Source organism: Aulonocara sp. 'chitande type north' Nkhata Bay, linkage group LG17 (assembly GCF_057382095.1).
Source record: "Aulonocara sp. 'chitande type north' Nkhata Bay isolate Kocher_YH1m ecotype deep benthic linkage group LG17, A_spYH_male_GT1.1, whole genome shotgun sequence".
Taxonomy (NCBI): Eukaryota; Metazoa; Chordata; class Actinopteri; order Cichliformes; family Cichlidae; genus Aulonocara; species Aulonocara sp. 'chitande type north' Nkhata Bay.
Window position 1 is genome coordinate 4828519 of NC_141360.1, and position 61325 is coordinate 4889843.

At 41.0% G+C, this 61325-nt stretch overlaps 2 protein-coding genes across 5 annotated transcripts; one reads left to right on the forward strand and one right to left on the reverse strand.

Moving 5' to 3' along the window:
• Nucleotides 1-14322: 14322 nt before the first annotated feature.
• On the forward strand, nucleotides 14323-49705 carry plxnc1 (plexin C1). The gene is made up of 31 exons (XM_086268718.1): nucleotides 14323-15600; nucleotides 17835-17957; nucleotides 18739-18873; nucleotides 18948-19048; nucleotides 19123-19228; nucleotides 19307-19472; nucleotides 19736-19838; nucleotides 20011-20086; nucleotides 20541-20582; nucleotides 20703-20836; nucleotides 22504-22683; nucleotides 23844-23967; nucleotides 24112-24282; nucleotides 24372-24536; nucleotides 25411-25519; nucleotides 25636-25734; nucleotides 28857-28960; nucleotides 29073-29114; nucleotides 29199-29323; nucleotides 29787-29985; nucleotides 34435-34581; nucleotides 37287-37455; nucleotides 37888-37988; nucleotides 42445-42520; nucleotides 42712-42746; nucleotides 42874-42969; nucleotides 46243-46406; nucleotides 46490-46637; nucleotides 46790-46930; nucleotides 47012-47086; nucleotides 48330-49705. The coding sequence occupies exons 1-31, from the start codon at nucleotides 14596-14598 to the stop codon at nucleotides 48432-48434; spliced, it is 4566 nt and encodes a 1521-aa protein (XP_086124844.1). The 5' UTR covers nucleotides 14323-14595; the 3' UTR covers nucleotides 48435-49705.
• On the reverse strand, nucleotides 48649-58759 carry cep83 (centrosomal protein 83). Of its 4 annotated transcripts, none has more exons than XM_086268722.1 (16): nucleotides 58585-58759; nucleotides 57446-57652; nucleotides 57112-57262; nucleotides 56844-56936; nucleotides 55904-56035; nucleotides 55548-55799; nucleotides 55325-55435; nucleotides 54525-54639; nucleotides 54138-54282; nucleotides 53034-53183; nucleotides 52671-52746; nucleotides 52392-52549; nucleotides 51819-51948; nucleotides 50403-50506; nucleotides 49746-49935; nucleotides 48649-49089 (listed from the first exon to the last, which is right to left on the reverse strand). In XM_086268722.1, the coding sequence occupies exons 2-16, from the start codon at nucleotides 57643-57645 to the stop codon at nucleotides 48955-48957; spliced, it is 2142 nt and encodes a 713-aa protein (XP_086124848.1). In that variant the 5' UTR covers nucleotides 57646-57652; nucleotides 58585-58759; the 3' UTR covers nucleotides 48649-48954. The 4 variants fall into 4 exon arrangements, with proteins under 4 accessions (XP_086124848.1, XP_086124845.1, XP_086124847.1 ...); XM_086268719.1 differs by having other exon boundaries at nucleotides 55304-55435; nucleotides 58585-58756; XM_086268721.1 differs by lacking the exon at nucleotides 58585-58759 and adding an exon at nucleotides 58383-58489 and having other exon boundaries at nucleotides 55304-55435.
• Between the last annotated feature and the right edge of the window lie 2566 nt (nucleotides 58760-61325).

Here is a 61325-nt window from a genome sequence, read left to right on the forward strand (position 1 = left end):
GTTTTTCTTTTAATACAAAGAAGCGGCTTGTTGCTGCAACATTCTTGCCTGTGCTGGATTATGGTGATATTCTATATATGAATGCTTCTGCTCAATGTCTTTGAATGGTTGATTCTGTGTATCATGCTTCTCTGAGGTTCATCACTAACCGTAAATTTCAGACTCACCACTGTGAGTTATACTCTCAGGTAGGATGGCCTGCTTTGGTAACGGAGGAACTCTCATTTATACAGTTTTATGTATAAGGCGATACTTGGGTTGCTGCCTTCTTATATATGTTCCCTGCTTGTAATGAAACATGCTGGTCGGTATTCTCTTCGTCCGCATGGCTACTTGTTGCTTTCTGTTCCATTTGCCCTAACTGAACTTGGTAAAAGAGCTTTTGTCCATTTAGCACCCTTGGATTGGAACAAACTGCAGAAGGAATGGAAAATGACTGAATTCATTTCATTAAGTGCTTTTAAATCTAAACTACGGATCCTTGAGGCCAAGTTCATAACATGCAACTGTTTCAATTAGATTGATTGTCATTTTAACTGACTTTATTATTTTTATTCGAATTTTATTGAATTTTATTTTATTTTATTTTATTTGTATTCTTTCACTTATTGTTGCATGTGTGTTGTTGCTGCCTGTGTTTGAGTAATTTCTGTAACTGTGAGACACCTGCTGCTGCCTATCTTGGCCAGGTCTCCCTTGAAAAAGAGGTTTTTAATCTCAATGGGATCTTCCTGGTTAAGGTTAATAATAATTAATAATAATAATAATAATAATAATAATAATAATAATAATAATAATATTAATATTAATAATAATAATAATAATAATAATAATAATATACTGTTATTCACTTTGCATAACTCTGTATGTTTCTGTTTTATTCAGAGGGGGGATCACTTGCTGTGTGATTCCTACATGTGTACTTGTCCTAGCACAGTGGCTGTGTAGAGAAACCAAAGTGAGTTCATGATGTTCTCCCATAGAAATGTATATGTTTAAAAGACAGTTTACAGTGTACTTTATTGCCAGGTGAACTGCGAAATTGTGGGATATAAACAATGTGTTTCTTTGTTTTGTTTTCTCTTTTTATGTATTTGTTTCTTGACAGGTCACTACTGTTGTCTATACTGTTTGAATTTAATGTGTACATATGATAGTTACTGTTGTCTCAGACCCTGAAAGACAGTTTTAGGCTGAGCCAGTGGATAAGTTAAATTTTGCCGTTTTCACTCAAAACTATAGAATTAAAACTGTACTCCTCCGAGTACAGTCGGAGAATAAAAAAGCCCATAAAAGAGTATTTCCTGTGTCCTGTCTCATTCCCCATGACCGGGCCACATTTATTTTGTAGATAAAGTATGGTGACAGGACAGTAAGTCTTGGGCTTGAGTCCCAGTTACACAAAGCCCTTCAGATATTGCATTTCGTGCTGATACTAGAGATGGCACGATACCACTTTTTTATGTCCGATACGATACCATAAATTTGGATATCTGCCGATACCGATATGAAACCGATATAGCAGGGCTCTAGACTAACTTTTTGACATGGGCGCACCGGTACGCCTAACTTTAAAAATTTAGGCGTACCGGCACAAAAGTTAGGCGCACTCAAATTTTTCAACCGCATCGCTTAACACCGCAGTTTTACATGTGCACTTTCTTTGGGGGGGAAGTCCATACAGACAATATTAATTTCTAAATTATTAACTAACAAACTTGTGCTTAAAGTGCTTTGTCAATATTGTAGAAAATGTTAAAAACTTAATCATCATCTTGGCCTCCTCTGACGACCTGTTTGCTGCTGTCTGCTGCTGAAAGGCCGTGGGGAGAGGGGACACTTGGGCAGTGCATTTACTGCAGCATATAATGTGCTTTTTCAGCATTCAAATATTGATGGCACCGTGTCAGAGCACTGGCTATGAATTTCAGACAGATCAGGCCTTAACTTAACAAAAAAGTTATCAATAGTTCTTTTCATCTTTTCTTATTACCCACAGCTACAGTACATCCACTTCTCTCAGGCCTAGGCTGCTCACTAGGGCTGAGTATCATCACTGATTTCTATAATCCATTCAATTCCGGTTCTCAAAGTCCTGATTTGATTCAATTTAGCCTCAGACAGTCAGAAATATTATAATTCTGATCATTTATCAGTACTGATACACATGAGACTTCATCAGAATTGTGAAAATCACAGCAGATGCCTTTGTGTGAAAGTAACTGAGAATAAAACACAGGAAAACATGAAGGAGATTTTCCTGGTCTGGCTTTTTATAGCAGATAACCTTAAAAATATTCTGCAATTTTGCATAATTTTAAGAAATTTAAATTTCTTCAGTATTGAACAGCAGAAATTAGGCTTTCTTGTCCGAGGTCATTTAAGTGAAAAAAGAAAAAGCGCTGTAAACAACGCTAGACTGGTGGGTAATAAGCGAATGAATAATGCAGAAAACAGATTTGAGACGGGAAACTGTTCCTGAAGTACAGAGAGAGAGAGAGCTGTGCAGGGAGTGTGATTTTTATCGTGGTGGAAGCAAAACAGCAAAAGTCAGAGGGAATTCATGACGACATTGATCAAATGTGAAGCGCAGTTTGCTGCTTCTTTTGCTGCAGGCTCGGTGAATTTTGGTTGGAGAGAGGCAAAACCTGCAGCTCAGAATCAGCGCAAAAAGACGTAAACACAGCGCGGACCCAAAGAATCGCTAAGCTCCGACAGCGTGTAGTGTTCAGGCCGTCGGGTGAGAAAGCCGAGAAAGACGAAGCTGATTCTGATGTGTTGGGTCCGCTCCGTGTTTAGGTCTTTGTGTGGAATCCGTTAATGAATTGATATCGCTTTATTCAAGCTACTCACCTCTCTCTTCCACCTGCACTTTCAACTGGACCACGGCCAATCAGAGAGGTCCCGCCCCTGACTATCTCTGATTGGTTTAGTCCACGATAGGGGCATAATGTGTGTCTGTTGTTGACCACACGGAGAGTTACAGAGATTTTTTTGTTTTGTTACCGGAACAGTTGGTCGCACCTGTACGACCAAATATTTATTTTTAGTCGCACCACTGAAAAATTTGGTCGCATTCGCGACCAAATTGGTCGCACTCTAGAGCCCCGTATAGTGTGTTTTTTTTAATCAATAAAACTTTTTTTTAATATCTTGCTGCTTTTTGTATAAGTTCATACACAAGTTAAAAAAACAAAACACTAAAGCTATTCTGTTATACCTGTATGCAAAAAATACACTGCACCCAAAATATTTCATAGTTCAGCAATACTGATCAATCTAATAAACTTAAACCTACTCCATCCTCCCTATTCTGGTATTTTAAAGAGTAAGCAACCTAACTAATAGGGTCCTAAAACTCCCAGCAAAAAAAAAAAAAAAAAAAAAAAAAGGGAACCACCCACCCTCCACCTCATGATGCTTAATCAACGTAATCAACTTGATGCGGTGTGGGGGAGAAAATGCACCGAAATCAATTAATTTTGAAGAATAATTAAATTTCTTCAACAGAATTGCAGACTGCACAGATCGCACCTTCCCAACGGAAAAAGTACTATAGCTTACTAGGGTATATTAGACTTAACAGTTACTATATACAATAATGGACTTCTATACATTTTACATCAGATTAAAACTTTGGGTGTAAGATTCAGATAAATATTTATTAAAAGCTAGACATTTTAAATGAGAATAAGAAAGAAAAGTATGTCTTTGTGCCCCCCTTTTCACTGTTAATGCCCTATCGGCCCCCCTGGCTGAACTTTGTTAGATCCGCCCCTGCACAGTTACCAGCCGTCAGCTACGTAGAAAAAGATCCTGGTGTAGAAAGTAATAATAAATCCATTCTAACAACAGCTTAAGCTTAAACGTGCTGCTGTTGTTCAGCCACTGGTTTCCTCTTTCTGGTGCGAAGTGGGCAATAAACAAACAAGAGAGATGGACTTCGCGACAGAAAAACCGATCAGCTGATCATTGATCAGTTTCATGATTGAAGTAGCAGCAGGAGAGGGAGGGAGAGAGAAGAGGCAGTCGCTCCATATATTGGTTGTTAAGCTTAACGCGGGAATGCTTTATAAACATTCAGAGATGAACTTACACACTTGCTTTACTTCTCTCTGGGATAACTTCCTCAGAGATGAAATGCCGGATTGCTAGCCAGGCTGCAAATATGCACAGCCGCTCTATCACGTGATGCATATTGCTCCAACGTGCTACGGTTATGAGCAGAGTTACACCATGTCGCAAGTTTTGTGAGGTGCTTTTTTGATATTCAATGGATCGGATTACATTTTTTATTTCCCTCCGATATCCGATCCAGTAATTTACGTCAGTATCAGACCGATACGATACGTAATATCGGATCGTCCATCTCTAGTGTGTACACCTGTGTCCATGAGCGCGCTTGTATTTAAAAGGTTCCTTCATGTAATGATCTGCTAGAGGGTGTGGGGAGCCATAGCCTCGTCCTCCAGGGCTTGAAGCAGGTATGGAGGAGATCAAGACTCCAGACATCCAGAGGCCCTCAGAACACAAGAGACCAAGGAAGACCAACAGAGGGGCAGCCGCGCCACTAACCCAGAAAGAGCTGAGGAGAGCCCTGGGGCCTCACATCGAGCACATCTACTGCGGGTGTGGTGCCTTTTATCGGACCCGGAGTTAGCAACATCCCCCAAAAACCCTAAGAGGAGAGTCCTGGCCCCTAGCCCTGCCAGTGTAGCAGAAATGATGAAGGATGATGATGGCAGCAGCAGCCGTTCTTCTCTGTGTGAGTAGCTTAATATTCGTGTGTAATTTACGTTGAGTAGGCTAACCACGTTATTACATTAATGCATGTAAGTTCCAAAAAGGCTAAAATGACCAAAGAAAAAGTGGAAAACAGTTAAACATAACATTGTTGGACAAAGTTTGTGTTTTTTCCATTGTTTAAGCACTGCTTCCAGCCAAGAGTGATGCCATAAATCCCCTATAGCTGCAGAAAAGGCTAACATTGTTATCTTTTTACAAAAAAACAGCTGAACATGAGAGGTTTTTGGACCAATTTTGTGTTCTCCATTCTTTAAGCACCGGTTTGAGCACCGTTTAAGCACCGGCACCGTTTCAAAAGTATCGATTTGGCGGATAAAACCTAAACGATACCCATCCCTAGCTAGGATGCTAGGCGCAGTGTTGAGCTTTTGTTACCTAGTGGCTACACAAGCCAGCAAGTACCAACGACCGGATTTGGTGTGTGGTAGTAACAGGTAAATGTGTATTTTTTTTAATTATTTGAATATATATATGAGTGCTTGTGTATAAATACACAAACAATACACATATGCTTTCAATGTGTAATTTGAGTGATCTAGGTAGCTCTGTTAAGGAAGTTCAGTTAATGCTAGAAATGTGTTCTGGAGTTTGTACGTGCTTTGTCTCTAGGGACCACCGCACATATTTATATTGAATTGAATTGAATTGAATGAATGCTTTATTGGCCATATGCAGGTTGCCCCGCAGAGGAATAGGACCCCCGACTTGCACACACAACAAAGACATCACATGGGAATACAGTCGGAGATCAGCAGCGTTACAGAAAAAAAAACACTGAAAAAGTACACAACAATGGGAAAAGTACAAGAGGAAAAAAAGAGACCTCTTCTCACGCTGGGCACCTATGGGAGGACAGCATGAGAACAGGAAACAAAAAAAACTCCTCTACACAGAGCGCACATAAATGTCCACATTACAACATTGGAGCACGTGACAAGCCACAGGGGTTGGGTAGGGGGTGAGGAGTAATCTGAAGGAACACAGCAGTCGTCCTACACAGCGCTACCATTCCAGCGCGGCACACAGACCCGCCATCTTCCCCCACAGGAAACAAGCATCGAAGGCGTTTGGAAAGGGAGGGGGATGAGTGCGTGCTTATCAGTGTAAGTGTATGTGTGTGCGTGTCCAGAGTTCAGCTGAGACGGTGTCCTTCGCTCAATCAGGCTAAGTAAACAGTCTGCTAGCCAACCCAGGTGGCCTTGCATGGGATGGGAAGAATAGTCATCACACAGTCGTTATCAGGGAGTTGTTTTGGTCGGCTCCAGCCTTGGGCCTGAGCAGCTGGCGCCGTGGTGTCCATATGTTGAATATTGTTGATTTCTCCTTTATGCGAGCAGCTCCGAATTTAGCACTCTAACACTGGTCTCTCGATCTCCCGTTGGAGAGCCGCGAGCCTCCCCATGATGGTATCAAACTTCTGTTCGGTGGTGTTGTCATTCTTTTGATTCTGAGACCCCACAACTGCAGTGAGCCATTCTGTGATGTGATCTAACTTTCGCTCAAGGGTCTCATTTTGAGCAGGCCTCTCTCTGATGTATCCCATCATACGCTCAATGTTGTTATTTTGAGTCTTCACGGCAGCTGTAAGCGTCTCCAAGGTGTTAACCATGCTGCGTTCGTTGTGAGAGGTCGCGCCTCGTCCCATCGCTTCGATTCCAGCGGGCAGCCTTGGGGGGGTTTGAACAGCTGGTTCCGCTCTCTTATTTCTCCGATAAGTCAGGGCCAAGCCAGCTCCAATCAGCAAGAACCCTGTTATCATGGTTCCGAATAGATAGATATCTTCAGCGTCCTCGATCGACATGACCCTCCAGTTATGCCACCCGTCCATCGTGTATCCGGCAGGGAAAGTCCCTCCAGGGCACTCAGGCTCTCCCGAGCCCAGACTTCTTGTTGAGAAAAGGGTGTCAATAGCATTCAGAGACCAGTTGATCAAATCCATAATTCTGTTTTAGGTTTTAGAGAACGACAGTGAGAGACTGTTCGAGGTAAAGTAATACACACGAGACAAGACAAGGACACAAGAGGCTAAGCAGGGAAGATAAGGGGAAGGAGGAGAGGAGAAAAAGTGCGACCGCCTTCGCCAAGAGCCAGAAGAGAAGATATATAAACATATATAAATAAAACCACTTTTTTTTCTATATTAGTAATTCCTTTTGTGCATAATTTTATATTGTTGTTAATAATAAATTAACTAAAGCAACAAAACAACCTAAAGAGCCGGTTCGGAGTTGAAAGAGCCGGCTCTTTTTAGTGAGCCGAGTCGAAAGAGCCGGTTCTCTAAAAAGAGCCGGAAATCCCATCAATAGAGATAAGTAACAGAGAAAAAAAACAAACCAAACTTGTTGTATGGTGAGGTGTTCTTTAGAAAACTTCCTTTCTTTGTGGAAATGACAACATCAAAGTTCTCAGTTTGAGGTTTTCTAGAGGAGAAACCTGAAACTGAGATAACCATGTATCGTGAGGCCAAACAGACTTTTTCGTCTGTATTGCTGAAAGACAATAGCCTTTCAAACTTCAAAATAATATTTATGCATACAATAAAGATTTTGACCCATTGCTCAGATGAGACCTCTCTCTGCAAAATGTTTCTCTTTATTTTGTAGATAAATTATGGTGACAGGACAGTAAGTCTTGGGCTTGAGTCCCAGTTACACGAAGCCCTTCAGATATTACGTTTCATGCCGATACCCTGTGTTATTGCAGGTAAGCAACAGAAATGTTTCTTTTCTACATTTATGGTTTCTTAGACAATCTTGGGCAAAATGATTGTTTTACACCACTTTCCACTTTGATTTCAGCAGAAATAATTAAACATTTTTCTTCTCCACTTTATGGATGATATTTCAGTTTAAGTGAGTTACTGTTTGTCTTTCAGTGTTGATGATCATCTATTTCTGGCAGAAGAGACTCACTGTTGAGATGAATAAGCTCTGACCACTGATCGGCCTGAGTGTTCTTGGGAAGTTTACTGTTTGTTTGTTCAGTTCATGAAGTTAAGCAAAATTATTACAAAGCTTTTTAGGAACTGAAACTATTTTTCTTTGTAGTTTCCATTTTCAGATGCTTTGGTTCTTCTTCATAAACAGGCAAAATAAACTTTTATTTCACGCTAAATATTGTATTGAGGTGATCCCTGGTGGCTAAAATGAATTTGGAGGTTTTTCGCCTCACAGGATTTGAGGTAATAAAATAATCACCATAATTTAAAAATCACATAAACTCTTTTCTTTCAAACCTATGTTTGCATTATTATAAGCGGGAGAGCACTAAACTGTGAAGTGATTTTAGATTACAATGAAGGTAAGGCAGATGAATGATATATCTAAGATAGTAGATAGTGGTGTCCTTACATAATTTTCAAAACATTACAAAAACAGTACACTGTCAAAAAAATCACCAAAACCATTGCAATGCTTTCTTCTATGTTGTTAAGATAGAAGGAGCACTTTGAGGCTTCATAAATGTAGAAAATGAGAAAGAGGAGGACAGATGGAGGGCAGTTAATGAGTTTCAAAGTGCAGAGGATTAGTAAGGAGGAAGTGAGGGTAGAAGAAGAGTGGAGAAGTGAAGAAGAAGTGTCCCGGTGCCAAATTTAAAGAACAAGGGTTATGTGCAGAGCTGTGATAACTACCGAGAGTTAAATCTGTTAATGCTGTTGAAGTCAGGAGTGACAGAAGTATGTGATGTTGATACACTGAGGACAGTAAGACAGTAGTGAGGTGTGCAGTAGGAGTGACAGATGGGTACAAAGTTGGGGTGGGATTACATCAAGCATTAGTGCTGAGCCCCTTCTTATTTACAATAGTGATGGATAGTTTTTACAGATGAGGTCAGGCAGAAGTCTCCATGGACTACGATGTTCACAGGTGACTATGTGATATGTAGGGAGGTAGTGAATGCAGATGAGTTTACTGTAAATACCTGGGGTCAACCATCCAAAGCAATGAACAGTGTACAAGAGAGATGAAGAGTGTAGGGTAAAGTTACAATGCTTGAAAAGGCCATAAAAGTGACCGGGTGAATATATTTCCTACCCATTCATTGAAATACCCCTCACATAACATGCGTACAAACTAAAAAGAAGTAGACATACGATATGACTCACACCTGTTTTATCATTAAAGAAAAGATATTGCTCCTACATCCCAGCCGAGAAATGCTACAACAGTGCATTGGGAGGCAGCTGGAGATGGGGAGGCAGTGGGCAATGGCCATACAAACATTGGCAGCAGGCCAGTGGTTCATTTCTTGTCCAGCGATCCAACTAGTCATCATACTGGGCTGTTTGGATGAAAAAGGAAAAAAGGGCCGATTGTTTTGTCCAGCCCTGAGGTCGACCATGGTTGGTTGTCACACTTTGTACTCTTACATACATTGGTGATCACTGAAACATTATTCAATAGCAAATCCTGAAATTACAGTTTAAGTTGCCCTTTAAGACCTACCATAGAACCAAGTCCGCCACAGCTTATATTTTTACATGTTGTAGTGCCATTTTTGGGAGCATTTCAAGTTGCTATACATCAGTACAACCATTAGAGCCTACATTTTAATAATATGTATGCATTAAGTGCATAGAAATTACATAAAGTGCAAGAAAGTGCAATAAACTACAAAAAAATTGAAAATCATTTTTGTTTTTTTAACATATTTCTAGTTAGAGAAATTTAAGAGGCTTATCCCTCAACTGTAAATACAAAAAAGTTGCACAAAATAGTTTCCCACCACAGGAAATTTATTTTTAGTGTCTTCATAGTTTTATTTTTGAAATACACTAATTTTTATATACTGCAGGAAAAACGAAAATAAATATTATAATGCAAATTTGCAAAAACGCAGCATATGCATCAAAATAAACTATTTCCAGCAGTGCTATTTTAGTTCTAAGCATCCCAGAAACGACACAGAAAGTCATAAAGTCAAACATAACTTTTAAAAACACCAGTATAGGCTCATGAGGCCCTGATGGTAAAAAAGAAAAGAAAAAGAAAAAAAAAAAAAAAAAAACTAGATTTCCGTGAAAATGACATCACTTTCGGTTTCGGGCAAGTAATGGTGGACATGCAAAAGTTCACGCTGACGTCTATTCTAACGTAGGAAGTGTTATGAACAGCTGATCGGATCGGCAAAGCGTGTTTCTGGAATATTATGTTTTTGTTGCTGCAAGCGCTTTTTATGCAGTTTTTGTATAGCTTTATGTGGAAGGAAACCGTGACCTAGGAAAAGCCGATGGCATAAGATGTAAATGCAACTCCTCCGGTTTCATATGCAAAAAAAAATTATTGCGCTAGCTTACGTGGTTGCAGTTCTACAAGGATTTAGAAGTAGTTGCGCAAAACGGAGCGTGCCCACTCTGACCGGTTAATCTTAAATCTATAGTGTAACCTCTATAGCTCTGTCTATAGAAAGACTATCTATTCTTAAATCTATGATTAAAAAAAAAGAAAGAAATGTAAACTCCCCTAATCATGTAAACATGAGAAAACAAATTGCCTAGTAGCTCAGACCTGCTCTCCTTTTTCAGTCTTGATGCAAGTCCATCCAGGTAAAGGAAGTTTCCAGGATCTCCATTTTAAGGTTGCCAGTTTTGATCTAGCAACCTTGTGCTTCATTGAGAGTCACTGTCACGGCTGGGGCAGCAGTCGTGTGGTAGAATAAATGAGAACCCAAGATGCAGACGGTAATGGAGATGCAAGTGGAGGTTTATTTACAGTGAAAATAACAGAGGTGAGGGCAGAACTGAACATAACCCTAAACTGGGTAAACTAACAAACAAACCTGGAACATAAGGTCAGCGGGAGAAACTCAGAGATGGCAGATGAGAAAGGCTGGACAGAGAGACGCAGAGAAACATAGTGGAGGAGCACAGGCAGACACACACTATACACACCAGGTAATCAGGAAATGGCACACAGGAAGGGAACCCAGCTGGAACTAATGGGCATAACGAGACACAAACCTACAAAGTAAAACAGGAAACTCACAGACTGTTTTACAACACAAACTCGGGGATACAAACAGAGTACAGAGGACAGACACAGGTAGGGCTGATAAAAACACTCAAGCACTAAACACAAGAACCAAACCCTAAGAACTAATACCAAAATCAGAATTAACACAAAACACAAGGTGATACCAAAAGGAAACAAAAAAAGCTGGGTCAAAATGACCCAGGACCATGACAGTCACACAGTCCAGTTATAACAGCTGTGTAGCCCTGGATGGGCGGGTGCACAGTCTTGTCCTTGGATCGGCTATTGGTATATCAGTACATCACCACAAACATTTCTGGCAATAAAGAAAGAAAAAAATGTCACTGCTTTTACATGCTTACCTGCAAAACATATTCTATTGGTTCCATCTTTCAGTGGCCTCTGTCAGCTCTTGTTCTACTCTTTAAATTAGTGTAGTTGTCAGCCTGGACTCCTCTTACTACACATTATCATAATTCGCTTAAGAGTCATTGCGAAGATGACACCTGAATATGAATGGCTCACATTGCTAGGCAGAGATGACCATTAATGCTGTTGCATCAATTCAATTCAATTTTATTCAATTCTATTTATATAGCGCCAAATCACAACAAAAGTGACATCAAGGCACTTTATATTGTACAGTACATACAGAGAAAAACCCAACAATCATATGACCCCCTGTGAGCAAGGAAAAACTCCCTTTTGACAGGAAGAAACCTCTGGCAGAACCAGGCTCAGGGAGGGGCGGGGCCATCTGCTGCGACCGGTTGGGATGAGAGAAGGAAGACAGGATGAAAGACATGCTGTGGAAAAGAGACAGAGATTAATAACAGATATGATTCAATGCAGAGAGGTCTATTAACACATAGTGAGTGAGAAAGGTGACTGGAAAGGAAAAACTCAATGCATCATGGGAATCCCCCAGCAGCCTACATCTTTTGCAGCATAACTAAGGGAGGATTCAGGGTCACCTGGTCCAGCCCTAACTATATGCTTTAGCAAAAAGGAAAGTTTGAAGCCTAATCTTGAAAGTAGAGATAGTGTCTGTCTCCTGAATCCAAACTGGAAGCTGGTTCCACAGAAGAGGGGCCTGAAAACTGAAGGCTCTCCCTCCCATTCTACTTTTAAATACTCTAGGAACAACAAGTAGGCCTGCAGAGCGAGAACGAAGTGCTCTAATAGGGTGATATGACCATTATCATTAAGATAAGATGGGGCCTGATTATTTAAGACCTTGTATGTGAGGAGCAGGATTTTGAATTCAATTCTGGATTTAACAGGAAGCCAATGAAGGGAAGCCAAAACAGGCTCTCTCTTTCTAGTCCCTGTCAGCATTCTTGCTGCAGCATTTTGGATTAGCTGAAGGCTTTTCAGCGGGTTTTTTGGACATCCTGATAATAATGAATTACAGTCGTCCAGCCTGGAAGTAATAAATGCATGAACTAGTTTTTCAGCGTCACTCTGAGACAGGATATTTCTAACTTTAGAGATGTTGCACAAATGGAAGAAAGCAGTCTTACATATTTGTTTAATATGTGCGTTGAAGGACATGTCCTGGTCAAAAATGACTCCAAGGTTCCTCACAGCGTTACTGGAGGCCAAGGTAATGCCATCCAGAGTTAGAATCTGGTTAGATACCATATTTCTAAGATTTTTAGGGCCGAGTACAATAACCTCAGTTTTATCTGAATTAAGAAGCAGAAAGTTAGCGGCCATCCAGGTCTTTATGTCTTTAAGACAATCCTGCAGTTTAACTAATTGGTGTGTGTGATCTGGCTTCACAGATAGATAGAGCTGGGTGTCATCGGCATAGCAGTGAAAATGTATGCTATGTTTTATAATGATACTGCCTAAGGGAAGCATGTAAATGTAAACAGAATTGGTCCTAGCTAGTGATACGCAAATCATGAACGAATCGTTCAGTACTCGAGAATCACTTTACTGACTCATGAATCGTGATTCACAAGCCCAACCAACTCACTGACTCATCCCTGTTGCTGTTAGCAGCAATGTATCTAGCTTATAATTAAAATTGTGGCGAAAACAACATCCAGTATCTTAACAAAAAAATTTCTCAGGACTCACTCACTCACCCCCTCCCTCCTGGCTCACAGTTTCTTCACCACTCAGAAAGCCAACAATTTAAGGAGAACATGCGGCTAAACATGTCACTCCTGGTCTGATTGGGGACCAGAGAAAACTACAGAGTCTGACACTGTTTTGGCAAAGTTCCACACAGATTCAATATTGATTTTAGTGACCTCCGATTAGCGTAACTGGGTGTCATTACTGCCGACGTCATTACTGCCTGCATTTAATTTTCCCTTTTCATAATGCCAGATGTGTTGCTTTCATCACCGCTGTCTGGGAAATCCCTGATACTACAAGTAGTCAACAATTTAAATTATTGTCTTGAGCAGTGAGCTGAGCTAGATGATGCTCAGAGTGAGGGTTGGGGTTAGGAAAGACAGTTGAATATGTTTATTGTGGGTCAATATTTTAAACTGGATCACTACTGTTAATCTTTGTTTGCAGAGTCTTTCTTTGACTCTTTGAATCATTTACACTATGAACTATGAACAAATTAAAAGTCTTAATAGTTCTTACATTCTGTTTGTTCCGTACATTAAAGCTGCTCTCGTATCTCAGACTCAGAGTGATGTGGTCGTTTGGAGTTTCTGTTAACAGATTTGGAAACATGTGATTGTGGTCTAGTGATTAGAGCTCAAATTTGAGAAGATCTCTCCAACTTATCCAAAGTACTATAGAACAGACCTGTCTTACAGCAACACTGTCAACATTAAACTCATATTGTTTCCACAGTGGTAGCACAGAGTGGGACATTTTCACAGTTGTATTATGACCAACACTTTGTTCAGACTAGCATCAGAAATAAGAATGAATCAAATTTTTGTTATTATATAACAATCTGGTGGTTTTTGTTAGAGTAGAAGAAGTCATATTTTCATATTTTGGTGGGTGATAATTTAACGGATGCCAGAAACATGAGAAAGTAACTTCCCAGAGCTGACACTGGATGTCGCCTTTGTTGTTCTGTCATTAGGACTTGTAGGAAGTTGTGTGTGTTTTGCAGGGATCAGTGGACCTGTGCTCAGCTGATGCAAAGTTCAAATTAGATAGAAACACATCGAATTAAAATATTCTGTCTTTATTAAAGTCATACAGTGTGTATCCTTTGACATCATAGTACAGATGAAAAAGCTCATTTGCTCTCACCTGACGTGGCTCTAAGGTGATAGTAGGTGGCGATCTGCCACCTACTGAGTTTCTCCAGTAGGTGGCAGATCACACAAATAAAAGACTGGCAAAGTCATCTCTTACAAAAGTAACACAGGTCTGTCGTGGTAATGGAAGTCAACAGTAACGCAGAACTATTATTCAGGTATGTTTCAGATTAATAAACCTCAGTGTGCACCTGGATGAACATTGTCGTCCTTCAGTGTGTAACAACTTACTGAAGGTTCAACAAACGCTTTCTCATTCGCTGAGTGCTGTCACTGTTTAGATTTTGTTCAGGTTCTGCTGTCACACTAAACTGTACAGACTTGAGAAGATGGCAGAAAGTGAAGAAAACAGCTGAGGGAAAATATTAATGATGTTAAATCCTAAAATTAAAATCGGATTTTTCTATTAACTGGGCGTGCTTCCTTCCACTTTCAACACTTCTCTTTTCAGCAGAGGCGCACTGCGCTTTTACGCACGAGTTTAGAGGCACTGTGTCTCAGAGCAGAGTGCCATGCAGACCTTCAGTGCATGACGGTGTCTCAGGCACAAGTATCACTGCTGCTACAAGATGATCCTGCTGCTCGCTCTGCTTTCTGTTCTCTGGGGAAAACTGGGTCTGTGCCAGGAGGAGGATGGAGGCTTTACCTTTGATGGAAACATCCGCCAATTCGCCATGACCTCCAACACGGTTTACATCGCCACAGAGGAGAGGCTCTACCAGCTGAGCCACGACCTGACTCTGATCAACAGTCTGACCCAGAGGGGAATAATAAAGACCGGAAACCAGCAGGATGATGTGCAGTTTCACCGGGTTTCTGACACAGCTGAGGGGAACGCAACTTTCAGCATCAACGTGTTGTTGCCTTTTACAAGCAATGACTCTCTGATCAGCTGCGGTGTGACTGACGATGACTGCAGTTACTGCGAGGTTCTGGACCTGAAGAACATCTCCAACCTTCTGTACAGAGAACACATCCAGGTGGGACCTCTGAAAAGCAGCAGCAGGTCAGTCAGCTTTCTGGTGGATGTGAAGAAGAAAACTCAGACTGACACTTACATTCTGACCGCGATCCAACAAAACAGAGAAAAGCCCGAAAACAACAAGTGTGGTATCAATCAGAAGACTATCAACCTTCAAAATACAGATAACAAACAAGGTGGAGGTATATTTTCTATAACTGATAGAGCTTCAGGCACACCTCAGATCACAAGTAAAGGTGATGTGGAGTTTGTTGACGGGTTTCAGCTTAATTCAACCATCTATCTGTTCTCCAACGCGCTCTCAGCTCAAACAAACAGAGTCCGTCTCATTTGGCTCAAAGGCGAAAAAAGCAAAACTGATACACTCAAGTCTCTGCGGGGCGCAACTCTCAGTGTCTCTGACGGTGACAGCAGCAGACTCGTGGCCTCCTCGGTCATCCCGGGGGAGCAGCCGGTGCTTTGGAGCGGCGTGTTCAGTGTGGATGGAGGAGATACCGACACCAAGCTGATGGTGTTTGACATCAGCCCTGATTACAGCAGGAACACCGACAGAGATCCAGACTTCTACACCTCTGTGCCATCAGAAGTGACGGTGGGTCGCTGTATAACTTCTAAACATGTTCTGAATGGTTCCTGAATGTAGTTTCCATCTGTGCCTCCACATTTTCATGTGGACAATCATGAAAGCAAACTGTTCACAGAGAGGCAGATTACTTTATCACACAGTGTGGTCACAAAACTAGAAACATCAATCGATTCAGACTCAGTCTGCTACTTCACATAAACAGTTAATGTTAGGCTCAAACTTTCCCATAAAAAACACTTACATATATATATATATATATATATATATATATATATATATATGTACAGTGGGGCAAAAAAGTATTTAGTCAGCCACCGATTGTGCAAGTTCCCCCACTTAAAATGATGACAGAGGTCAGTAATTTGCACCAGAGGTACACTTCAACTGTGAGAGACAGAATGTGAAAAAAAAATCCATGAATCCACATGGTAGGATTTGTAAAGAATTTATTCGTAAATCAGGGTGGAAAATAAGTATTTGGTCACCTCAAACAAGGAAAATCTCTGGCTCTCACAGACCTGTAACGTCTTCTGGAAGAAGCTTTTCTGTCCCCCACTCGTTACCTGTATGAATGGCACCTGTTTGAACTCATCATCTGTATAAAAGACACCTGTCCACAGCCTCAAACAGTCAGACTCCAAACGCCGCCATGGCCAAGACCAAAGAGCTTTCGAAGGACACCAGGAAAAGTATTGTAGACCTGCACCAGACTGGGAAGAGTGAATCTACAATAGGCAAGCAGCTTGGTGTGAAAAAAATCAACTGTGGGAGCAATCATCAGAAAATGGAAGACATACAAGACCACTGATAATCTCCCTCGATCTGGGGCTCCACGCAGGATCTCATCCCGTGGGGTCAAAATGATCATGAGAACGGTGAGCAAAGATCCCAGAACCACACGGGGGGACCTGGTGAATGACCTGCAGAGAGCTGGGACCAAAGTAACAAAGGTCACCATCAGTAACACACTACAACGGCAGGGAATCAAATCCCGCAGTGCCAGACGTGTTCCGCTGCTGAAGCCAGTGCATGTCCAGGCCCGTCTGAAGTTTGCCAGAGAGCACATGGATGATACAGCAGAGGATTGGGAGAATGTCATATGGTCAGATGAAACCAAAGTAGAACTTTTTGGTATAAACTCAACTCAACTCGGAAGAAGAATACTGAGTTGCATCCCAAGAACACCATACCTACTGTGAAGCATGGGGGTGGAAACATCATGCTATGGGGCTGTTTTTCTGCCAAGGGGACAGGACGACTGATCCGTGTTAAGGACAGAATGAATGGGGCCATGTATCGTGAGATTTTGAGCCAAAACCTCCTTCCATCAGTGAGAACTTTGAAGATGAAACGAGGCTGGGTCTTCCAACATGACAATGATCCAAAACACACCGCCCGGGCAACAAAGGAGTGGCTCCGTAAGAAGCATTTGAAAGTCCTGGAGTGGCCTAGCCAGTCTCCAGACCTCAACTCCCGCCCCATATAGTGGCGGGAGTTGAAAGTCCGTGTTGCTCGGCGACAGCCCCAAAACATCACTGCTCTCGAGAAGATCTGCATGGAGGAATGGGCCAAAATACCAGCTACTGTGTGTGCAAACCTGGTAAAGACCTATAGTAAACGTTTGACCTCTGTTATTGCCAACAAAGGTTATGTTACAAAGTATTGAGTTGTATTTTTGTTATTGACCAAATACTTATTTTCCACCCTGATTTACGAATAAATTCTTTACAAATCCTACCATGTGGATTCATGGATTTTTTATTTATTTTTTTTCACAATCTGTCTTTCACAGTTGAAGTGTACCTCTGGTGCAAATTACTGACCTCTGTCATCATTTTAGGTGGGGGAACTTGCACAATCGGTGGCTGACTAAATACTTTTTTGCCCCACTGTATATACATATATATATATATATATATATATATATATATACATATATATATATATATATACACACAAAATCAAAGAAATTCTAAAGTTTTACTGAAGACACAAGAAAAAGGAGTCTGAATTATTTAAGCTGCTGGTATGTCTGCTGGTGCATGTGACAGACAAACTGAGTTTCACTGAATGATGTTTGACTTCATCACTATTTGAATATGTAGTTGAGAGCAGGGGTGTAGCACTGAACTCTGGGGCCTAAACATATGTGGGACCTTTTTCTGATCATCATCAGAAAAAGTTCTAATCTTAACATATCTACAATATCAGATTTGATGATCAGTGTGTTTGTTTCTCAGCCAAAGATCCTAAAACCTAAGGCAGTCCTCTTCAGGCACAGCTACATGACCTCTGTGCTGGCAGTGAGGCAGAGAGGCTGGATGGTTTTCTTCATTGGGACAGGAGACGGCCAGCTCATTAAGGTGTGTATGAAATGAAACATCTAAAGTACTTAGTTTACCAGCCTGATTTTAAGATGCCATTTCATCATCCTGAAATGCACTGGCTTCCTCACATGAAACAAACATGAAAGATAGTTCTGTCACCAAAATATATTTGTTGAATTAGCATCTATTCATAAAATCACGAACAACCATTGACCCAAGATAAATAAAAACCAAAACTTTTTAAGAGGCAAATTATTCATGATTTTTTAGCTTGCTTATTTGAACTAGTCTCATTTTATTTCATTGTTGAAGTCTGCTGCAAACTGCAGTCACTTGTGGTCCCTGTAGCTTCTTTGTGTGCTCTTAGTCTCACTGTGAGTTCATCTGTTCACACACTGCAAGGTTTTGTTTGTGGAGTGGAGAAATGAGAGCTGTGACCCTGAAAGCTCAAAAAGCTTCAACAAGTATTTTATCTAATATGACGAAAGCAAGAGATAGAGAAACAAGCTGAGAGGGATGTTGTCATGGTTTGATTTTTTTCGGTCATAATATCGACTCTTTGATCACAGTTTGTGATTAAGTCGGAAAGTTTGTTTTACAGATAAGAAATACCGACTGTTTCACAACATATACAGCAGATATCAGCATGACACTGAATCCAAGCAGCACAAACACATAAGAGCTTCTTATGAATGAGGGAAAACTTAAAATAAACAGCCTTTCATTTGGAAGATAGTGGTCAGAGAAAAATAAGCAATTGAAATGTTCATTAAACATAAAAACGTGAATTCTTATTTTCACAAATTCTTGTTGTCAGCTGTCTGTGGACAGGAACTATCACGCTGCCTGTCCCACGGTGCTCTACAGGACAAGTGATGATCGCAAAGTGTTTCCCAAATTACATCTGGATCCAGTGGGTCATAAACATGTGTATGTGCCATTTAGAAACCAGGTACTTAAATTATTTACTGATTATCTTAATGTCACATGTACCTGTGCTGCATTTTAAAGTGTTTGTTGTTCTAGATAAGGCGAGTTCCTGTGTCAAAGTGCAGCACGTACACAAGTGTGCAGGAGTGTTGGTCTGCGCAGGATCCATACTGTGGTTGGTGTGGCTCTAAAAGCAGGTGAGAGAAACAACATGCAGCTGATGTCTCCAAACTATTCTGAACTTGGTGATCATTTCTCCTTCTTCTCCTAGCTGCACATTTGAAGATGACTGCACAGATTCAGACTGGCTGTCCATTCCTGATGAGTCCCAGCACAAAATGATTTCCCACAAAGTTGAAAAGGACACAAACGGACAGGTACAGCTTACAAACACACTCGGGACTGTGATCATTTGTGGCTTTCAGGTATTTCTCACACATGTTCTTCATTTTCAGATTTTACTAAAAATCCACACACACTTGACTGTGGGCCAGGAAGTGTCGTCCAACTTTACCTGTCAGTTCACTGCAAGGTCCAGCTCGATTTGTGCTTTGAATAACCCTCCTCCACAGTTCCCACAATGCACCTGCATCCTGTCTGATCGTACACTTCCTGCTGATGGTCAGTGAGTTTTCATAAATAATCCAACGAATGAAATACTTTGCAGTCAGACCTGCTTACTGATCTGCAACACTTCCCAAAAAGCAAAATAGAAACATTACAGAGCTGACTCTGACAGATGAAATATTCTTTACTAGTTGACAAATCTGAGCTGTTCGTTATTACAAACTGTTGCAACTCATTAAACATATATGTCTAAAAATTAGCAATTGAAGGCTATGACACTGATCGTGGTTTTTTTATTTATTTATTTTATTTAACAGGTCTGCATGTCACAGTGAAATTTAGACTTGGTTCAACACAACTGTCAGAACAGCTGAGGTTGACTAACTGCTCTGACATCAGTGGACCACCAAGTTCAGTCTTGTAAGTCCAATCAATTATAAAGATTATGAAGATGGATCACTAATAACACAACATTATGTGTCATCACCAAGTAAAATGTATTACTACTGAGGAGTCTCTTTGTTTTATGTTGTATTTTTGGACATCTTTTTCTTGATGATTTCAACACTAATATGTGATTGTTTCTCTTCAGGTGTCAGCAGTGCATCAAAGCTGGTTGTGGATGGAACACAAACAGATGTTCCTGGGCCGATCAAACAGAGATCAATGTAATAATTCATGCCTTTAGTTTACCTAGTTCAGGTTTTTCCTCATTAACATATTTGTTTTAATTTTATTTCGCTGATACCATTCTACATGTTTAGGCTATTTTGATGTATCTTTTTTAAATCTACTTTTGGGAATAAGAAAGTCTATCTTATCATATAATTAAGTCTTCCACTTTAAGTTTATATTACTTTTGAGATTTTTCAATCATTATTAAGGGTGGGTTGGTCTAATGTTCAAATATCTATTGCTTCTCAAAAGCAGCAATATTATATGCAATAATATGTTAAGTGATTATGACAACTCACAAATACCAATTCAGTTGCTTGACAAAAATCGTGATTAAATTCTTTCCTTGTAAATAAGACAGAACTTCCATTCTCATCAGTCCTACATAGTTTCTTTAGACAATGACAGTAAACCTGCCATATTGATTCCCTCTGCTTCCTCCTGCAGGACAGCGTTTGCCAAAATGTGCAGTCTGGGAAGAACTTCTCTGTGAGTCTGAACCTCAGTCCTCAAACTCATTGTTCCTCTGACACCTTATTCGTGTTCAAAGCTTCCAACATCAGCTGATGGCCGTGGATTAAAGCTGATCATTTTTTGTCTTACTGTCAGATCCCAGAGATCTCCTCCATCACTCCCAGTGTGGTGTCTTTCTACGGTAGAAACCACGCAGTGCTGTCAGGTCGTAACCTCGATAATGTGACTGCAGTGAGGATGCAGGCCGATACTGACTGTACTCCAAAAGAGTGAGTCACTTTACACTAGTGATGTGTCACTCGCGAACGAAATGGCTCTTAGAGCCGGCTCTTTGACGTGAACAACGCGAGCCGGCTCCTTATTGCAAGCCGTGTTTTTTTGTTTTTCCCTTCTCTCACCCTCTCTCTCTCACACCATCTCTCTCTCTCGCACTTTTTTTCCGCTTCACTCCGCACGCGAGCCTTGTGCTTTCCGCTGGGATGAGGGGGGAGGGGTGGTAGTTACACTCGCAGTAGCGCAGGAACAGACCGGGAGGGAAAGAGAGAAAGAGAGCCAGGGACAACAACGTCACATTAGAAAGGTATAGTAATCATCCACAACTATTTTCAGTTGTGGATGTTAAAGGGTTCAGAAAGTTTATTCATGCAGGCCTATATAACAAAGAATGTGCATCTTCTTTTTGTTTTCATATTTTAATTTATATTTAATGGTGTTATGGTTTGCAGTGTTTTGTGTTGTTTCATTTTAAATTTGTTTAAAAGGAAAAAGCTGAAAATTTAAATAGTTAAAAGTTGTACTGTGACTAGTTGATTTTTGTATTACATTTTATTTATTACATTTTATGTGGAGTGAATAAATAAAAGTATATTTACGGTGGCCCCTAGAGACAAAGCACGTACAAACTCAAAAACACGTAAAAACTCCAAAACAAAAGACAACAGAAGTGCTCCAGGATGCTAGGCGCAGTGTTGAGCTTTTGTTACCTAGTGGCTACACAAGCCAGCAATTAGGAACGACTGGATTTGGTGTGTGGTAGTAACAGGTAAATGAACTTTTTTTTTTAATTATTTGAATATATATGAGTGCTTGTGTATAAATACACAAACAATACACATATGCTTTCATGCTTTCAATTATGTAATTTAAGTGATCTAGGTAGCTCTGTTTTGGAAGTTCAGTTAACGCTAGAAATGTGTTTTGGAGTTTGTACGTGTTTTGTCTCTAGGGGCCACCACATATATTTATATATAAACATATATAAATAAAGCCACTTTTTTTTTACATTAGTAATTCCTTTTGTGCATAATTTTATATTATTGTTAATAATAAATCAATTAAAGCAACAAAACAACCTGAAGAGCCGGTTCGGAGCCGAAAGAGCCGGCTCTTTTTAGTGAGCGGAGCCAAAAGAGCCAGTTCTCTAAAAAGAGCCGGAAATCCCATCACTACTTTACACACAACTAATGCACAACTGATAGTTTGTGCTTTGGATACAAAGCACACAGTAAAATCTAGAGATTATTCCAGGGAAACACCACTCATACTGAAATATAGATTAAATGTTTGAAGTAAAAACAGCACAAATGTTTTCTCAGCATTGTTCTCAGACAGACCAACTGAGAGTAAACCCTGAAACTAAAGCTCACTGTCCTATTTTAGGATTTAAGGAATTTAACGTAAATTATTTTCACTGTTTTGTTTTGGGGTTTCTTCTGTTTTAATTAATGATCTTCTTCTTCGGGCTTTTGAGGGTTTTTTCTTTTATCACAATAAAAGTAACTTTGAAAAAACTACAAAACACATACTTTGGTAGTTTAGACTGGCATTTAGTTATGTTGTTGAAAATTTTGATACTCAGCTTTTGTCTGTTTTCAGTTTATGAGTATCATGATAATGTCAGTGATTTTTTTTCTGTGTCTGTGTGTGTTCTGGTCAGATCTTCTGTTTGGGGCAACACTGGTTTCAGTCTGACGTTCCACATTCCCAGTTCAAATATCAAAGGCGTGGTCAACGTATGTCTTCTCCTCCCAGATGGTCATTGCCATGGCAAAGCTAAAATCACCTACAGCTCATTACCATCATGCACCAATATTACTCCAAGCAGCAGCTGGATCAGGTGCATTTTTTCTACTGAAACCTCCAAATAACACATTAAAGTTATGACGGATCTCTTTTAGATATACACTTTAAAACAACTTATAATGTTCAATAAGCAGAGATGTGAAACTGAACATGATATATTGAGATATAATTGGAACTCTAATACCCATCATGGTAGAAGAGAATCCCAGTTACGAGTTAGGACAGGACTCTCTGGAGTCCAGGTGTTAGTGGTGGTGAAGATGAAATTGGTGGTTTAGATGGGGCTCTGATTGTACACAATGAGATGGAGATGAGGAGGTGGCAGGATCCACAAATAAGAACCTATAAGGCTGAAATGATAGAGAGGGGGAGGCTGAATGGCTCGGAGCAGGTAGGCAAGAAAATAACAGAATGTGAAAGTGAAGGCAATGTAAAGAAATCGACTCACAGCAGAGCTGCCAGGAAAGCAGGCACATGAGTAATTACAGATCTTCCTTATTGAACATAGGCTTTATTTTTAAATACTAAGACTTTGGCTGATGTCACACTGTCTCCAAATCCACCAATGAACCAAAGGTACCATTAAATAAACATGACACAGTGATGAAGAAAGCTTTCTATCTGTTTAGGATTTTAGCCTTCTCCTTTACAAGCGTTTGTCGATGCAGCTCAGAGGTACAGAGGTACTGAGTACTCCACTGATGCTACAACACAGTTAAAGTGACACATGTAATGTGTTGTCATCAATAAATTAGCTAAAGCAACAGTAGTGAATCGTGACAAAATTTCAGCAGAACTATTTTTGAGTCAAGACCTGCTGCTTTGACAGTAACTTAAATCGTATTTTTGAGATTTATTCTAGGAAGCAGCAGAGAAACCGTTCTGGGTCATCTGATGGGGAAAGAGAGCCACTTCCCAAAAAAAGTCTTTTGCTATAAGGCTACTTCCACTTTTAGTTGCAACTGAAAAAGGAAATTCTGTCATCTCAGTTTCTTTTTTCACCTTAAAAAGGAACCCCATTTTATTTAAGAGTTTGTTTAAAGCACCAATCTTTACCTAGGCATTGGTTTCTTAATGGTATGTATTCAGCTTTATGCCAACATAAGTCAACTAAAACTGAGAGATTTTAAGATTGATACAGTTAAAGACAAACACAGACATTTTAAATGTTCTCTGGTGCTCTGTGTCCTGCAGTGGGAAGAGGAAGATCACACTCACTGGGTCCCATCTTAACTTTGTTGAAGGGGTCATGCACAGCCCCACAATGCACAGCCCCACAATGCAGGAGGTCAGACTTCCCAGATACATCAGCTCTCAGGTACATTACACCTTCTATTACTGTTTAAGTTAACCAGCCATGTTATATCAAAAATTATAAATTACAGTGTGTCTGAATATGTGATGTTGCGTGCTGTTTTGGTCACGTCGTGTTGTCTTTTGTGTACATTTAATTTCATTGCAGAATCTCACCTATGATTCACCTGCAGCTCTGAGCATTTCTAGCAGTACTGTGTATTTGAAAGTAGCCAATGAAACCTTGACCTGCTCCAGAAAACTCTCGTACTATCCAGACCCTGAGTTTACCAGCTTCACAGCCACAAGGACAGGGAAAGATGTGCACATCACCATTCAGGTATTTTTAAATATACTTTTTTTTTTATCATACATATGTATGTGTGGCATCAGTTCATTGAAATGTAGCCTTTGTTTTTCTTCATTTAGAAAAAAACAGACAAGCTGGAGATGACGATAGATGAGTTATCAGTGTGGGGCGTTGAAGACAAGCCAAAAAATTGCACCATGGAAGCCAAAGAAACCAGTGACAACATTGACTCTTTCACCTGTGAGATTAAAAGCTCAACCAACCCTGAATTTCAACAATTATTGGTAAATATTTCTTTCATGTTAACCAAACCAAATAGTTGTGTGGAGATGTAATGTCAGTTTCATTCTGGCAGTAGAAACATTTCAGTATTTTAGTACAGTAAAATAGGAATTAAAATTGTACTGAGAATGTTTTCACATAGAATTCATTAGGTATACTTGTTAACCTGCTCGTAAATGCAACCCTCCTACCAATAATATCATGGTAAAGCTGAACAGCTGAAATTCAAGCTCAGTGTAACTCTGAATGTGACATGGTTGTTCAGGCTAGACAGGCTGGTCTGAGTATTTCATAAACTGCTGATCTACTAGGATTTTCCAACATCACTTTTAGGGTTTAGAGAAAATGGACTGGCAAAGAGAAAATATGCAGTGAGCTGAAGGTTGCTTGGTGGAAAATGCCATGTTGATGTTAGAGATCAGAGGGGAATGGCCAGAGTGTTGTTAGGAAGACAACAGTAGCTCAATAAAACACTCATTACAATGAAGTATGATGACGAGCATCTCTGAACCTTGAAGCAGTTGGGGTACAGCAGCAGAGCACCCCACTCCTATCAGCTAAGAACAGGAAACTGGGGCAACAGTTTGCACAGACTATTATGGCGGAATTTGCAGCAACTGGGTGATAATATCAGCTCAGTATTGACTCTGTGGGGAATGTTTCCAGCACCTTGTTTATATTATTTTTTTTATTGCATATAGTTCTGACAACAAACTGGAACCCAATATGGAACTTGCAAACTATAACTAATGCAATGTGTGGCAAAAAACAAAGAAAAATCCAGTATGTAAACATGCAAGGCCTTTTTCCCAGTATAGTATGCTGTATGTGATTTGTTTTTGTTTTTTTGTTTGTTTGTTTTGGGGTTTTTCATAGATAAAATACGGAGACAAATCTGTCACACTGGAAAATAAAGATAAATCTGGAGTTTCTTATTTTCCGATGCTGATCCTTGTCCTGCTGCTGATACCAGCCATTATTACTGGTAAGAACACAATTTAGAAGTGAATTTTAGTCCCTAACCAGCCTATAAAAGGATGTGCAGGTCAACTCTTTAACAACCATACCATTCTTTTGCATTGCGCTATAATCTTGTTGCAGTGGCGTTATTCTACCAAAGACAACAGCAGAGGCTCGCTGATGAGATGAACAAGTTTGTGGAAGACCTTGAGCTCAACATCAGGAATGACATCAGACAAGGTCAGTCACAAAATCTCACAGCATCACTTTGATGTACAATTTATACTGCTCGAAAATTAAAGAAAAGCTTTTAAAATGCATGTCAGTGCAAGGAAAAAAAATCATGCTGGATATCTATAATGATATGGACTGGATGATGTACAGTATTATGAATGTATGCAAGTATTCGTATTCTCCATTGTTTGATCAACTGAAACATAATGTCCCAGAGGTGTTCTGTTGGATTTCGGGCAGGCGTGTATAGGGGTTAGTCAATGGTATCAATTCCTTCATCCTCTGTGAGCTGCCTGCTCATGAGGCCAGACATTGTCATGTACCATGAGGAACCTAGGACCCACTGCCCCAGCACAGGTTGACAATGAGTCCAATGATTTCTTCCTAGTACCAAATGTTAGTCAGGGTGCCATTACCTTGGGGCGACTGTGGCTCAGGGGGTTGGGAAGCGTATCTGTAACCGGAAGGTCGCCGGTTGGATCCCCAGGCTCTCTGTCCTGGTCGTTGTGTCCTTGGGCAAGACACTTCACCTACCGCCTACTGGTGTTGGCCGGAGGGGCCGATGGCGTGATATGGCAGCCTCGCTTCTGTCAGTCTGCCCCAGGGCAGCTGTGGCTACAACTGTAGCTGCCTCCACCAGTGAGCGAATGTGAGAGAGAATGAATAGTGGCATTGTAAAGCACTTTGGGTGCCTTGAAAAGCGCTATATAAATGCAATCCATTATTATTGTTATTACCTAGCTAGTAGAGGTCTGTGTGCCCCTCTGTGGATGTGCCTCACAAGCACATAAGAAATATTTTGCACTGTCCGCTTCAGAAAGGTTTATCTGACAGAGGAAATAAATTTTCCACAGTTGTGCAACATTAAAAGGAAGTGAGGTCTATGTGAAGAGTCACCACAAAAACAAAGTTACCAGAAAAGTTACATTTGCAAAACCACATTCAAACTACTTGGGGCAGTTTTAGAAATAACCGCCGTGGACAGATGAAATATAATTAATTTAAATATGTCAGTTTGAGGTTCTGTATCAATAGATGAATGATTGTAAAAGGTCTGGACTGCAGTCGGGCCAATTCATCAACTAAAGTGAATTTTTATACCCTGAAGTCGTGCTGTTGTTATAGACCCAGTATGCAGTTTAGCATTGTCTTGTTGAAATGTTCAGGGAAGGCCTTACCTGACATAATCATGAATTACAGTAGTCCAGCCTAGAAGTAATAAATGTATGAACTGCAAGCATGAAACACGATGTTTCTAATGTTAGAGATGTTGTGCAAATTGAGAAGGTCTTACATTATATAATATTTGCACTGAAAGATATATCCTGGTTAAAACGGAGTCTAAGATTACTGTGTTACTGAAGGTAACCAGTATCTGGTTAGAGTACAACAACTTCAGTACTACTGTAGTTTTAAAAATGTCAATGGTCAGCATGATGGCATAGTCTAACAGCAAGAAGGTCCTTAGTATATCTAAATTTAAAAGCAGGAAATTAGAGGTCTTGCAGGTGTTTATGTCTTTAGCTCTTTATGTGGTTTAACTAATTGGTATCTGTCTGACATCACAGACAAATAAAGCTGATTATCATCTGCATAGCAATAAAAATGTATGCTATGCCTTCTAATAATACTGACTAGTAGAACTGGTCCTAACACAGAACTCTGTGGAACTCCTTAATTAACCTTAGTGTGTGAAGAAAATTCCTAGATTAGATATGATTCAAACCACTGCAGCGCAGCACATTTAATGCCTACAACATGGTCTAAACGCTGTTACAAAATATTGTGATCAAGAATATTAAACACTCCACTGAGGTCTAGCCGGACAAACATAGATATGACTCGACAACAAGATCATTTGTAATCTTCATTAATGTTGTTTCTGTCCTGTGAGTTCAGAATTCAGACTAAAAAAAATAAACCATTCCTCTTTTTGGATTGATTGATTATATCTAAGATCAAAATGTAAATTTATTGTTAGGACTTCTAGACATGGGATCTAATAGACACACTGACAGTTTGGAGGAAGTAATTATTGATGTCAACTCGGAAAAAAGGGAAAAATTAGCTAATATTTCTCTAACAACCTGCATCTTTTCTGTTGAATAAAATGTGGGCATCTGAAATATGCATATAATTGCATTCTGTTTTTATTTACATTTTAAACAGGTTTTTATTTTGGATATGTGTTTGTAGTTTGCAAGTTGTGAAATGACCCTACCCACACAGTGTACAGTTCTCATGGTTTCAGCTTTATTTTTAACCAAAAGCACTCTTTCTATTTCCGGCACAGTCTTGTAGCCCGGAACCAACTCTCTCCATGGTTTCCTCCACTACATGCTCCCTTCCCACCAGTCTCCTCTGTCACTATAAAAGGAGACGGCGTCATTAGTCCCATCATAATCATGTGTCCCCTCTGACATCCAGCACCACCCCATGAGCTCACTATACCACATACACCACCAACGTTTTCTTGATTTTTACAATTCCTTTGCATGTAATCTTAAAATGTATACCTGGTTGCTTCGGTATTCATTTGCCCTGCAGTCCATAATGCAATAGGGATTTATGCTTCACCTGCCAGTATTGGCATTTAAAATACTTCTAAGAAATTAAGTAGCAGCTGTTAAAAAGTTTGCATTATTTATTTTTAGTTTTATACTCTGAAGTTTTCCTATTGTAATCTTTCAACATTATCTTCCAGGACACATTTGCATCTTGTTCTCTGCAAGTTCCAAATTATCGGAACTGCGTTTCATCGTATGTGATAAGTGCCTCAACTTTACCACATATTGGCCTGTATTTTACAGCTTCACTATCTTCAGGTTGCTTAGTGTCGCATACATAGAGTTCCTGTTTATGGTTTTTGTTATATAACACTAATAAGGCTGATGGTAAAACAGAATGACATTATAGGATGCAGTCATATGTGGCCATTTTTGTATTAATCAGTGAATTGCAACACTGCACTGACTTAGACATTTTCACTACCTCTTTTCTGTGACCTGCAAGAACTTGCCTGCTTCACAAGTTCACTTTTCACCTGATAACATAGACATTCATGCTTTGTACTTTGTGCACGTAGCCTGTGGTTTATCAAGTCAGCTTCACTGGAGTGTCTTCCACAGGTTTTGTGGAGTTGCAGACAGAAAACGCTGATCTACTGGAAAATGTTGGAACAATTCCTTTCCTGGATTTCAAGCACTTTGCCTCCAGAATCTTTTTTCCTGAGGTGAACGAAGCTCAAAAGAAACCAAATGCTGATACGTGACAAGCTTATTCTGTGAACTGTGAAAAATTACCAATTGGTGTCAGTTTAGTAGAGCTGTGTTGTTGTTTTTCAGAATGAATCTTTGATGGAATCCTGTATCAAAGACATCAGTCAGGTAAGTTTTGACGTCATCTGTTGTTTGCAGTTGTTTTCATGGTTTCATTCCATCTGTCGTTATGTTATGTTATGTTATGATCAGGATGTGGTGAAGATTCAGCTTGATGAGTGTTGCCAGGGCTTGTCCAGGCTGATCCAGGACCAGCTCTTCCTCACCTCCATGGTGCATGCTCTCGAGGAAGAGAAGAGTTTCACCATCAAAGACAAGTCAGTTTGGCACTCTGTATTTTATGTAACTGCCTAATCTGCGATATATTTTGTTTTGTTTTGATGGGGGGGTGTCGCACTGATGATGTAGAACTCAAGACTACAGAAAACAACCAAAGTGGATGATAGCAGCGTTAATTCTTTCCAAGATTAAGACAACGTTATTCAAAACATGTAGCCATGTAAAGAGCTCCCTCAAAGAGAAAAGTTTACCGTTGTCAAAGTGTAAAATGAAGAGGTGCCTTTTTTTGATGGAAATACAAATGGTGCAAACCACTGGTTACACACAGATTAGACCAGAAAACACGTAAAGGAGCCTGCACAGTTTTAACCAAGATTACCTAAATGAATCTAGGATAATCTTGGTTAACCAAGATGGCTGGAAAAGAAACAGCTCAAACTCATGATGTGAAGCTCTGTCAATTATTCATCTCTAACTTGTTCCTTTAATTTTTTGTTTCAGATGTGCAGTAGCATCTCTGCTCACTGTAGCGCTCCACAGCAACTTGTCATACCTGACGGAGGTGATGGAGGTTCTGCTCAAGGATCTGATGCAGAAGAGCAGCAACGCTCAGCCCAAGCTGTTACTCCGACGCACTGAGTCTATAGTGGAGAAACTGCTCACCAACTGGATGTCCATCTGCCTCTACGGCTTCCTTCGGGTTTGTTGCTCTCAGTGTTTTATGTCTTTGCTGTTTTGCCTAAATTGAAAATTCAGCTTCTGACTTATCATGTTTTTTAATGCCCTTATTGTCTTACTTTTGTCAATTAGTGTATATTATGTGTGAGCCTGTTGCTGCATTAGCTGCTGCTGCCTAAACACTCCAAGAAATTATTGTAGTTGTTATTATGGATGTGCTACAGCCACAGACCCCAACCTGCATGCAAATGACAAACATTTAGTAATAAAGACGCAACAGGCTAGTTTTGGGAAGGCTGCATTAAGAATTGGTGACCCGTGATCATTTTGAGAGAGGCTGACAAACTGAGGAGATCAGCACAAGTGGTGCAAGTAGTTATTTATAGTGGTATGACCAAAGGCTGCAAGGGAAGTGTTTAGGGTGTGGTCTGGTTCCAGAAAAACAGTTAAATTATCTCCAGTAAGTTGTATCATTTAATGTTGTTTACTAAATTAAGACGTGCACTACAGGTCAACATAGCAAAGCAGCACTTTGTTCAGTTATCCAAACTGTACTGTGAAAACTGAAGAAGACACTCAAAGAAGAGAAAAAAGAAGAAGAAGAGCTCAACATAATGCCTGTAACATTAATGCTTGCGTCAGCATGTGGCTGTATGATTGTTCGCATGCTAACAATAGCGTTTATCTTAAAGAACAGCATCATTGTTTCAGTTCTTCTTACTTTTGATTCACATTTTTTCTCATTCAAATATTTTTTGAAACTTTTTTGGCTACAATACAAACTACAGAAAAACTCTATAGCTATTATGTAAAATATTAGAGCATTGAAACAATGAAAGTAAATCTTATGGGCTGCGAAGTGACATTCATGCTATGTATAGGTCTGAAGTAACACTTCAAACATCATGTTCAGTTTCCACATCCTCCGTTCACTTACTTTAGCCATCGCTAAAGGAAACATCGCCGTGGTTACCAGTGTTGGGAAGGTTACTTTTAAAATGTATTCCACTACAGATTACAGAATACATGCCCCAAAATGTATTCTGTAACGTATTCCGTTACGTTACTCAATGAGAGTAATGTATTCTGAATACTTTGGATTACTTAATACATTATCATGCTTTTTACAACTACGTGAATGTACTATTGCTACGTTATTTATTACTGTTACTGAAGGTCCGCGGCTCCGAACCGTAGTAAAGGGACCTCTGGCTAATACGGCGGGGTCCCTGTCGGCTCGTAGCCGAAAACTAGCTTTACTTTGTTGTGTGGGTCAAGTTTGCTTGCGAGAGACAGAGAGAGGCGTTGAAAGGCTGCTCCAACGGAACTTATTGTTTGGGAGGAAAACACAAACACAGTGTACAGTCGAGTCTTAATAGCTTACTTACAACTGGGCTCATCAGGCACTCTTCTTGGCTGCAGTGGTTATTATTATATTTACATGCTTCCAGCTCCCGTTTTTGCTCGATGACAGCTCGTACTTTTCGAGTCTCCTTTTTCTCGTTCCTCGCGCTCACAGACACATAACGTGTATGGTAGTCCATTCTCCCTGCAGCACGGACTACACTGACCATGAGGCTACATTCTTTAGGGCGATGCCGGTGTTGTGCCAAAAAGTGATTGTCTGCCAAAAACTGATTTCCGGTATTTGCCAAAAACTGATTGCTCGTATTTAAACTGCTATAAGTAACTTGTTGGGCTATAATATGTGAAACATATGTCAAATGCATCCCTCATGGATGACATAAAGTCATCTTGAGCCACAAACAACATTCGTGTAACAAGGTAGAAGCCGCAATCAGTTTTTGGCAGTGATATATATATATACACACATATATATATATATATATATATATATACACACATATATACACATATATATATATATATATATATATATATATATATATATATATATATATATATACACACATACACATACACACACACACACACACACACACACATATAAATACAGAGATAAATATAAATAAAATATACAAAGGGGATAAATAGAATAAATAGGAATAAAAAATAAAAATACAAGTGAATTGCACATTTCAAGTATTGAGTCTATTGCACTGTTGACTATTTACAAAAAGTATTGCACAAGGTATTGTACAGTGAGGTGAAGAGGCACTACAGCTTAGTTGTTCCCCCCTCCTTTGTCCTCCTGTTTCCCCTCCCTCTCCCCTCCAGAGAGGAGTTAAACAGTTTGATGGCGTGTGGGACAAAGGAGTTTTTAAGTCTGTTAGTTCTTGTCTTGGGGAGAAGCAACCTGTCACTGAACAGACTCTTCTGATTGTTTATGGCCGTGTGCAGAGGATGCCCAGCATTGTTCATAATGTCCATCAGTTTCTTTAATGTCCTTTTCTCTGCCACTGTCACCAGAGTGTCCAGCTTCATGCCGACCACAGAGCTAGCCTTCCTGATCAGTTTCTCCAGCCTGGATGAGTCCCTCTTTGCTGTGCTGCTCCCCCAGCACACCACAGCATAGAAAAGTACTCCAGCAACCACCGACTGGTAAAACATCCTCAGGAGCTTCCTGCAGATGTTAAAAGACCTCAGCCTCCTGAGGAAGTACAGTCGGCTTTGGGCTTTTTTATACAGGTGCTCTGTGTTGCATGACCAGTCCAGTTTATTGTCCACCCACAGCCCGAGGTACTTGTACTTGTTGACCACCTCCACCTCCTCCCCCTCTATCTGAACCGGCAGTGGACCTTCTCTGGACCTCCCGAAGTCCACAACCAGTTCCTTAGTCTTTGAGGTGTTGAGTTGCAGGTGGTTTGTGTGACTCCATGCGACAAAGTTCCTCACCAGACTTCTGTACTCCTCTTCCTGATCATCCCATGATGGCCGTGTCATCTGCAAACTTCTGAATATGGCATAATTCAGAGTTGTAGCAGAAGTCAGAGGTGTACAGGGTGAAGAGAAGAGGGGACAGCACAGTTCCCTGTGGTGCTCCTGTGCTGCTGACCACAGTGTCAGACGTGATGTCCTTCAGCCTGACGTACTGTGGTCTGTCGGTGAGGTAGTCGGAGATCCAAGCCACCAGGCAGGGGTCCACCTCCATCCTGTTCAGTTTTTCCTGAAGCATACAGGGCCGGATGGTATTAAAGGCACTGGAAAAGTCAAGAAACAGTATCCTGACCGTGCCTTTTCCCCCATCCAGGTGTGAGTGGGCTCTGTGTAGGAGGTACAGGATGGCATCCTCCACTCCGACACCCGCCTTGTATGCAAACTGTAGTGGGTCCTGGCATGTTGTACCTGTGGTCGGAGGAAGTTGAGGAAGAGCCGCTCTAGAGTCTTCATAAGATGTGACGTCAGTGCCACCGGTCGGAAGTCATTCAGCTCATTGGGCCGGTTCTTTTTGGGGACCGGGACGATGCAGGATGTCTTCCATAGGGCGGGCACTCTCCCCAGTCGCAGACTGAGGTTGAAGACTCGTTGTAGCGGCTCCCCAAGTTCAGCAGCACACGCCTTTAGCATCCTAGGACACACCTTGTCTGGGCCTGCTGCCTTTCTGGAGCGAAGCTTCCTCAGTTGCCTCCTGACCTGATCCACTGTGACACTGGGAGATGTTTGGGAGGAGGGGAGGGGGGGAGATGTCTTGCTGCTGAGAGAGGGATTGGAGGAGGGGGGTGTCATGGTGTGTCATAAAAGGATAAAGGACCAGATTGGTTATAATGTAAGTACAATAGCAGAGAGTTGTAAAGATACTTGAAAAACAGATATTGTTTTAATTCTCTATATAACCCCTTTGTAAACCCTGTTCACCGAAGTCTATTTACGAACATACGTAAAGATATTACACATAAAAAATACACAGAAACATTGGAAATCAGTTTTTGGCAGACAATCACTTTTTGGCACAACACCGGTATCATTCTGCCTATTAGCTTAGCACAACAAAAAGGCGCTCTCTCACCCAGGAAACACACAGGCAGAGTGAGAGAGCGTCACCCTGTAACCACGGCAACCGTAACGCTGCCGCCTGGAACAACAGAACGTAGCTGTCAAACAAAACCCAAACAGTCCTGACCCGCGACAAAATGAAACAGGAAAATACCGCAGTGTAATCCATTTATTTCAACAAAGTAACTGTATTCTCAATACCACCTTTTTAAACTAACTGTAACGGAATACAGTTACTCATATTTTGTACTTTAAATACGTAACAGCGGTACATGTATTCCGTTACTCCCCAACACTGGTGGTTACAGACATTAGATCTACATTATTCTGTCAGTTTTGTAAAAAAAAAAAAAACAATTATAACTGCTGAGTATGTTTTATTTCTCTGTGACAATATGTGATACACGTTTAGTTACATCAACTAATCAGAGTGAGCTATAAGAAGCCACCAATGCTTCTAGCTAAACTTCTCTGCACTGACCAACAAAAGTTTCTTTATAACGTTGCCTCAGCTTCTCTCTTGACAGACTGAGTTCCTGTTTCTGATTTTCCACAGGAAACTGTTGGCCAGCACCTGTTCCTGATGGTTAGCGCCCTCACGCAGCAGATTGCAAAAGGCCCAGTGGATTGTGTCACAGAGAAAGCGCTGTACACGCTCAACGAGGACTGGCTGCTCTGGCAGGCTCAGGACTTCAGCTCGCTGGTACACAAACACACACTCATACGTTCTGCATAACAAAGTGCATGCACAACTGAGTCACACCGTGCATGAAAGCAATCGTCTGACAGCCCTTCACAAGTTTGGCAGTTGTGCATGTGGAAGCAATATTTAATACTTCCTTATATTAGTTCTGTTTTTGCTCCCTTAGTTTGGTAAGTTCAAACCTTGCTTTAACTTGTTGCTGACATACGGTAACCCAGAAGTCATTTAAATATTCTCTTGTGCATGTGTTGGGGAAAGTGATGGCAAATAAAAGCACAACAGCACACAGCGGTTCTAGATCAACACCCCAAGTGTCCTATTCTAATATGGCGTGGGACACTGTCATGTCTTTACTTTGTTTTCAGGGTATCTTTCTAAATTTCTTGGGTGTTGTGGAAGAGACCACTCTTAAAACAGGGCGAGTCAATCACACTAATAAATCTACTGCTTTTGTTTTTTTATTTTCTTTAAGGCTTGTGAACTTGTGAACCACATGAAACTGAAAAACAGCACCCTTTCAGCATGCACGCAAGTGTGATATGTTTGCTGTGGTGACAAGAAACTAGATATAATCCCTTGACGAGCGCCCCAGTGAATGTAGGCCCAACCTGCAACTCTAACAAATGAGACGTTGCACATTGCCAAACAACACACTCGAGGTGCCGTTTAAGGAAGCATGCACTTACACTTCTGATTAAAACATTGAATTCTAGGAAGTGGAAGATCTCTGCGAAACATAGATCAAACACACCAATAAACCCGCATTCTGGTACAACATGCTTTGTGGGACACACCCTACCTGATAAGGTAGAGAAGACACCAGTACTTGCTTGGTTGGACCTAATTTTTTTAATTTGGTTGTTATGGGCAGTAAAATGAACTCAGACCTGGTTTAACACCCAGATTAAAATACTAGGTATGTTTCAGTTTTTAAAATTAACATAGCATAAAATAATGACTATAAAAGGAAACCTGGACAGGTAAATAATACATGTGGTTCATTCAGTAGAGCACATCGCCTACTAATTGATTGGTTGGTGGTTAGAACCACAGCTCCCCTTGTGTGCATGTTATAATAACCTTGTGCAAGGTGCTGAAAACCTAATCGCCCCGATTCATGCATCTGAGATTAATTACTCAGCATCTTAGGAACTTTTTAAGTACTACCGTGTACCATTTTAAATGTAAGGGAGTCAGTGCCTGATTTGGCAATAACATAAAACGTAATAAGAATGTTTGCCCTTAACTGTACTTAAACAATGTAAACGTTTTCTAGATGAACAGTACTGCATTGTTGTTTCTGTTGTTTAGCTTGAAGTACTGAAGAAAGTTGCATCTGAGTCAAATCTGAAGTTGCACCCACAGTCTTGGAATGAGCCAGATTTCGTGAAGCTGTGGTTTCATACAGTCATTTAGTGAATAAAACCCAAGGATGGCATTTTCCTAACCTCAGCTTTGGTTGTTATTTGGTGACAAATCTTTTTTAAAGTTTCAGGGGCTTTAATGTTTTAACGGGAAGCATGAGCACAACCTGCCAGCTGTCTTGTTTTTAATCCCATGTTCGAAAGTAAATGCAGTAGCTTCACATGTTTTTACTTTGACGAGATTCTGATGGATGATAATTTTCTGTACATTTTGCAGTCTATTGACAGTGCATTATAATAGAGCTGGATCATTCTTCAGACTCTTAGATTTTAATCTAATCTGACAAACCACTGTCTCACTTTAGAGCTTATTTCTGTATATTAGATGACACATGCATTAGCCACCAGTTTAAAGGAAATCAGAATAAAGATAAGCCCTTCCTCATTATCTCTGCAAAGAATCAAAGATGCTGTTAAAGATATTGCAGCTTTTCTTTCTTTGAAACTTTTTTTTTTTAACTCTTAACCAGTTACCAAAAGTTTGCACAATAGGAATTTTTTTGTGATTTGTTGATGAGCATGAATTCAGTTGTGTGCATGCTGGTGGCATTACTTCCAAATGTTGCTTATTTGTGAGTTACTCTGAGCACAAAACTAGATAAAGTTTATCTGTTGTGTTAAGATTGTGGCCACTAAAGAATATTTCATTACTTCTTTTTTTTTTGCCTTGAGAAACTCTTGGGTTGCGTTTGCTGAATTCTTCGGGTGATTATCCATTTGCACTGTGGAGCTGATCTAATCAGTTTTGTAGCATCCTGTTTCTTCTATCAGCAGTCACATTATTGATAAACACTGGTCATATGGTTCCACTGGTAGCCATACATGCTCACAACATACCTCCACCATTTTTGACAGATGTGGTGTGCTTTGGCTTGAGGTTGTCCTTGAGTGTAACCAGTGATTTGCACCTTGCTGTAAACCCTCTGTATTTCCATTCATGAGAGCATCTCTTGATTGTTGACTTGCTTAGATGTGTCAAAGTTAGCCCACTTTGTATCAACATCTCTTTGGAAATCATATAGAGGTTTGACTGAATAGCTATCAGTTGCAACACTTAGAATCAACTCCATATGGGCATCAGTTTAGCTCATTGGTTTGAAATGGCAACTATACAAAGTTCAATGGGTTCTAGTCGAACCTAGGGCCCTTTACTGTGTGTTTGCCCTTTGCCTGTCTCACTTTCCTGTTAAATTCCCACCTTTCCATTTATTAAATGGTGAAATATTGCTGGTAATCTGGCAATACAGAAATGCTAACGATTACTATTTTTTCTGCTTACAGAAGCTCAAAGTGCTGTTTGCTGTGGGCACTGACGGGGAGGTGAGTGAGCCTCTGGAGGTCATCGTCCTCGACTGTGATACAGTGGAGCAGGTCAAAGAGAAAATTCTGTCCAGCTTCAAGGCCAAGTTTGGTTTCCCCTACAACATTCCCCTGAGGGATGTCTGCATAGGTAGGTATCAGATCCTGCAAGAAGTGATAATAGCATGTCTTTAGCATGTCTTAAGTGATAAGTGATTTGCATCCACCAACCAGGTTTGAAGTGGTATAAAGAGGCAAGGAACAGATACACATACAGAGATTCCTTTATTTACTGAATCTTTTTTACTTGCCCTGTATATTTGTTACGTACATTAAAAATCTGCATATTATGTCCAAATTTAGGGCTTAAGAGCTGCAGACAAAGCGGAGAAGCTGCTGACAAAAAGCTATAGAATAAATGTAGCTTACATCTTAAGCATGTTGCACTGTTGAAGATGGTTTGACCTTTTGTTTTTATGCTTTTGCATCAAAATGAACAGTTAGATTATAATATTTACTGCTTATGTTGTCACTGTTCCTTGTTTTACAAACTATCAACACCTTCTGTTACTATTCCCACCAGAGTATGAGAAGAATGGATTATTCCTTCCTCTTGAGGAAGTTGATGCAAGCTCAATGGTTATTGGGGAAGTGACAATGCTCAACACACTCAAACACTACAAGGTGAGGAAATATTATGTATCTCTATCTATCTACCTACCTACCTACCTATCTGTGAAGCATGACCCTGATGGTAAGTGCGTATGTCGGATGTGCCACGCAATGCTCAATTTGTGGGAACAAGTGCGTTAGTGCAGTTAGCTTGTTAACGTGTTGACGCTGTCCAGCCCCACGCACGGGGCAATCCGCAGTAAATTCTTAACGGAGATTTGCCGCGTTATGGCGTTAATGTCATTTTAACAAGATTAACGCTGACAGCACTAGTGGGAACACAACGCCCGAAAAAAGTTTGCCTTGTAATTGGAAGGTTGCCGGTTTGAGCCCCGGCTCCAACAGTCTCGGTCGTTGTGTCCTTGGGCAAGACACTTCACCCGCTGCCTACTGGTGGTGGTCAGAGGGCCCGGTGGCGCCAGTGTCCGGCAGCCTCGCCTCTGTCAGTGCGCCCCAGGGTGGCTGTGGCTACAATGTAGCTGCCATCACCAGTGTGTGAATGTGTGTGTGAATGGGTGGATGACTGGATATGTAAAGCGCTTTGGGGTCCTTAGGGACTAGTAAAGCGCTATATAAATACAGGCCATTTACAACGAATATGACTGCACATTTACTCCAACATCATCCTAGTGCAAAGACAAGTGGAAGCAGACAAAAACAACTAGCACGCATGCTACAAACTTTACCAGAGTCAGCCTTTAGCACATGATTCTCCTTACGGGGACCTGATATGTTTAATATGCTGCTGAGAATATAGCCCAGAAGAAGCGTATAGTATAGCTTTTATTTTGGAAAGAGCCATTTCTCTGTAAAAACCTCTATTTTCCAAAGATGAGTGATTTCTCGATCAGATAGATTAATTTTTTTATTTTGTTGTTTCAGCAACATTACATTTAAAAACTGTACTTTTGAGTTAAAATATATATTTATCATTTTAATAAATGATAAATTAAAAAGGCATGAACATTTTTTGTATCGAAAAAATATCGAACCGTGACACCAAAGTATCGAACCGAACCGTGAATTTTGTGTATCGTTGCACCCCATATATATTTATATATTGTCTATATGTCAGGTTGGGTCTTAGACTCAACCTCTCTGGGTACATCTCAGGCCCTCTAAAGTACGGAGGCCTATCTCCCCTCACCACACTCCCTGCCGGTGGCTGATGCCCTCAGACGTTGGTGTGTTGGTGGTCCTTGTCGTCTGGGGCTGGGCGCTCATGTATGTACCGGCTCACTCCTGGTGGCCGATTGGCGGGGCCGGGCGCCTGTGGCCCGGCTGGGCTCCTTCCGGGGGGTGGGATGCCCTCAGGCCTCTGGGCCTGAAGCTCGGTCTTCTCTGGCACAACTGGCTGCCGGCAGAGCCCGCGGGCACGCCACTGCAACCCCCTCTGGCCTCTGCTCCGTAGCTGCTGGGTGACCTCTCGTTTGGGGCTCTACTCAGCTCTTCCCAGGAGGGTGGCACGGTTCCCCCCCTTTTGGTGGTCTCCTCGGGTCCTTGTACTCTGGGGCCTCTGGATATCTGGGGCCTGGATCTCCTCCATACCTGCTTCATACCCTGGTGGACGGGGCTATGGCTCCCCACACTCCCTAGCAGATCGTTACATGGAGAAACCTTTGGAATGCAAGCATGCTGATCCACACAGGTATGCACACAGGTGTACACACGGGTGTTCACAGACGCGGACTACACCTTTCTTGGCTGCTGCCTCAAAGCACATTGTGCGCTGTCAATCTTGCGTGCTGCACAATATCGTTTAATATTTAGTATCTACTGTTATCTACTGCTAGCTAGTTTATTGTGATGGTGCTGTTTTTTATTATGTTTCTCTTTGTTGTTTGCTTTCTCTTCTGTTTTTTTTCTCCATACAGGTGATCCAGGTGTTTTGTTTGTTTTTCTTTCTTCCCCCTTTCTCACCGTCTCTTCTCCCCTTTGGTTTTCTTTCTCTCCCTCTCTTTCTTTCATTCTTTCTCCCTGTCCTATCCCCCAGTCATGTCTGTCCTGTTTGTAGCAACCGAAAATAAAATCAATTCATAATTATAATAAAGGTCAATCAAATGGACCAATATGGCAAGGCCATGATGATCCACTTGGTAAAATAAATCCGCTTGGCATCTTTCTTGGCCTTAAGACAACAATTCTGATGGCTAAAGATCCAAACGGGACACAAAAAAAAGAAAAAAAAAAAGAAAAAGAAAATAAGTAATCAGTCTTGGTATCCGGGAGGGGCTCAGAGTAGAGCAGCTGCTCCTCCGCATCGAAAGGAGCCAGCTGAGGTGGTTCGGGCATCTGACAAGGATGCCTCCTGGGCGCCTCCTGAGTGAGGCGTTCCGGGCATGTCCCACCGGGATGAGGCCCCGGGGCAGACCCAGGACACGCTGGAGAGATTATGTGTCTCGGCTGGCCTGGGAACGCCTTGGTGTTCCCCCGGATAAGCTAGAGGAGGTGGCTGGGGAGAGGGAGGTCTGGGCTTCTCTGCTTAGGCTGCTGCCCCCGCGTCCCGGCCCCGGATAAAGCGGAAGAGGATGGATGGAATAAGTAATCAGTAAAGTAACGGGATTACTTTTGGGGAGAAGTAATCAGTAATTAGTTACTAATTACTTTTTTCAAGTAACTTAACCAACCCTGACTTTTGGGTTGCTTTGGCTGTACGTTTTGGGTCATTGTCCATCTGTATTATGAAACACCCTCAATATGACTGCTTTTAGCTGGATTTGAGCAGACAGTATGTCACTGAACACCTCAGAATTCATTCAGCTGCTTCTGTCCTGCGTCAGATCATCAATAAACACAGGTGTCCCAGTCCCACTGGCAGCCATGCACACTTAAACCATCACACTGCCCCCGCCATGTTTTACAGATGATGTGGTATGCTTGAATCATGAGCTGTTCCACGCCTTCTCCATACATTTTCTTGCTATGATTCTGGTTGAGGTTGATCTTGGTTTCATCTGTCTAAAGAATGTTTTTCCAGACCTGTGCTGGCTTTTTTAGATGTTTGTTTTTTGTTGTTTTTTTTAGCAAAGTCCAATTTATTCTTTCTCTTCTTGAGGCTTATGAGTGCCTTGCACCTTGCAGTGAACCATCTGTATTTACTTTCATTTTAAAGATGGCTTGTGTCACCTGCATCTAGAGCTCCTTTGACCACACGTTGTCTGTTCACAACAAAATCTTCCAAATGCAAACACCACTCCTCAAATCAACTCCAGTCCTTTTATCTGCTTAATTTATAATGACACGATGAAGGAATTGCCCACATCTGCCCACGAAATAGGCTTTGAATCATTTGTCCAATTACTTTTGATCCTTTTAAAAAGAGGGTGGCATGTGTTAATTAGCTGAAACTCCTAAACTCTTCATCCAATTTGAAAGTGGACCCTCAAATCAAATCAGAGAGTCTGCACATGATGTCGATGTCCATTATATAACTATAGTATAATAATAATTCCAATTATAATTGGAATAATTATTATAATATAATTATATTATAATAATAATATTAATAATATAATGTCATATTATATAATTATAACTATCATTGCAATATATTTCATATTTGGACATAATTTTCAACATGATCCAGGAAGTGGCTATAGGGCTGCACACACTGGTACTGAAAACTCATCACAGGTGCAGTTTGTTTGTTTTTGGGGGGGGGGGTGTTAGATGACAGATTTCAGTGCCACTGCTTCTGTGCTGAAACCTGGCACTCTCTTGTTTTGAGTCTTTATCCCAAATTTACTAACCTTCCATTTACATTTGCTGTTAAGTTGGACTTTTATTTTGACAACACCAGAAAAGACTAGCTTAATTTGAGCCAAGAGAGGCAGAGAAACAAAGGAAATGGGAAATTCTATCTCACTTTCTCATTACAGCTAATAAGATCAGTAGAGGGGTTTTTTTTTAACATAAAGGGAAGAAGTCTAGCAGAGGAAGAGTGGTTTTTGATGGTTTCATAATGTTTTTAATGGATCATGGAGTCTGTTTGTGTGACGTCTCTATCAATTATCAGTACCATCACTGTGTGGAAAGAGAGATTGATGCAGAAGCTGGATTTGGAGTCTGGTGCTGGACAATTTACAAAGCAATAATACAACTTAAATAACTCTCTCACACATATAATGAAGAAAGAAAGAAAGAAAGAAAGAAACAATTTTCAAGTGTGGGGTAACAAGCAACCAGTACAGACCCAGATATCTGGTGGGTGGTTGTGGTTTTGCACGCAGGTAATGAAGAAAATAAAAACTGAAAACACATTAAACACAGATTCTATGACCTCTGCAGGGCAGTTTTAGAAATTCCATTTTGTTTATATAATGCAAAACAATCTTGTAAAGATCATTTATATTGTGGGGTAAAGACCCCAAAATATACAAAATGCAAGGCTTCTTATTCCATAGCAGTTGTTCCATTTAAATTTTAGAAAAAGTACTGTATAAAAATGAACCAGTTTGTCTTCCTGTAGGCTAATGATGGCGGGACAATCAAAGTGCTCTCTAAGAAAACTCATCCTCCTCTGAGCCCACAAGGAAGTGTGAAAGGTAAGAAATACTGAATGCATCAAACTAAAAATTCCACATATGTCTTCATATTTCAAACAAGAGCATTTAATTAAATCCATAAAATTTGTATGTATTAGTCATATGTATATATATACACACACATATGACTAAATAAAATGACTAAATAATTGCTGTTGATCGCTCTCTGATATTTATATTTTCTCATCCAGATGACGAGAATTTCTCGGGAAAATACTTCCATTTGGTAAGAGACAACTTGTGTTATTTTTTGCAATACTGATTCATAAAAAATAATAATTTGGATCACTAATGCTTGGATTCAGATTATAGAACACATGTTGTCTAATCTGTCGGCTGGTGTCTTCATCCAGATCGATCCTGATGTAGATGAAGATCAAACAAAGAACCCAGAGAGGAAGAAGTTAAAGCTAAAGGAAGTACACCTCACCAAGCTGCTCTCTACCAAGGCAAGAGAAACTAGTTACAGCGCTACAGTATGCTTACACAAACAGCCACTAATACAGAACTGATACCAGAATCTCTCTCACAAGGTTACTCATAACCATGTGAGACATGGTTACATGGTTAACCTGGCTACTTTTAGTAACCTTCCCTTTTAACTGTCAGGAAAAATGGTTCTGATGAGAGAAGGTACACAAATGAAACACAAACTAAACAGGAGACTAGCAAAACTTGCTTGTGCCAAAACCAAACGTCCAAAGTCTCTAACTACCATGAGATGTGCAGATTTGAAGAACTCATTTAAAAAGCTTGAAAAAAACAAACAAACAACCTTTCTTCAAAGGAGGGTTGTTTTCTCACCTACTTATTTCTTCTGGGAGATCTGACAGTCATGTTTGTGGACTTTTCATTTGGATGTTCAAAAGCCCAAACACAGAATTTACTTGGAGCAACTCTAAATGGTACTCTGTAGTTTGCACAGCCCCCACATGCATGACTGACAACATGCTCCTGATTAGATGATCAGTGGTGTCCTGTGGGATCTCCTGAGGTCTGAGGTGCAACCTGGTGGTAAACTATTGGGTTTAGGTCAAATGAGCATGGGGAGGTAGTCAATGGTATCAATTCCTTCTTCCTCTAGGACAGGGGTGTTCAACTCCAGGACTCAAAGGCCTAAATCCCTGCAGGTTTTAGATGTGTCCTTGATTCAACACAGCTGATTTAAATGGCTAAATTACCTTCTGAACATGTGTTGAAGTTCTCCAGAGGCCTGGTAATGAACTAATCATTTGATTCAGGTGTGCTGACCTAGGGTGAGATCTAAAACCTGCATGATACTGGCCTTTGAGGCCTGGGGTTGGACACCCCTGCTCTAGGAACTACCGACATACTCTCCCCACAGGCCAGGCATTGTCTTGTACCAGGAGGAACCCAGGACCCACTTCACCAGCATTGGTTGACAGTGACTCCAAGGATTTCTTCTCAGTACCTAATGGCAGTCAGGGTCCTGCTGGATAACCTGTAGAGGTCTCCATGTCCCTTATGGAAATACCACCCCAGGCCATCAATGACCCACAACCAAACTGGTCATACTGAACAATGTTACAGGCAGCATAACGTTCTTCACGGTTTCTCCAGATTCTCTCGTGTCTGTCAAATGTGCTCAGAGTGAACCTGCTCTCATCTGTGAAAAGCACAGGGTGCCAGTGGTTGTACTCTTTAGCAAATGGCACTCGGGCACTAGGGTGAGGAGTAGTGAGCACAGGGCTAGAGGATATTAGGCCCTGAAGTCTGTTTGATTAGAACCTTCTATAGCCCTGTCCAGCTCTCCTAGAGTAACTGTCCGTCTCCAGGAATCTCCTCTAGCTAGACCTGGGGCTTAGAGTACGCTTGGGGAGTGTGATTGTGTGTATAGTGTCTCTTTGTGTCTGTCTCCACGTTGGGTGAGTGTTGAGTAATTGCATATGCTCTCGCATGAGGGTGGGAATGGATGCCTGTAAGTCTGTGTCTATATGTCAGGTTGGGTATCAGATGCCACCTCTCTAGGGACATCTCAGGCCCTCCAAGGTATGGAGGTCTATCTCCCCCACCACTTCCCCTGCCATTGGCAGACGCCCTCAGACATCGGTGCGTTGGTGGTTCTTTGTGTCTGGGGATGGGCACCCAGGTACACACCGGCTCACTCCTTGGTGGCTGCTTGTCGGGGCCTGGAGCCTGGGGCTCGCTCGGGCCACTTCGGGGGTGGGGTTCCCTCAGCCTCTCAGCCTGGGGCTCGGTCACTCTGGCACAGCTGGCTGCTGGCGGAGCTCACGGGCACGTCACTGCAACCCCCCCTGGCTTCTGCTCCGCGGCTGCTGAGTGACCCCTCATCTGGGACTCTCCTCAGCTCTTTCTGGGACAGTGGTGCGGCTGCCCCTCTGTTGGTCTTCCTTGGTCTCTTGTGTTCTGAGGGCCTCTGGATGTCTGGAGTTTTGATCTCCTGCTTCATGCCCTGGAGGACGGGGCTGTGGCCCCCCCACACCCTCTAGCAGATCATTACATGAAGGAACCTTTTAAAAAAACAAGCGTGTCCATGCTCACAGGTGTACACATGGGTGCTCACACACACAAACTACACCCTTTTTGGCTCCTACCTCAAAGCACACTGTGCGCTGTCAATATTACGTGCTGCACAATAATGTTTAATATTTAGTATTTACTGTTATATTCCCATATATCATCGTGATGTTGTTTATTATGTTGCTCTTTTTTTTCTTCTGCTTGTTTTCTCTTTTTTCTTTTTTAACAGGTGATCCAGATGATTGATATTTGTATTTTTTGTCTGCTTATTTTGTTGGTTTTTGTTTTTTGCCCTTTATGCCCGTCCCTCTTCCCTGCAGTTTTTCTTTCCCTCCTTCTTTCTCCCCTTTCTTTTCCCCAGTCAAATCTGTCCCATATTTAGCAAGTGAAAATAAAACAAAATAAACAATAAAAGGTATATCAAATAGACCATTACGGTAAGGCTGGGATGGTCTATTTGGTAAAGTAAATCCGTTGGGCATCTTTCTTCGCCTTTAGACAATAATTCTGAAAGCAAAAGAGCCAAACGGGACAGGCAAAAACAAAAAAAACAAAAGAAAAAGTAATCTCCTCTACTTTCTTGAAACTGTGCTGGGAGCTGGGAGACACTGCAAACTTTCAGGCAATGGCACGTATTGATGTTCCATCCTGGAGGAGCTGGACTACCTGTGCAACCTCTGTAGGGTCCAGGTATCGCTTCATGGTGCCAGTAGTAACAGTGACACTAGCCAAAACTAGTGAAAAAACTAGGAAAGATGAAATGGGGGACATGCCAGTGGTCAGAGAGTACACTGTTTTAAAAAGTGTACCTTTGATCTTTTTTGCAAGCAGTGTATTTGGGAACCATACCCCAAAAAACAAAAAATAAAAAACAACAAAAAAAAAAACGAGATTAATACTGATAAAGGTTATTTACTCTCTCTGAAAATTCCCAGATAAGACCTGAATGATATGATTTTAAAATGTGTTCAGCGGGTTGATTACTGGCTGCAGCCAAATACCTGTCATAGTAAATATGCAGTCTTTCTAACAGAGAGCAGAATCGCCTCTTCTTGTCATTATACCCTCGGACACAGGTCTCCTGACTCTAGGAGGAACTTTATCAAATTGGTTTTCTATCTTAAAATGTAGTAAAACTAACTGAGATGAATGAACAGAAACCAGCTCATTGCATGCTGCTTGTGAAGAAGCTGAGAATGACACTACATTCTCTCTCTTAGGTGGCAGTGCATTCATTTGTGGAGAAACTCTTCAGGTCCATCTGGGGCCTGACACTCAGCAGATCTCCGTTCGCTGTCAAGTACTTCTTTGACTTCTTGGACACTCAGGCGGAAAACATGAAGATCACTGACCCAGATGTCCTGCACATCTGGAAGACCAACAGGTACACGAAATATAAACATCAAAGAGCACTGGCCATAAGCAAATGTCTTAAGATGTTTCATGTTCTCATGTCCTTATCACCAGTTTGCCGCTGCGCTTCTGGATCAACATTCTGAAAAACCCTCAGTTTGTTTTTGACATGGAGAAGACGCCACATATGGATGGCTGCCTGTCCGTCATTGCTCAGGCCTTCATGGACTCCTTTTCTCTGAGTGAGATGCAGCTGGGGAAGGTAAGTACAGCACCGATCTTATCCCTAATTACTATTGCTAAACAAAAGGGTGGGTTTCATTTCGTTATGGAGAAAGCAGTCACACATCTGCAGTTTATTATTTGAGTTTTGCATCTTGCCACATATAATGCTTGATTTTTGCTCCATTTCAGTACGCGCCTACCAACAAGCTCCTCTATGCCAAAGACATTCCCAAGTTTAAACAGGAAGTGAAGATGTACTACAAACAGATAAGAGACCAGTCACCAGTCACGCCCGCAGAATTCAAGGATTTCCTGCACGAAGAGTCAAAGGTGAATCCATTAAGCGCTGATGCAGGAAAATCAAGGGTTTTGGAAATCCCAGCAGTGAACTAAAAGCTGTTTTCTTTTCAGAAACACGAAAATGAATTCAATGAAGCAGCAGCGCTCAAAGAACTCTACAAATTCATAGAGCGATACTTCACAGAGGTCAGTTCTTTTCTTTTCCATCTCTAAAACAGCTTCAACTGCCAGTTTTATGAGGTGAACAGATTAAGAGTAACACATTTCAGTTTGGCCTTGGTTGAGAAGTCTATGTCCTTCAAAAAGAAAACAACAGACATGAACCACACTTAATTTCGAGGAAACACAACCCAGATGAGTGCTCGGTGGATACAAATCACTAGACCGGAGTCAACAAATCAGTGGTACATACAGACAGATGAGAAAACCCAAACTCTTCTCACATTTATAAAGAATAGAAGGAGGAGAGGAGATTATGATATTCATTGGTCAGAAAAATGAAGGGAACACTCGGTTATCACTATATAACCCAGTTAAACTCCAGCGATATAAACAACTGTATATCTATTTTACCAGCTTTCGTGTAAATGAAAGTGAGGTGTACTTGTGATGCAACCCGACCGCTAAAAAGGAAGAGTTTTCTAGGTGGTGGCCTCTGACCGTTTCTCTCTTCTTATCCCTCCTGACTGATTTTTCTCTAGTTCTGCTTTTTGCTTGTGTCACTATTGGTAGCTTCACAGCGTAGGTTTGCCATTTGCCCCATCAGTCAGAGGGGAACCAGTGGCCGTTCTGGTGTTCTCTGGCAAATGTCAATCAAACTGCACAGAGCTAGATGGGAGCACAGTTTCCACTAAGGCTAGGGTCACACTACAGAAAACAGTGGTTACAACAAAAATTGGTCACGGCTTAAATTAAAAAATAAAAAAAATAAAAAAGGGGGGGATAAATGGCAATATGTTATCAAAATACTCTGATCACTGCAAAATGTTAGAAATAACTGAATCGGTCCTCCATAACTCACATCTTATTTGCTTTCCCTTGGACTAAGATGTTGACATTGGTGACTTCACTTGTGAAACCTTGTGACACACAAGGCTGCACCTGCAGAGGAAATGTGTTCAGGCCTGACTTTATCGGGTTATTTCCTGTTCTTGGGTGCAGAGCAGCACTTTTTAAAAACAGATTTCGTTTACTGTTAAAGCTTCAGGCCATTTTAAGAGACCTCAAAGCCTTCTTGAAAAAACATTCCAGAGGCACGGGACTAACAAGCTAAATTGTTCCTAATTTTGTGCCCTGAAATATTTTACAGTTAAAGGCTTATTAAGACAAGTTTTTTGTACACCAGCTTTTTATACTGAGGTTTAAATGACACTTTAAACACTGCATTTTCTAAGGTGTCTTTGTCCCCTTTCGTCTGGCTTTTTTACAGATCAAGCAGAAACTGGACGAGAACGGAGTCCCTGCTGAGCTGAAGGAGCAGCTACAACATGTAAAGCAATCATTTGATGGACTGAAAAGCTGCTCCTGGAGTTGAACCATCTGTCTTTTCTCTAATAGGAATAAGCTGTGAATATCAAGCAAGGGAGTGAACCTCACAGAGGATGTTTCGTTTACCGAAAGCTTTTTGTATCTGATGGACTTTCACTTTCTTCACCAGCGGAGTAATTGTTGTTAAAACTCATGAACCCAAATGCACAATGATTCCAGCCAAAGACATGTCAGGCACAAGGTTAATGTACAAATATTTTAATACAGTTCAAGTCTGTATCATCATTGTGCAACGTAGTCCGTAGTGTCATCTGTATGACTCCTCTGTATTTTTTCCCCCAACACAATGGCTTTATAACAAATGTAAACAAGTTTCTTATTACAAAATCCAGCCCTGAGGATATCATGTGAAAAAGTGCCAAGGTATCACATTTTAGACATATAAAATGTGGAATTCTTCCAATAAATGTTTTATTTTTATACAAACACAGTCCGCTTGATTTGAAAGCAGGATGTCATCTCAAACTGTGCTCGTACTTGAAGCCCCATGGGAAGTAGAAACAGTGTCAGAGTTCAGGCTGGGGTGTGGTGCTCCGATCTCTTTGTACCAGAGAGCCCAGTTCCTCCAACTGCTGCTGCTGGGCACTTTCCAGATTCTCCAGCCTCTGACGCAACAGAGAGAATTGAGAACCATGATCTTCCTGAGAGGAGAAAAGGATGCGGGGAGGCAAAGAAAGAGATGCAAGGAGAAGTTATAACATTATAGAGACTGCTAAATGAACTCTGCAACATAGAGTCAACTGAACACAGCTGAAGCGCCAACAATTCCGATCCTGTGTGATCGCAGAGTGCAAGCAGCAGTGTGTTTCAGGAGAACAAGCACTAGACTCTTCATTAGGTGCTCTGTCTGCAGTTTTAAAGTGAATCCTAAAATCCACCATGAGCCAGAAAAGCATAAAGTCGAGTTAATATGAGCGTTCTCATCACAATGTGTTAGTAGCCTGCCAGTGCACTCTCTATGGCCTGTCAGTGTAAATTGACATAGTGCTTTACTACTCTGACCACTCATTGCACTTTTCATCCAATCACATATATGTTCATCAACCCTTATATACCTATAGTGGACACGGACAACCTAACGAGCCACAGCTGCCTCAGAAAGAGCGGATAAACAGGCCATTATAATAATCCGTAGTACTGGGCAACAGTCTGAAGCCACAGCAACAGTTCCACAGGCTTTCTGAAGCTCTTTCAAACTTTCAAAGAAATGTTGGTTAAGCCGTTTAATACTGAGCTTTGAATCATTCAAGCAAAAAAAGGAATCTAACCAAAGAGATGAAGTGTACAAGACACTCACTGGGTTGTTACCAAACTGTCCCTCAGACCCGAGGAAGACGAAGGGGGCCTGTGAAGAGGTCAGGAACGCAGGGCCTGCACTGAAGGGGCCCTGACCGCCAAGCAGGAGGTGCCGAAACTCATTGTGACGCCTCTGCAGCTCCTTCAGCCGTTTGTTCACTTGAGCTTGCTCCTGTGAGAACAATAAACGCCTGCACACGAGAGAAAAGAGCATACTGACATCGAGCCCCCGTAAAGTCAGTGTGGCTTCATCATTCAAGGCCAAAAAGTAAAAAAATCCATATTGTGAGCCATTTCCTAATGAAACAGTAGAGTGCGGTGTCTCAAAAGTTGATTTGAACACATCATCTTGTACTAATAAGAAATCTGAAATGATTCTGTGTTCTCCAAATTGGCAAACACTGAGCCATCCGACTTCAAACTCGGCAGATGCATTGCTGGCGAACTGAGCAAATGCGGTTTTGGCTAAAAGCTAAGTTGTCAAGTGACTCCTCTGGTGTTATACACTGGCTTTTTGTGTTTGTAGTTTTATTGAAAACTGCTCCTCCAATCTAATAGGGCCACTGTTACAGAAATCATCTTGTCAAAAATAAAAACAAAGCAACCCGAGTTACACTCTCCAGGCTGCACAGTTTTTAAAAAAGGCGATCACAATTACTTTTTAACTGCAGCAGCTTCCAGTTCCAGCTCCTCAATCTTGGCCTCCAGCAACTGGATTTTATCCTGCAGTCTCTTCTCTTTGTTCTCTGTCAGCGTTTTTCTCTAAACACACAAAGACACACAGACACAGACAGACACAGATAGATTAGCTGCTTTCTCTGTTAAAACTCCTAACAATGTTAAAGTGCAAACAAACATTAAAAGGTCCTCAAGTCTTCTTGTGAACATGTGTGTTAAAAATGTTTATTTATGACTGAAAAACAGCACAAAGAAATGTCTGAAAAAAAACAAAAAAAACGTTAAAAGCATATGGACCTATGCACATGCAACCCCTGGAAATCACCAGGGGTTGCATGTGCATTAATGACAGATTTTTGTGTTTTTCCTTTTGTTTTAAAGAACACAGATACAAAAAAATGGAATAATGATTTTTTTTCTTTCCTAACTTCAGGCATATTTTTTCTATTGGATTAAGTTGGTCTGCCTGCATCAACAGAAGCTTTACAACTGTTCATGCATCAATACAACTTGTGCAGCAAACCTACTTCCTATCTGTTAAATGACAAAAACCCTCAGCAGTACATTTACTGCTGAGGTAATGACGCCCACATGGTTACTTATATAGCACATGAGTGGGGAAATGTGGTTTACAAGTTTCATCTGAATAACACTGGGGGGAAAAAAAGTTTCATCGGCCTCACCTCCTTGGCTAACACAGATTCACTGCTTTCGTCCAGTCATCCATGAATTACATCACGTAATTCAGCTTTTTTTCTTTTTTAATCAGTTCTGTCACAAACATCAATTCCCTTTTTTTCACATTTGTTTTTCACTTCTTTTGTTGCATATTTTCTGTTTCCAAAAGGCACACTTCTTTCACTTTTCTGTTCTGATGCTTTGACATCTACCAGTTAACTAAAAGTTTTCCTTCCTTATAGTTTTGCTGACACATGCTCGAAATTTCAGACACAGCAGACTGAACAGCCAACCGATTACTTTCTTGCAGGAACTATATGAGCATTTTTCATGTTACGACAGACAGTTTTCTAGCTCGGCCCGTGCTTCCTTTAACACAGCCAGGTGCAGAAGCCTGTTAAAAACTGCAAACTCTGTTAGCTGTAGACTGTGTTGCTTATTCAGTTTTAGTACTGAAAATTAGAGGACAATTACATCAATTTGTGCTTCACTTGATAGGGGGGAAAAAATGGAGCATAAATTAATTTTTTTTTTTTACTTTTTGAATAATTTATAAAGCCAGAATTTTCAGCTGATAAACAAAAGAAATGTGTCATATCTGTGATGTGTTGTCAGTCTCAAGATTAGGAAAAAGCTTGAATGATTATAATCCACATGTGGTGATTTTACTGTTTTTGCCAGGGTGTGCCGTAAAAGGCAGGGAATGAAGAAGCGGTACCTTCTTTTGAGCCACCGCTGCCCTCTGCAGTTTGTCTTTGACCTGAGAATATTTCTGCTGCAGCTCAGCCTCTCGCTCCTGCAGCTTGTGCTTCTCCTCCAACCACTCGATACGACGCTCCTCCACCAACCTGCGGAAGGAACAGACAGAAAGAGGATGTGAAAGGAGCAAAAAGCCACTAAATTCATGTTAAAATGTTTTGAGTGGTCACTCAGACTTGAAAAGTGCCATATGAGAGTGAGTACATGTTAAACAAGGGTTGTCAAACATAAGGTCTGGGAGCCACACTAAGCCCGCCAAAGACTCCCATTAGTCGTCTTAGTTCTTTCTTACAATTTGAGAGCAGATAGTCGCACTGTAAGACTTTTCTTTATCGTGTAGAAAAACTGAAATGTATTGTTGCATACATTATAACAAACTACCTCAGGGATCAAATGTGTAGTAAAGAATTCTTTACACTGACAGAACGGGGTGTTTCACTGGTCGGTCCTCTTCAAAGTGGGCTATATGTGGCCTACCATGTAAAATGAGCTTGACATCCCTGTGTTAGACTGGGCAACTGTGCGGGTGTACCTCTCTGCCTCGTGCTGGCTCCTCTCTGCCTGTGCCCGGGCTGTCCTCAGCTCCTCCCTCACTCTGTCCAGTGTTTCTCTCAGTCGTCGGTTCGTCTCCATCATGTCACTTTCAGAGTGAGACAGCGCCTCCATCTGCACACCAAGTTCCTGGTTTTGCTGTTGTGTCAAACAAACAGTAATTATTACTGCAGGCATAAAAACTACCACTGTTTGTTTTGGGTTTTTTTGTTTGTTTAGTGTCCAAATAAGACTTTATGGTTGGTTGGTTGTGTCTTACTTGATGCAAATCAGCAATTTCTGCTTTCTGCCTCTCCAGCTCCTCAAGCTGTGAGCTCTGCTGCTGTACCTTAGTCCTATGAGATAAAATAAAAAAGGTATCAGACAAAAACAACATTTAAAAAAAGCAAGAAAAAAGTCTCCAGGTTCTACGCCTGACACATATTTTAGTAGCTGACCACAAAATAGGAATAGAAAGTGAAAGATGATAAAAAGAAAATCAAGATCAATCATAGAAAGTTCAACATGTCACAACCCCAGTTCTACTTTTATGCAAGTTTCAGATATCATACAGCTACTCCTCATGCCCCAGTTTTGCCCTCTTACTAATGTAACTGTGGTTGTCTTGCAGCACAAACCTGACCTCAGGTTTTGCAGCTCTCTGCGTGCTGTCTCTTCACCCTGCTGGGTGCTGCGGAGTCGCTCCTCCCACTCCTCCTTCTGGGCTTGATCTGAGGCATCATACAGCGCCCTCTGCTGTTCTAGTGCTGCAAGACGGTTCTCCAACTCTAACCTAGCAACATCAAATTGAAGAAAAGGGGTGAGATAGACTCTGTGCACCTTAGCATATGCTACTTTCGTTGGGGAAACTCCTGTATAGCGCCTTGTTTCCAGTGTGATATTCGCTCCTTGTTTGGTTTTCCAAAACAAGTCAACCAAATGGATGAATCAAGCGGCGATTTACATTTCACAACATGTCTTGGGCATTTACTGAATATATCTGTAGATGATGTACATCGACTTGTCAATATTTTCCCCCCGCACCTCAGAGGAAAAGAGAGAAAAGATTAAAAGGTTATATTTCTCAGTATTTGTTTACTTGCAATTTTGAAGGTAAGTCACAACATAACCTTTGTTAACCAGCAATCATTCATTTATTTTTTTCTGTGGCTTTTTTTCACAGTTTGTTGACATGGTGTGTAGGTCTGTACTTGACTAGCTGATATATACACATAACGGGGGAAACCTTTGACTATTGTTCACCTGTAGTTTGAATGCTGAGCATTTGCTTGTTTAAATCATAAGAACTGTCACTACACAGAGATGTGCTTCTGTATGTGAACAATGATTTTGTAATGCAGGCTCTGCTTGTGTTGAGTGATGTAAACAACCAATCAATCTACTCTCTTCAAACATCAAAATTGATCATTTGATTTTTTTTTATGACACAGCAATGGTGAGTGTTCCCACCTTCTGCTCTTTGTAACTTAACGTAATCTTTCCATTTTCGTGTTTTGGACATGATTTTGGAGTCCATCTTCCCAGTAGCAATTGACCGCAAAATAAAGCTACCGGAAATGTACAACCCTACATCCGGCCTTAAAACAGGAAGTTAGCATTTTCTCGTGCACAGAGATCAACAAACAAGGAAGCTTCAATAACTGATGGTGTAACATTGTTAACAGGTGGTTTCAAACTGCAAGAATACATCCAAATCACACATCGGACATATGAAGGCGACTCTCACTTTTCCTCATGCAGGGCTGCCATCTTACGGAACTCTTCCTCTCGAGCAGACTGCACCCTTCTGACCATCTCCCTCTCCTTTTCCACCAAGACTTCCTTGTGTCGTTCAACCGCTGCATTTAGCACCTCCACGTCTGCCTGCAGACCTGAGACAGAGTTACTGGGTTTGAGGGTGATAAAGGCTTTCCAGTCTTAGAGAATGAGTAGATTTATTTTCCATCAGAGCTCTTCTTTATCTCAGGAAAAAGAAACTATCCATATGGTTTTCAGACATTTACAATACAAAGTCAGGTTAAAGTGGGGTATGAAGACAGTTTTCTTGCATATTTCTGGCATGCTCTTTTACGTGAGAGAGCTGGATGAATGTGAAAAGAGAAGAGACCCATACCATCAATCTGTCCCTGCAGGGTGTCTCTCTCTCTCTCCACCTCCCCTTTAGAACGTGAACACTCCAGTTTGACGCTGGCTATTTCCAGCTTATGCGAATGCCTCAGGCTTTCAATCTGATGCACAAAAAACATGTCAGATAGCCCTTTATTTCCCCCCCAAAAAAACTTCTTAACACAAATGTAAATAGCGAGATATTACAACTGGGCTCATCAGGCACTCTTTTTGGCTGCAGTGGTTATTATTATATTTACATGCTTCCAGCTACCGTTTTTGCTCGATGACAGCTCGTACTTTTCGAGTCTCCTTTTTCTCCCTGCAGCACGGACTACACTGGCCATGAGGCTACATTCTTTAGGGCTACGCCTGTAACACTCTGCCTATTGCCTTCAAATTAAATAATTTTTCAAATAATTTTTTAAAATATTTCTTCAGGTCATTATGTAAGTAGGGGTGACATGGGCCGCGAGATTGAGACACAGACATTAGAGCCTCCTAATGCGTGTTTTGTTTGGGTTTCCACCGGCGTGAAATTACCAAAAATAGAGAGGGCATAGCCTTATATATAAAACAGGAAAAGACCACCATGTAATCCATTTTTTTTAAATAAAGTAACTGTATTCTGAATACCACCCCTTTAAACAGTAATAAAGTAATTGTAACGGGATACAGTTACTCATATTTTGTATTTTAAATACGTAACGGCGCTACATGTATTCTGTTGCTCCCCAACACTGTCCATTGTCAGAGTTCAGGGTCAGAGACCAAAGAACAGTGTACCTGAGAGGTGAGAGAGCTGACCTCTCTCTCAGCTTTGTGCAGTCTCCCGGTGAGCTGGCTGTTCTGCTCATGGCACTGGTGAAGCTCGCTCTCCATACGCTCCAGCTGCAGACGCAACGACTGGCGCTCCGCCTGTCACATCAACCAATCAGATCCATCAGTTATGATGAACACAAATACTCCCAAAAAAGGAAATCTGATCACTCTGCAGCTATGTTTATTATAATGACATGAAATGAGCCACCTCCAGTGACTTCAGTGCAGCCTGAGACTCTGTCAGCTGTCTGATCTGGATGCGCTGGACATTCTCAGCCTGCTGACCCGAATTTTCCTTCTGGGCTCTAAGCTCGGCCACCTCTGCCTCCAACCCCTTCAGCCGTAGGTGGAGCTGAGCTTTCTCTCTCAGAAGGGCCTCTACTCGTTTCCCATCACGCAGCGCATCTGAACCTTGATACTGAGCCACCAGCTCCTCTCTGTCCTTCTCCAGACGGGAGACCTGATAGTACAATAATACAAGTTTAAGAACTTATTTATTTAGACGTGGGTGAGTCACAACAAATTAAAATCATGCCACCGCTCACTGCACACAAACCAGCCCACCTCCGCCTCATAGCGGATCTTCCTTTCCTCCAGCACACGAGCGTGTTCCTCTCTCTGATGGTCAAACTGGGACTTGAGAAATGTGTACTCATACCGCAGCTTGTTGTACTCAGACCTGTACTTCTCCGTCTCCTAGAAGAAAGAACATGGAAATTAGCTGCTCTTTCCTTTACTAAGGCTTTAAAGGACCTTTAAAACTCTTGTTGCTATGGACTTTATATGCACAGATTCAGTAGAAGTGTTAAATAGCCCAGCAATTTCATTTTTCACTATAACCCATTTATGGCCATTTAGTCACGTGCATTATCATCAACAAACTAAGAAAAATGATGTAAAAACAGTTCACATGAAATAGCATCTTGTTCCAGTACTTCCAATTATACTGATTCCCCCCCGAATGCAAAATCTCCCAAGTGAAGAAATACATTAGCATTCAGGGTTGTGGGTGGACATTGTGAAATAAAACAAAAATGTGATAATGTCATCATCAGGACTTAGGAAAAGAAAATCCCAATGCATTTACACCGGGCCGCTTAAAGCAACACTGGATGCTGTTGTTAAACTACAACATCCTGAATATGGACTACAAGCAGAGACATACTGCCTTGTGCAGTTTTAATGTCTTGCTTCATGCATGCTGTATATAAAGCCAACCCCAGTGTATGATTATGACTTTATTGCAGATGCTGGACTGGAAATGAAATGGCTGTTACTTTCAGTTTAGCTTGGATCATTTATTCATTTTTTACTAACGTGACGCTTTTGAGTGCCTTAACAGATATATTAATTATAATAATGGCAGCTGAGACCTTTGAATGACATTTTTCAAGCTATAAAATAAATATATTTTTATGCCTTTCTTGTTTTCTCTTCTGAACATCTGGGGATTTTGCAAAGTTGTTTCTCTTTCATTTGCAAAAAACTAATCAGAGTGCCTGACCTCCTCCAGCTTGTTGAATCGGTCTCTGACTGGAGCCTCCATCTCCTGCTGCACCTGAGCTCTGAGCAACTCCAGCCGCTGAGGGGTCATCACCTTTTAAACACATAAGCACACACACATTTTCATCCAGAAAGATTACGATGAGAAATAAATGTCACTTTATTTGGGTGTCTTTAATATTTAGGAATGTGCAAATCTTACAGGGAACAAAAGCAAGAACGTTAATCTTCACTATCTAAGACTTCCCCTGATCTTGGGGGTGGTGTACCTGCAGACGAAGCTCTTCCAGCTCCCTGGCTTTGTCCAGCAGCTCTCCACGCAGCTCGGCCAACAGCAGTTGCAGTTTCTCCTGCTCAGACTGTTTGTCACTCAGCAGGCGCTTCAGCTCAGCCTGTGCCCGTGTGTACTCATCCTGCAGGCTGCACAACGGACAAAGAAGAGAATAACCAAAATTTGCCCCTGACACATTTATTACAATCTTCTGTCCTCTCTAAAGTTTCCCCATTTTTAGCAGTGTTGGTAAGAAGATAGCATTTTTGTTTCCAAGTGATCCCTACACAGACATATAGTGTCATTAAGTATCAAATAAAATTTGTTTTCACCTGGTATGTTCCGCCTTTAATGTCTGGTAATTTTTCCTGTGGTTCTCACTCTTCATTCTCTCGTCGATCAGCATCTTCTGCAGCTCCATCTCTGCTCCCCCCAATCCAGTTGACAACCCCAGCATGGCTGCGGGCTTCCCCATCCCCGGTTCCAAGTTTGGCAGATGAGGAGCCGACTGACCAAGGGTGGAGGAGGTCATCTCACCTCTACAGGAAAGATCCCAAAACAAGAAGAGACAAAAATTAAATAAATAAATACATTTTTAAAAAGGTTGGGTAAACCAAGCAAAGGAACAGAGGTTTTCAAAAAATCTCTTCCTTTGTAATGGTAATAAAACTGCCTGCAGTGTAGTAAAGCCAGAGATGACTTGGTGGCTTTGTTGTCAGTTAGTAACCATGGTGGCTTTAAGAAGAACCTCCCCAGCTACTTATTAAAATCACAGCCTCTTAGCATTGAAAGCTCTGCATCTGTCTCAAGTGATTAGCTGGCTGCTGGCTCTGCTGCGGATACCAGGGGCCGTGATTGCCACTGCTACATCACTTCAGCCTCAAGCACCCCGACTAATCCTAAAATAATTTCAGACTATTGCCAGTTGGTCAGAAATTAAAGAAATGAAAATAGCAGAACCATGAACTCTGGTAGTTGGTGAAAGGTCTTCGAAATTAGCTCTGTACAAAACAGCTACAGCTAATATTACAAATTCTATTATTGAATTATATTTCAAAACATGTTCCCCTGACATTGTCCACCGTTTATTTTAAATATCGCGCCGCAAAACATGCTAACTAGCCGCCTAGTCGCTCCAGTGGGTCCGTTATCGGACACTTACTACTTCCGCCGTTTTCTTTTTATCTTCTGTGGAAAATACTGTGCTTCACTGCCCATGATTAACACTACATTTCTAACGAAAACAGGCGTCACTGAAATCAATCTTACGCGGTTCTTTAAGCTGTTGTCTACAAGCTATCGTTGGTTGGCCATGTACCAATGGACAATGCTAGCTCTAACTTATTAACATGGGTAATAATAAGTAGACGTTCTTGCACATTTGTAGTTCTAGCGACGGAATAGAAACCCATAAAGTACCGTTACAGTATTTTCCCCAGATGTGAGAAGGTGGTTGCCGAACAGCACTTACCTCCCGAGTTTGAGACTTTTTTCTTACTTCCTTATTAGCTATTTGTTTTGCTAGCTGGCTAATCTGTAAACTACAAACTGTGGGGTCATGGGTAGTGTTTTCCAACGTATTTCTCGCGAGATTGAGTCCAACTTGCGCGACACTTCTTTCTAAAGGAATTATCATTAATCATGTTCCCTACCGTCTATTTACCGACATAAGCAAACATATTAAACATAGCATCGGAAATCTCTGCCTTTTAATGTATCCGTCTTTTATATACATTCTGAGGCACCAATATATATCTGTATTTTAATTTTATATTTAGAAACAAAGCTGGTGATAAAGGAGAAGCAGACGGGATACAACTCGTCAGCAGAAACCAGCAGCTTCAGGTTCATTATGAGTTCATTATGTTACTTCACAGTGATGGCTTGTTGCGTCCTTGTTTAAGCATTTGTCACAGTTTAGTGCAAAAGCTTTGAAACAAGCGTTCTTTTCCTGTCCAGCACGTCCAGCAGACAAAGGAACAGGACGAGAAACTAGCAAGAGATCAGAAGGAACACTCGCTTTTTGTTGTAAACAGCTATAAATAGTTGCAAATATATTAATAAACTTTCATTATTTAATTATTGAAAAACATCTACCTTTTGTGTGCTTTTTTTTCCTATATTGCCAAATGTATATAATGACAACTATTTATTTAGCTCTGTTTGCGGCATAGTTTTTTAAGTCTAGTTCCCAAATCGTTTAATAGTAAATTATTTTAATTTTCATTTGTATGTTTTATTGAGTGGTTTTATGTCTGTATTGGCAGTGAACATTTATTGTACTTTCTAAGTGGCTTCAAAATCCCTCGGTCAATCTGGGCGCGGTCAATCACTGCGACGCGCTGTTGTACTTATATTTTAAAAGATCAACTAAATAAACTTGTCTGATTTCACACGCACGTCTGCCGTTGCGAAAACTGTATATCTGACTCCAAAATCAGGGACAAAATGGCTGGAAAATGGATTTCAACCTTCCCCGGTTAAACTGGTACAGTGGGTGATACTTCAGTTCTTCCAACAAACAGCATTGCTCGGATCCTTCAGCGTCTTTGTCTAAATCTTTATCCCTGACCCTTTCAGAGAAAAACTCGAATTTCAAGGCGTCACGTCCTCATCGTTGTTCCTTATTTCCGCCCTTCTCCACGCCTCTCTCTGCGGACCTTTAAGTAAAGGACTGCTCCGCGGTTGTTGTGGGGTGGCAGTGGCATAGCACTTAGGTCGAAGGGCTATCAACCGGTATTCCGGGGTTCGAGACCACCTTTCTCCACTACCTTCCCCTTTATGCGACCGTAACCAAGTTGAGTCGTTTTTTTGTTTTTGTTTTTTCAAATTTAACACACGTTTGTTTTGTTTTGTTGTTGTTGTTGTTTTTTTATTAGTAATATTAACATACAAACAAAATGCACACATTCAGAGAATAACCATTCCTTACATATTAGCAACTTTCATGCATAGGAAAAAGATAATATAAAGATGGGGTCACATAATTTAACAGATTATTAACTCTCTAAATCAAAATCTTCCACAAAGGAAACAAAAAAAAAGCAGCCTTTTCCTTTCTAACTAAGGTCAAAGATTCAACCAACAGGTTTAAGTCGTTTTTCCAGTAAGCCTATGTTGGTTTGGTCTTAAAAAAACGACATTTATGTATAAATTGCTTGTACAAGATTAATAACACATTAACAACATAATTAGCTTTCTTTTCTTTCAAAAACACTCCAAAACATTATCATATTTAAGGTAAATTGGGTCATTTGAATCCCACTGGAATAAAGCCAGGTATGAAAATCCAACCAAAATATTTGTATAAAATTGCACAAAAAGAATAGATGGTCCAAATCCTCCTCTTCTGTTTCACAAAATACACAATTACCAGTTTCTATTTTGAATCTATCACCAAGGAGTCTATTTGTCAGGTAAATTTTATTCAAAATTTTAAATTGGTCTTCTTTCCCTTTAGGAGGGATAGGGAAGGTGATATAATCAGTTCTTATTTTTTCAATTTCTTCCCTTTGGAAATCTTTTAATATGTAAATTTGGAGAATAAAGACTCCTTAATGAAGATCTTAGAAACTTATTCAGTTGAGTCGTTTTATTCTATATCAGTGTTGAGTGTGCAGGTGCTAAGTTTTAAATTACAATCGCCGATTGTAATGTCCATTACGTCCTCCTGAGCTTATGCACTTTGGTTCACGGGATAGTGCCTTTCCCTATTCACACGTAAACAGCCCCAAACCCATATTTAAAGCATTCGCCTATGTTTGGTTTGTCGCTTCTTCCAGCTGAGGTTATTATACAGCAGGATCCGTGATAGTCTCCGAAGCGAACCGTGCGCATTTACCCACGCAGGGGACATTCACTCACTGCCAGCTTCCCTGGGGCATTTTCCTGTCTTCTGGCCACTTTGACCACCTCCAGAATGGTCAACACCAATATTCAAGTGTCAGCGTTTCCTAGAAAGAACATTGGTCTGAAGACTACTGCTTTTTCCTTAAGCCCCTTGGCTATTTTGTTTCTAATTTAGCTTTTTTTGCAAGTGTCATTACTTGCAGCATGACCTGAAGCTCATTCAGATTAATCAGGTAGTTCAATTTCTAGAAGATCTATGTGTGCTATTGCAAGAGAGTTCGCTGTGTCTACCAGTAGTTTCAAGAGTGTGGAGGAGCTACCAGATGGGCCATTACATGAGGAGACCTGGGCTGGGCGGTCAAT

Bases quoted from the DNA above. Each gene is read 5' to 3' on its own strand.
- plxnc1 (XM_086268718.1), top strand. From the start codon at position 14,596: ATGATCCTGCTGCTCGCTCTGCTTTCTGTTCTCTGGGGAAAACTGGGT. The intron at 42,970-46,242 runs GCAAGAGAAACT...TCTCTCTCTTAG, and splicing joins CCAAGCTGCTCTCTACCAAG to GTGGCAGTGCATTCATTTGT. The intron at 46,407-46,489 runs GTACACGAAATA...CCTTATCACCAG, and splicing joins CACATCTGGAAGACCAACAG to TTTGCCGCTGCGCTTCTGGA.
- cep83 (XM_086268719.1), bottom strand. From the start codon at position 57,645: ATGACCTCCTCCACCCTTGGTCAGTCGGCTCCTCATCTGCCAAACTTG. The intron at 51,949-52,391 runs GTACACCCGCAC...TTCCTTCCGCAG, and splicing joins AGCCAGCACGAGGCAGAGAG to GTTGGTGGAGGAGCGTCGTA. The intron at 49,936-50,402 runs GTAATTGTGATC...TCTCGTGTGCAG, and splicing joins GAAGCTGCTGCAGTTAAAAA to GCGTTTATTGTTCTCACAGG.